Raw genomic sequence first — 72,089 nt, 5'->3', positions numbered from 1 at the left:
TTTTCTAACAAGGAGTTAGACATGAGGAATCCAAAGAAATGGTGAAAAGCCACCCAGGGATCCCCCACACCCCACGCCAATCCCACCCCAACAATGAGTATATACTGAGTATACACTGAGTATACCAAACATTAGGAACAACTTCCTTATATTGAGTTGCCCCCCCGAACAGCCTCAATTCGTCGGGGCATGGACTCTACAAGGTGCCGAAAGCGTTCCACAGGAACTGGCACTTGTTGACTCCAATGCTTCCCATAACTGTGTCAAGCTGGCTGGATGTCCTTTGGGTGGTGGACCATTCTTGATACACACGAGAAACTGTTGAACATGAAAAACCCAGCAGCATTGCAGTTCTTGACACAAACTGGTGCGCCTACTTCCACAATCCATGTCTCAGTTATCTCCAGGCTTAAAAATCCTTCTCTAACCTGTCTCATTCCCTTTGTATTGTTTCTTCATCATTGTTTCTCAATGAATTTGATGTTTTTTTCCCCACTTCAGAGACATTAGTCATTGAAGCTGTTGGTTTTTTGTCCCATTGTACATCCTAATATTACCAGGTTCTGACCATTAGACGGTAATGTTCCTGCTATTAGGTGACCACTCCCCCCTATTTTTAAAGGGATAGATCACCTAAATTACAAAATTACTTTTCCGTTCAAAAGTTTGATGTCCTTGTTTTTGAAAAAAAGCTATTTTTTTGTCCATTAAAATAACATCAAGTAGACATTGTTAATGTTGTAAATTACTATTGTAGCTGGAAACAGCAGATTCTTTTATAGAATTTAATAGAACAGTAGGCGTATAGAGTGCACTTGTAAATCTATACATTGCATGACCTTTATATGCAATATGCATACTTTTAAAAAACAGTGACATATCACAGGCTTATAATTTAAACAGCTGCAGATTAGTGGCTGTTATACAGTACAAGGTTGTTAGCAGTCAGATAGGTCATGATCATTGGAGTACGCACTCAGCACTCTAAAACAACACTGTAACACTCCTGTCGTCCATCACCTGGTCATGATCTGTGCAGCACGTTGTACTGTGGTGAACTGTCGACACCTGACTAGAGGAAATATGTGCTCTCTGTGTGCTCAGCCTCTTAGTCAGCCAGTAGAAATATCGTACTACGTTTTTGAAATCCCCCCTTCACTTGAAACATCTTGGATTTCAGAGATCTTTTCAGGTAGAATTTTTTCTCCATCTAATGGCGATGAAAGTAAGACCAATGTAACCTGTTACCAGGTAAATATGCCTTCAGAAAGTACCAGGTAAATACTCAAACTGTATGTTGAATATCTAGACATACTAAAGTATAGGCCTACTCTACTGTATTCAGAGTTCATTGAGTGCATAGATCCAGAATGGAAAAAAAGCCAGTCCTCCAACAGTCTTTGTTACATTGAGGCATCACTTCATTCCACATAAAAACAAACTTGAGAAAATGGCTCCACCAGGCCTCATTTGTCAGCCAGATCATGTGACTAGTTTTGTGTGGAGTTGACCCAAATCATGACCCGGTGTCATTGTGATCAGAGAATGCAAGGTGCACCCAGCTACCTCCCCTGGCCCCGGTCCTAGCCGGTTACAGCCAGAAGAATGGAGTGCACAGAGAGAGAAGGCACTGACAGCTGTGGAATAGGGATGAGTAAAATGAATACATGGGAACACACAGCGAGGGGAGACAGTTGCTCGACCTGTCGACAGAGTCTTCATAATTCAATAAGTCAAGGTGAAGGACCATTCCTGTGTCACTGCAGCACATCCATAAATACATGTATATGTCAGGCTTGTGAGGGGGTTTTTCATGGTATTCTCGCCTGTCTCTCTCAACAGGTCTGCTAACGTAATTGAAAACATTGTGAAGGAAAACAAGAACCACTGACACAAGGAATGTCTCTTTGTCCTGGTCTGCTATGTGTGTGTTTGCTCTCCTGTTTTAACACGTCGCCAGAATCTCCCAATCCGTCTCTGGGTCAACTCCTTTGACAATGCACCCCTTGTTCCTAACAGTCTCTTCAAATGAAATGATCTATCACTACGTGTGTTTGATACAGATGATGACAATGTTTGACTGTTTTGCATCGCTATGGAAAATACTCTTAGGTGGTATGATTTAACAATAAATATTTGTAAGAGATGGCAATGTATGACTGCTTGGTTTTTTCCTCAGTCAATTTGTCTTTCTGACATGTTGTTTAGTCCAACATAGTTTAGTTAACCTTGATTACAGTCTGGCAAAATTGTCTAATACCTCACCATTCATATCTTAATCGTCTTATCCAAGTAAACCTGTGATAATAAAGATAAAGTACATGAACTAAATCGGTAACAATCATGTTCAACTCCATTGCATTGATCAGGTAGCAGAGATGAGGAGGAGTATCCATGGAGTTGGTTTTATAGTGAAACAAACCTACCGCAGACCACCGTTCCAATTTCCTCTTCAGACTGATCTTCAAATTCCCTCTTTTTGTCAAAGAAAAGCAGCATTTCAACTTTCCCACCATCTCCTCTCAATATCTCCCCCCCAGTCCTCATTGTGACTTAAATCTCACTTGGAACCAGGCCAGTGTGTTAACTCCTGCAAAATCAATGGATTAACGAATTTCACCCCCCTGATCTTAAAGGGCCGACCTCAGCCAACAAATGATCAAATTCACACAAAATGGAGATCCGCCCCCTCTCTCCATGTCCTTCTAGAATAGATCCCCCTCCTTTATGAGAGGTTCCCATTGAAATCCAGCAAGCCACACTTGTTGAGTTCTTGGTGACAGATATTTAAGTGCCTCTTGGTTAAACAAGACCCCCTATCCACTGGGATTCAATTTGGTTGGCAAACACTGGCCTTGCCGACAAAAACCAGCCAGTGTGGGAATTCGCACTAATGCAAACTATCTAGCATTTGTGGTTGGGATTACAGCAGTAGCTAGTGCTGTAGGGTTGTAGGACTCAGTGCATTCCTCAAACTCACTCACATTTCTGCCACGTTTCATTATGTCATTTACTATTGGCATGTCTTACGAAGTTAAAATACAATGGAAAAGAAAAGAAAAAAACGAATGGGGATGGACCCTTATTTGCACGACAACATAATTAACTATAACACTGTTGGTTGACAATGAATAAGACAACATTTAATTCAGTAAATTGAAAGTGTGTTTGAATTGGCATCATGGACTTTGACATTGACTCAAATGAGGACAAATGTGACAGTGCTGAGGTTCTCTATTAATGTAGCTCACTAAGTAGACTGTTTGAATTGCACAGCTGGTGAGACAGAGGGATGAAAGGCAGTCTGCCCACTGCCTTTCATCCCGGACACTAAATCCCTGTTCTGCTGCAGCTCTACATGTGGTTTCCTTTATACAGCAATACTGTTTAATATTGTTTACTACTGTTGATAGAATACCAGAAAGATGCTGAGAGTCATTGAGAGAGTGAGACAGATAGCGAGAGAGAGAGGGAGGAAGAGAAAAAGAGAGAGAGAGAGAATGTGAGAGGCAGAGGGAGAGAGAAAGCAAGTAAGTAAGAGGCACTGCACACTCACAGGTTGAGCAGAGAATATTTGTGTTAGAATATCTGATTTTACGGGCTACTGCAATAACGACCTTACTTAAGCTAGTGCTGGTTATGACCCATGAGTTCAGCATTTCTGTTGACTCTGAGCCATAGTGTCTGGTACTGTGTGTGTGTGGACTCCTTGAACCATGTGCAGCTGTGCAAGGCTCTGAGCTGGAGGGCCTCGGGTGCTCACAGCACACACCATGCTGTCACACTGTTTGTCATTCCACATGTCAGTCAATTCAAGCTCTACCCAGCCAACATGAACACATTTCGGTAAGAGGATACGGTGGAAAGCCAGGGTTATTCCTATTAACGTCACTGTTTCCCATGTTTTAAAGCTTTCCCATGGTTCCCATCAAGACCTTGTAAGTTGTTCCGCTTTGTAGAAATCAATGACTTCCCAATAGTTACTCTTCAGTGAGAGCATGTATTCAATGTTTAATCGGCTGCAAAGGGAACTTGCTATTATGGTCATTTGGACTGTATTAGAATCAACACGTTCATCTGGGTAAATTCTCTGCCTACATGAGCTGGTATTTCTCTACCTCCAGGGTTGTTCATGGATGGCCTTTAGTGTGCCCATGCCCAGCCTCATGGTGTGTTGTGCCCAATCCTGCCCATCCCATCTCATCCCATGGTGGCATCACCCATCCCATCTCCCATCTCACATTCCCGGGGTGGGCCAGAGGCGCCTGGTCTAGCCACAGTGCCATGTGGCCTAATCACGTAAGCACAAAGCCTAATCCTTGGGACAGCTGGATAATCTTTACTGGACAAACTTTATCAGGATCTGCTATGGACTGCAAACTGCAGCCTCACCGTCCCCATCGCCATCCATCTGAACCCCCTGATTGATCAGACTTTCCAACAGGCTACAGGCAGGGCATAGAAACAACCTAATTGTCTCATAGTCAATGATCTTGTAGAGAGACGATTCCATGTTTACTAATTGGCTAAACGCTCAAGTGGGTATAGAATTTCACCAATGTTTTTATTTTGTGTAGATGTTTGCGGTAAATTTTGTCATACAGTATTAATGTTTACCATGTTGAACCTTACCGTGCCCTTTGTTGTTCTTACATACAGCCGGTTGAGATATTACATACAGCCGAAACTAACTTTTGGATATCAGAGCGGCAGTAACTCACCAGCATTATGACCAGGAATATGACTTTCCCGAGTTGGATCCTTTGTTCGCACCCCCCAGGGCAATTTAACTTATCCCAGAGGCTGTTCCAACACACCACCAGCGGAGAAGAGGTATTCGGAGTGGACTTCTAGTCTGACTTAGGAGGCAGGCACACCATCCACAGCTTCAGAGTATATTATTTGTTAATGTTCAGTCTCTGCACAATAAAGTAGACGAGCTCAGGGCGAGGATTTCCTTCCAGAGAGACATCAGGGACAATAACAAACTCTGTTTCACAGAATCATGGCTCTCTCTGGATATACTGTACCCGTCCATACAGCTAGCTGGGCTCTCAGTACATCGCACAGACAGGTATAAAGAACTCTCCGGGAAGAAGAAGGGCGTTTTATGTTTTATGATTAACCACTTGTGGTGTGATTGTGATAACGTACAGAAACTCAAGTCCTTTTGTTCACCAGACCTAGAATACCTCAGAATCAAATGCTGACCGTATTACCTCCCAAGATATTTATCCTTCAGTTACAGTCACAGCCGTGTATATACCCCTCAAGCCGACTCCACGGCGGCCCTCAAGCAACTACACTGGACTTTATGCAAACTGGAAACCACATATCCTGAGGCAGCGTTTTTTGTAGCTGGGGATTTTCACAAAGCAAATTTGAGGAAAACGCTACCAAAGTTCTATCAACACATTGACTGTAAGCACTCGCGCTGAGAAAACACTTGACCACTGCTATTTTCTCTTCCGGGATGCCTACAAGTCCCTACCCGCCCAGAACATGATTACATTTTGCTCCTCCCTTCCTATAGGCAGAAACTCAAACAGGAAGTACCCGTGCTAAGATCTTTTCAACGCTGGTTTAACTAATCGGAATCCATGCTCTAAGATAGTTTTAACCTGGGATATGTCCTGGATAGCCTTGGATAATAACATTGATGTATACACGGACATGGTCAGGAAGTGTATAGGGGATGTTGTTCCCACTGTGACTATTAAAACCTACCCAAACCAGAAACCGTGGATAGATGGCAGCATTTGTGCTAAACTGAAAGCGCATTTAACCATGGCAAGGTGACTGGGAGTATGATCGTATATAAACAGTGTTGTTATTCCCTCTGTAAGGCAATAAAACAGGCAAAACATCAGTACAGAGACAAAGTGATGTAGGAATTCAATGGCTCAGACACGAGACATCAGTGGCAGGGCCTACAGACAATCACGGATTACAAAGGGAAAACCAACCACGTTGTGGACACCGACGTCTTGCTCCCAGACAAGCTAAACACCTTCTTTCACCCACTTTGAGGAAAAAACAGTGCCTTCAATGCGGCCCGCTCCCAAGGACTGTGACCTCTCGTTCTAGCCGACGTGAGTAAGACATTTAAGTGTGTTAACCCTCGCAAGGCTGCCGGCCCAAATGGCATCCCTAGCCGCGTCCTCAGAGCATGCGCAGACCAGCTGGCTGGAGTGTTTACGGACATATTCAATCTCTCCCTAGCCCAGTCTGCTATCCCCTAATGCTTCAAGATCTCCACCATTGTTCCTGTACCCAAGAAAGAAAAGGTAACTGAACTAAATTACTATAGCCCCGTAGCACTCACTTCTGTCATCATGAAGTGCTTTGAGAGGCTAGTTAAGGATCACCCTACCTTACCTGACACCCTAGACCCACTTCAATTTGCTTACCGCACCAAAAGATCGACAGACGATGCAATCGCCATGCACACTGCCCTATCCCATCTGGACAAGAGGAATACCTATGTAAGAATGCTGTTAATTGACTATAGCTCAGCCTTCAACACCATAGTACCCTCCAAGCTCATCATCAAGCTCGGGGCCCTGGGTCTGAATTCTGCCCTGTGCAACTGGGTCCTGGACTTCCTGATGGGCCGCCCCCAGGTGATAAAGGTAGGAACCAACACCCCCACTACACTGATCCTAAAAACAGGGGCCCCACAAGGGTGCGTACTCAGCCCCCTCCTGTACTCCCTGCACAATTGAGAGCATCCTGTCGGGCTGTATAACCGCCTGCTTCGGTAACTGCACCGCCCGCAACCGCAGGCCTCTCCAGAGGATGGTGCGGTCTGCCCAACGGATCACAGGGGGCACACTGCCTGCCCTCCAGGACACCTACAGCACCTGATCCTCATGGACATCAACCACCCGAACCACGGCCTGTTCACCCAGCTATCATCCAGAAGGCGAGGTCAGTACAAGTGCATCAAAGCTGGGGACGAGACTGAAAAACTGCTTCTATCTCAAGGCCATCAGACTGTTAACTTCTTCGATATAGGGTGCGCTCTTTTAATTTTTGGATAAAAAAACGTTCCCGTTTTAAACAAGATATTTTGTCACGAAAAGATGCTCGACTATGCATATAATTGACAGCTTTGGAAAGAAAACACTGACGTTTCCAAAACTGCAAAGATATTATCTGTGAGTGCCACAGAACTGATGCTACAGGCGAAACCAAGATGAAATTTCAAACAGGAAATGCCCCAGATTTTGAAGGCGCTGTGTTCCAATGTCTCCTTATATGGCTGTGAATGCGCCAGGAATGAGCCTACACTTTCTGTCGTTTCCCCAAGGTGTCTGCAGCATTGTGACGTATTTGTAGGCATATCATTGGAAGATTGACCATAAGAGACTACATTTACCAGGTGCCCGCTTGGTGTCCTCCGTCGAAATTATTGCGTAATCTCCAGCTGCGTGTATTTTTCCATTTGCTTCAGAGGAGAAACCCAACTGCCACGAATGATTTATCATCGAATAGATATGTGAAAAACACCTTGAGGATTGATTCTAAACAACGTTTGCCATGTTTCTGTTGATATTATGGAGTTAATTTGGAAAAAAGTTTGGCGTTGTAATGACTGAATTTTCGTTTTTTTTTCTTAGCCAAACGTGATGAACAAAATGGAGCGATTTCTCCTACACAAATAATATTTTTGGAAAAACTGCTATCTAACTGAAAGTCTCCTCATTGAAAACATCCGAAGTTCTTCAAAGGTAAATTATTTTATTTGAATGCTTTTCTTGTTTTTGTGAAAATGTTGCCTGCTGAATGCTAGGCTTAATGCTATGCTAGCTATCAATACTCTTACACAAATGCTTGTGTAGCTATGGTTAAAGCATATTTTGAAAATCTGAGATGACAGTGTTGTTAACAAAAGGCTAAGCTTGTGAGTGAATATATTTCTTTCATTTCATTTGCGATTTTCATGAATAGTTAACGTTGCGTTATGGTAATGAGCTTGAGGCTATGATTACGCTCCCGGATACGGGATTGCTCGACGCAAGAAGTTAAATAGCTATCACAAAATCCAAATAACTTCAAAGATCTTCATTGTAAAGGATTTATGGATTTATGCTCAATGAACCATAAAGTATTAATGAACATGCACCTGTGGAACGGTAGGCGGTAGGAACGGTTATGAAAACTCAGGACACTAAAGAGGCATGTCTACTGACTCTGAAAAACACCAAAAGGAAGATGCCCTGGGTCCCTGCTCATCTGAGTGAACGTGCCTTAGGCATTCTGCAAGGAGCGATGAGGACTGCAGATGTGGCCAGGGCATTAAATTGCCATATCCGTACTGTGAGACACCTAAAACAGTGCTACAGGGAGACAGGTAGGACAGCTCATCGTCCTTGCAGTGGCAGACCAACACCCGCACAGGATCGCTGTATCAACACCCGCACAGGATCGGTACATCCGAACATCACACCTGCGGGACAGGTACAGGATGGCAACAACAACTGCCCGAGTTACACCAGGAACGCCCAATGACCCTCCAGCATGACAATGCCACCAAACATGCTGCTCGTTCTGTGCGTGATTTCCTGCAAGACAGGAATGTCAGTGTTCTGTCATGGCCAGCGAAGAGTCCAGATCTCAATCCCATTGAGCACATCTGGGACCTGTTGGATCGGAGGGTGAGGGCTAGGGCCATTCCCCCCAGAAATGTCTGGGAACTTGCAGGTGCTTGGTGGAAGAGTGGGGTAACATCTCACAGCAAGAACTGGCTAATCTGGTGCAGTCCATGAGGAGGAGATGCACTGCAGTACTTAATGCAGCTGGTGGTCACACCAGATACTGACTGTTACTTTTGATTTTGACTCCCCCTTTGTTCAGGGTCACATTATTCCATTTCTGTTAGTCACATGTCTGTGGAACTTGTTCCGTTTATGTCTGTTGTTGAATCTTGTTATGTTCATACAAATATTTACACATGTTAAGTTTGCTGAAAATAAAGTTTTACATAGACATGGAATCTAGTGATTCACTGGAATCACTGGCCACTTTAATAATGGAACACTAGTCACTTTAATAATGTTTACATACTGCTTTACTCATTTAATATGTATGTACTGTATTCTATTCTACTGTATTTTAGTCAATGCCACTCCGACATTGCTCAACCTCATTTTTATATATTTCTTATTTCCATTATTTTATTTTAGATTTGTGTGTACTGTTGTGAATTGTTAGATATTATTACACTGTTGGAGCTAGGAACACAAGCATTTCGCTACACCCGCAATAACATCTGCTAAATATGTGTGTGACCAATAACATTTGATTTGATTTGATGTACCTAGTTTGTTGAAGCCTGCCATTTCATTTAATGTAGGCTACCTGTGGATTTTATGAGAAAGCACAGCCTCTCCACTCGTCCAACTGGTCAATATTTCATGCCTCCCTGATGCAAATAACATGTGGAAGTCTGGTGGGGGGAAGACTGTTATAGTCCTTGTTTTTCAATACTTAGCCCAGATTCTTCTACACTGTAGGTCCATTCACGTCATCTGAAGAGGGCATTGTACAACTATTGAGTGATGAAGTCAATAGGAAGTGTGTATCCCATATGTCCTTCAACTTTCACATATGATATGCGTTTCTTTCCTGGTTGGATATCTATGGGGATGAATCGTTTTTATTCGGACTCGTCTCTGCTAGAGCATTTAGAGCATCCAACCCCTCAGAGAACATGATGAATAATGGAGAAATAGAAGGAATTTCCTCTCAGAATAAAATGTTGCTAACCCTGCATCTCTCCTGGCAAGTGCACCAATTCCCCCGATGCAATCGTGAAATCATCAGCTCTGCCAAGAGTATAAGGCTTCTATACAGATCTATGTTTATCCAATCCCCCTAGAAACACTGCTATGGGATCTCCAGGGCTTTTCGCACTCCCTAAGTATGTAAGCCAATGAAAGAAACACATTCTCAATTATTATTTATATGTATGTATTTATTTTGATGATATTTCTCCTGAGGAATATTTTTTTTTTAAAGTGAAAAACAGTCCCAGACCATAATTCCTCCAACACCAAACTTTACAGTTGGCACTATGCATTGGGTTGGGGTAGGTAGCACTCCCCTGGCATCCGCTAAACCCAGATTGTTCCGCTGGACTGGCAGATGGTAAAGCGTTATTCATCACTCCAGAGAACGTGTTTCCACTGCTCCAGAGTCCAATGGCGGCGAGCTTTACACCACTCCAGCTGACCTTTGGCACTGCACATTTTAATCTTAGGCTTGTATAAGGCTGTTTGGCCATGGAAACCCATTTCATGAAGCTCCCATTGAACAGTTCTTGTGCTGACATTGCTTCCAGAGGCATTTTGGAACTCGGTAGAGAATGTTGCAACCGATGACAGAAGATTTTTATGTGCCACGCACTTCAGCACTCTGCGGTCCTGTTCTGTGAGCTCTTATGGCCTGCTACTTCTCGGCTATGCCGTTTTTGCTCCTAGACGATTCCACTTCAATAACAGCCCTTACAGTTGACCAGGCAGCTCTAGCAAGGCAGAAATTTGACGAACTGACTTGTTGGAAAGGTGGCATAATATGACTGTGCCACGTTGAAAGCCACTGAGCTCTTCAGTAAGGCCATTTTACTGCCAATGCTTCTCTATGGACATTGCATGGCTGTGTGCTCGGTTTTATACACCTGTCAGAAACGGGTGTGGCTGAAATAGCACACACCACACCACGGGGCCGGGCGTGGGCACACCTTACCATGGAGCTGGACGTGTACACGCCACACCCGTGACGTGCACACCCACTATGTATTAAATCGTTTTTTACGTCATCAATTTACACACAATCCTCCATAATGACAAAGCAAAAACAGTTTTTTTCAATGTTTGCAAATGTATAAAAATTACAAAAATGAAACATCACATTTACATAAGTATTGAGACCCTTTACTTAGTACTTTGTTGAAGCACTTTTGCAGGGATTATAGCCTTGAGTCTTCTTAGGTATGAAGCTATAAACTTGGCACACCTGTATTTGATTTTCTTTCTCCCATTCTTCTCTGCAGATCCTTTCAAGCTCTGTCAGGTTGGATGGAGAGCTTCGCTGCACAGCTATTTTCAGGTCTCTCCAGAGATGTTCGATTGGCTTCAAGTCCGGGCTCTGGCTGGGCCACTCAAGAACATTCTGAGACTTGTCCCAAAGCCATTCCGGCGTTGTCTTGGTTGTGTGCTTAGGGTTGTTGTCCTGTTGTAAGGTAAACCTTCACCCCAGTCTGAGGACCTGAGTGCTCTGGTCTCTCTGTACTTTGCTCTGTTCATCTTTGCCTCAATTCTGACTAGTCTCCCAGCCCCTGCCGCTGAAAAACAACCCCACACCAAGATGCTGCCAACACCATGCTTCACCATAGGGATGGTGCCAGGTTCCCTCTAGACGGGACGCTTGGCATTCAGTCCAAAGAGTTTAATCTTGGTTTCATCAGACCAGAGAATCTTGTTTCTCATGGTCTGAGACGCTTTAGGTCCATTTTGGCAAACTCCAAGTGGGCTGTCATGTGAAACAAGATTTTGCTCTGGCTTGGATTTTGCTCTGACATGCACTGTCAACTGTGGGACCTTATATAGACAGGTGTGTGCCTTTGCAAATCATGTGCAATCAATTGAATTCACCACAGGTGGACTCCATTCAAGTTGTAGAAACATCTCAAGGATGATCAATGGAATCAGGATGCACCTGAGCTCAATATCGAGTCTCATAGCAAAGGGTCTGAATACTTATGTAAATAAGGTATTTCTGTTTTTATTTTTTATACATTTGCAAACATTTCTAAAAACCTGTTTTGGCTTTGTTATTATGGGGAATTGCATGTAGATGGATGAGGACAATTTGTAATTTAATACATTTTTAGAATAAGACTGCACCGTAACAAAATTAGGAAAAAGTCAAGGGGTCTGAATACTTTCCGAATGCACTGTATATAGTGTATGACTATAAGGCTAAAATCCACCCATCATTAATCATACATATGTGTTTACTAAATATTGATTCTCATTCTCATTGGTGTCAAATGCATTGAGTGATATGAGTTGGTAGTTGCTCCAAATTGTTGATCGTTCACCACTTTGCTCAGACACCTAACTGACTCGAAGATTCCACTACTATCACATAGCAGATCAGCATTTGAGCTCAAACAAAGTTTTCCTTGTCTTCACAGCAAATACCTTAGCACAACTCACAACCAGATGCGAACAGGTGTGGGATATTACTTTGAGCCAGTAACAGGAAATGTAAATTATTATGTGAAGTATAATGAATGGACATTTTTTGTGGAGGTTGATACATTTCTCATTAGGGCAAATCTAGTCCTGTGTTGCCATACCTCCAAAATCTCATCGTTGTCACGGCTCCCTTGGGGATCTGGATAATTTTGTATTGCAGAAACGGTTTGAATGGCCCTCCTGGCTCCCAGCGGCAAGATTTTGATTGAATTTCAAGAACCTTCCCCCCACACGCCCGTAGAAGGGATGCTGTGTGTTATAGGCATCACTGTTTTCCGTCCGGGTAGTTGTTGACTATGCTACTTGTGGCCGACAGCCTGCAATTTATATGTTCTAAACCGCTCTTGAGACAAACACTTTTTTCATTGTCTCCATTCGTCCACATGGCTGCTGGTTGCGCTTTGCTTCCCCCAAAAATATTGTGAAGATTGCCCATTATTTTGTTTTTGTAAGGACCCAAACAATGGAGGCAGTGGCAGAACCTATTCAAGTAAGTAAATACATTTTTAAAATGTAAAAATGATTATCTATTATTTAGCTAGCTAGCTAGGCCACTTTATAGGCTAACTCAACTGAGCTGCTAGCTAGATATCTAGCTAACTTTACACACTGTTTAGCTAAGTGAATTAAATGTAATCAGCTAATGTTCTATTAGCTAGCTATCTTGATTTAATCATTGTAAATGATTGCAATATAATATTCAGTGCTGTCTAATTTGAGTATAATGAAGCCTTTTTCTTTATGGTGTTTTCTGTCCTCTGATAATCAAAGCTGTGAAAGCCTGTTTGCAGATGAAGAGAGAGGCCCCAAGAGCCTAAGGGTATATCCTATATGCTTCGGTTATATGGATAGGCCTACCTATGGGTGCTTGACTGCAGTTGTTAGGTCAGCTAGCTAATGTTACGTGTATCTGTGTAGTAATATTATTCATATCTTAGAGCCATTTGCTTTGCTAGTTATAGCCTAATGTTAGCTAGTTAGCAGATTCATGTAGGGTAGTAACGTCATGAGTTGGGATTATGGTTCATTGTTTACCTAGCTAGCTAGCTGCATTTTTTAACAAAAGACTCCACTATGTAAGTAACCATTTTAATAGAGCGTCACTGTGACAACTGTTGATAGACATAGCTGGTATACCAGCTCTGTCTATCTACTCCCGTCTGAGTGTGCCAGAACGTAGAATAACTGACAAATTTACAAACGCTCAACACCCGATGATTATGGTCAGTGTCTGTAAACGTTGGCAAAAAAATGTAAATTGTTGTCAGCAGCACAGTTGCAGTCACCAATGCTCTGAATAACATAAAAACAGCCTAATCAGCTCTTCTAGGGTGAGTAAAATTGTCAGTGAGCTGTTCTCTCATTTATGTCTGGAAGTAGCTAGCAAGCTAGGCAATGTTAACCAGTTAACTTGGGTGATTGACTGCTGTTGTTCAAAAAAATCAAATGTTATTTGTCACATGTGCCGAATACAACAGTGAAATGCTTATTTACAAGCCCTTAAACAACAATGCAGTTTTCAGAAAAATAAGTGTTAAGAAAGTATTTACTAAACAAGCTGAAATAAAAGCAACAATAAAATAACAGTAGCAAGGTGTTACGAATCCCTTTTGGCCCGACAGTCTAGGGGGGATGGTAATGAGACCCGTAACATAACTCATGCAAATTATTATTGTGACAAAGTAAAAGTGTGAACGAAATAACCACGACAACAGAAATCTACCGTCAAACTCCAGGTTTATTTATAAACACACGGTAATGGGGGGAGCAGGAAAAGGGGCTGAGCTGGACCCAAGGAAAGAAACAATAAGTATTCAAAAACACCCCTAAGCTAGACTAGCCTACTTTAACAACAGCTAACTAACTAACCAAAAATACAGTGGGTGGTCCGCCCAGTTCTAACTAGTGTATTTAACAAAGTTCACCTACGGGTAGTGTATGCCCATGGGCGACTTGTCTTGGTTTCCCCTTTTCCCACCAGCAACAAACAAACAACATAACCAAAAACAATACTCACAGGTGATGACAAAGTGCTATGGAGGTGCTTTAACCTCTTCAGTCGACCCTCTACTTTTTTGAACATTTTGTTAAAAATCGCGCAACATTTCAGCGCCCTGCTACTCATGCCAGGAATATAGTACGTTCATATGGTTAGAATGTGTGGATAGGAAACCCTCGGACGTTTTTAAAACTGGTTAAATCACGACTGTGGCTATTACATAACGTGCGTTACATCGGAAAGCGCAGGAAAACCTGATCACAGAAAATGGAAATAAATATCCTTGCGCCACTTCCAGCAATTGTTAACAGTGAGCCGAATTAGATAAGACCGAGCATTCAACTCCCACAGCATCCCCATGTTGTCTAGAGTCTTGTGAATTTAATCATCTTTGATTCTTGGTTGAACCGAAAGAGGGGCACCGCTTACCTCCGGTCTCCGCACAGATCATTCCGGAAGAGCTCTCTCCTGAAATTTTTTCCAAGACGACAGCTAATGATATTTACATCGCCTACGGATGATTTTTATCGCTTATTAACGTTTACTAATACCTAAAGTAGCATTACAAACGTATTTCGAAGTGTTTTGTGAAAGTTTATCATCTACTTTTTGAATTTTAAAAAATGACGTTACGTTGTGAAATCGCTGTTTTTTTCGTTTATCACACAGTCTACATATAACGATATCTTGGCTTTATATGGCCCGATTTAATCGAAATAAAGACCCAATAGTGTTTATGGGACATCTAGGAGTGCCAACAAAGAAGATGGTGAAAGGTAATGACTGTTTTCTATTTTATTGTGCGGTTTGTGTAACGCCAAAATGCTAATTATTTTTTTACGTCCCCTGCTGTGCTTTTCTGTTGTAGTGTATTGGTGCATGCTATCAGATAATAGCTTCTCATGCTGTCGCCGAAAAGCATTTTAAAAATCGGACTTGTTGCCTGGATTCACAACGAGTGTAGCTTTAATTTGATACCCTGCATGTGTATTTTAATGAACTTTTGAGTTTTAACTAATACTATTAGCATTTAGCGTAGCGCATTTGCATTTCCAGAGCTCTAGTTGGGACGCAAGCGTCCCAAGTAGAGGCAACAGGTTAAACAAAAGAGAGGTTAAGACACAAAGCGAGAGTGAAACACAGAGACCTACAGACATGGCATTTACAGAGAGATTGAGCGAGAGATTGCTCTAGAGCAAACAAATGATGGGGTTTTTAAACCATGGGAAGGAACTGTGATAGGGTAGGAAATAGGAGGAGGTGTGTCTTCTGATTGATGATTGATTGTTGACTGATTGGGGAGTGATGGTTTTCACCTGTGAGGGGAGAAGGAGAGAAAAGAAACACACACAGGATACACACACACAGGATAACTGTATCCGTAACACTCCCACCCTTAAAAGAGCAACCCTAGGGGTTGCGACTACAGTATTTCAAGGAATACTCACAACAAAGCAACAACCTTGCAAAACATACAGAAATCATTTTCACACACGAGACAAAGCATCTGCCAACACATTATCAGAACCCTTTTTGTGGCGGATCTCCAAATTATAATTTTGTACAATCAGGGCCCAACGCATAAGGCGCTGGTTCTGGTTGTACATTCGGTGGAGAAAAACTAAGGGGTTATGGTCAGTATATACAATCACGGGTAGGGCACTGGAACCAATATATACTTCAAAGTATTGCAGAGCCAACAACAAAGCAAGAGCTTCTTGTTCTATTGTCGCATAGTTTGTTTGACATTTATTAAATTTACGTGAAAAATAACAAACGGGATGATCCACTCCACTCTTGTCCTGCTGCAGTAGAACAGCACCAGCACCTCTGGCACTAGCATCTACCTCAAGTTTGATCGGTTGTTCAAAATCTGGAGCAGCAAGTACAGGTGTACTACATAAGAGTGCTTTCGCTGATTCAAAAGCTCTCTTACAATCAGGGGACCACACAAATGATCTAGCTGGACTAAGCAAATCGGTCAATGGAGCAACTACCGCAGAGAAATTTTTACAGAAGCTACGGTAGTAGCCAACCATCCCTAAAAAGCGGCGTAGCTCTCGTCTGGTGGTAGGTGCAGGGAATGCAGTTATAGCCAAGACCTTGGCACCAACCGGGCGCACCTGTCCATGGCCAACCTCTTTACCGAGATAGGTAACAGTAGCCTTCCCAAACTCCCACTTTGCCAAGTTCAGGGTTAGAGAAGCAGCTGCCAACCGTTCACATACTACCCTTAGTGAGTCAACATGATCTGACCACTCAGACGAATAAATCACTAGGTCATCAAGGTATGCACTACAATTAGGAACGCCAGCTAATACGGAGTTAACCAGTCGTTGGAAAGTGGCTGGTGCATTTCGCATCCCAAAAGCCATGACTGAGTACTATAGGAAGTTGTCTGGGGTCACAAAGGCAGAAATCTCAGAAGCACGTGAAGTTAACGGAACCTGCCTACCTTTTAAGAGGTCTAACTTGGTTACATACTTAGCAGCACCAATAGTGTCGATACAGTCGTCCAGTCGGGGTAACGGGAACGAATCTGGCATTGTGACAGAATTTACCTTTCGATAATCCGTACATAACCTGGACGTACCATCAGGTTTAGGAACCAGAATGCAAGGAGAACTCCAAGGGCTTGAACTTGGCTTAGCCAGGTCATTCTCCAACAAATGTCTCACCTCATCCCTCATTATCTTCCTCTTGGAAGCGTTGATACGATATGGGTGTTGCTTGATAGGTGTAGCATTTCCAACATTAATGTCATGTTCCAACACATTTGTGCGAGTAGGAACGTCATTAAAGAGACATGGAAAACTGTGTAGTAGCCTCACAATATCATTGGCCTGTCCATCCGCTAAATGAACCAGACCGGATTGGATAGACAGCAGCATTTCTGAGTTGGGCAATCTAACACACTGCTGCTGAGTATTGCGCAACTCCAAGCCATCAACATCATCAATATGACAGTCCACTATCATAGCAGTAGTAGCAGAGGAGACAGCAGTACCTTCCTCTGTTTTTGAACTCTCTAACTGTGTGATGGGTCGGGTGTGGTAAGCTTTCAACATGTTAATGTGACACACACGAGATCGGCGTTGTCTATCAGGAGTTTGAAGCACATAGTCAGTTTCACTTATTTTCTTTTCAATTAAATAAGGACCCGAGAAACGAGCTGACAGTGAAGATCCTGGAACAGGTAATAACACCAGTACTTGGTCACCTGGCTGTAGTGGACGAGAAACAGCCTCTTTATCATAGTGTCTTTTCATGCTCCTCTGTGAGGAAGACAGAGCTTCCTTTGCGAGAGCACAAGCTTGGTGTAGGCGCTCACGGAAGCGACTAACGTAGTCCAACACATTCTCATCTCTGGTACACAACTCTTGGGACAAGAACTGTTCTTTAAGGACTTTCATTGGTCCTCTCACTGTGTGACCAAACACCAGTTCAGCCGGGCTGAAACCTAGGGACTCCTGCACAGTTTCACGAGCAGCAAACAAAACTAGAGGAACTCCCTCATCCCAATCTTTCTCAGATTCCAAACAATATTTACGTAGCATAGACTTCAGTGTCTGATGCCATCTTTCAAGTGCACCCTGAGACTCTGGGTGATAGGCGCTTGACACACGGTGCGTAATTGACAAGGATTTTAACACCTGCCTGAAGAGCTTGGATATGAAATTGGTACCTTGATCGCTTTGTACCACCCTAGGTAACCCGAATGTCGTGAAGAATTTTATTAAGGCTTTACTCACTACCGGGGCTGTAATCCTTCTCAGAGGAATGGCCTCGGGGTATCTTGTATCCATACACATTATCGTTAACAAAAACTGGTTACCTGATTTTGTCTTCGGTAACGGTCCGACACAATCAACCACCACATGCTCAAATGGTTCACCTATGACAGGTATGGGACAAAGAGGAGCGGGAGGAATAACCTGATTTGGTTTTCCTGTTATCTGACATGTGTGGCATGTCCGACAGAACTGAGCCACATCTTGTTTTAAACCCGGCCAAAAGAAATGTCGAAGGATCCGATCATAAGTTTTTGTGATTCCTAAATGACCAGACCACTGGTGATCATGAGCAAGGGATAACACATTTTGTCGAAAGGCTGTAGGAATCACTATTTGGTAAACAGCATTCCAATCTCCATCCGCGTCAACATGGGATTTCCATTTACGCATGAGGAGATTACCATCAATGAAGTAAGCCACGTTCTTCTTCTTCACATCTTCCAATGAGACAACACTAGAAAAACATTTAGCAAGCTTGTTGTCAACCTTTTGGTTAGCAATCAGCTGCTCACGAGTGACTGGTAACTGTATTGCATCAGCAATAAGTTCAACGTTCTTTGCTTCTTTCCTGGGCTGTTTGTCAGAGGTGATCAGCTTCTCAGAGGTATCACACAATCCATCTTCTTGATCAACCTCTTTGAACAGAACAGTGTTCGACAAATCTATCTCGTCACCCTCTTGTAGTGCCTGAGCACGAGTGACAGCACAAGCGGGGAACACATGTGGATAACTCTGTGCCAGCTCATTCGAGAGAGAGTGGTCACTTTTATCCAATACTTCCAATACGGGTACTACCTTTCCTCCGGCAATATCGTTACCCATTATAAAGGTCACACCTTTCACTGGCAACATAGGGCGTACCCCCACTCTGAATATTCCACTGATTAACTCAGAGTGTACTTTCACAAAGTGCAATGGCACTGGGACAAAACCCATTTCAATACCCTGCACTAACACAATGGAACCACAATATGTATCGTCAGATAAGGGCAACACATCAGACAATATAAACGACTGCGCCGCACCAGTATCTCTAAGGATTTTAACCGATCGCTGAGACGCTTCGTCTTTCGTTAGGGACACAAACCCCTCGAAAATGAATGGTTCATAACTGCGGTCGGGGATTGAGACTTTCAAACTACAGTTACCCTGAGGCACCTGTTTTGTTGCAGACCTCACAACCGTACGAATTAGAGCAACACCTGTCGGTGGCTTGGCACGAAGAGGCATCCCTTGTTTGCGTTTAAGCAGGAAGCAATCATTAATCATATGTCCTACTTTGTGACAATAGAAACAGGGACGCTCATTCTTCTGGCGTGCTTGATATACTACTGCTGGCCGACTAGGGCTAAAGGTAGGAAACTCAGTGGCTCTACTCTCAGTTTGAGCCGAAAACACACTCTTGTGCGTCAACACAAACTCGCCAACACAGACGCTTCTGCCAGGGAGGATACTTTCTGTTCGTTTAGGTAAACCACAATGCGTTCGGGTAAGCAATTTTTAAACTCTTCCAACAAGATTAACTCCCGGAGAGAGTTGAAATCAGTTACCTTACTAGCAGCATGCCATTTATCAAACAGATTTCCCTTGTCTCTAGCAAATTCCACATAAGTCTTACTAGAAGACTTTCTATGAGACCTAAATCTCTGTCAGTATGCCTGAGGCACAAGCTCATAGGCACGAAGAACAGTAGCTTTGACCACTTCATAATTCAAACTGTCCTCCAGAGGTAGCGCTGACAAAACCTCTTGGGCTTTACCAGTTAATTTACACTGAAGTAATAGGCACCATACCTCTTCAGGCCATTTCAATGCTACGGCTATACGCTCAAATACACAAAAATAGGAGTCAACCTCTGACTCTCTGAACAAAGGTACTAAGGCAATATGCCTACTAATGTCAAACGTGTTTGAGGACACAGCAGGTGAGGACGGCTCACAAACAGGCACAGTAGGACCGGAGGCTAGCCTCGCTGTCTCTGCCTCCAGTTCCATCTGGCGCATTTTGAACTCCAACTGCCTTTGTTCTCTGTCTGCCTCAATTTTACACATCTCCAAATGCCGTTGTTCTCGTTCTTTTTCTGCCTCTATTTTACATATCTCCAACTGGAGAGTCTCTCGCCTAATTTGGGCTCTCTCTTCCACCTCCAGTTGGAACTGTGCTAAACGGACATCCCTCCTGGCATCACCATTTGACAGTGGGGAGAGTGGATCAAAACGGGGCAATGTGGCTGGAGCTTTTGCCTCGCCCTCATTATCAGACACCAATGGGCTTACAGGAGCAGCATCATCCGCTACAGGGGTAGTAGGCTCAGGCAGCGGTAACACAAGCACCTGCTCTTCCAACAATACATTTAATACTAGCCGTTTAACCTCCGCCTTAACTAAACTCTGCGGAATCGATACTGAATAATGGTCAGCCAAGGTCATTAAATCAACTCTACGACATTTGTCAAAAACCTCCCACGAAGGGTTATCCAAAAAGGATCTCAAATCAAAAGTAGTCATTTTACACTACTTCACAAGTGCCAAAGAAAATAGCAAACACTAATGCTACTTCAGCTATGACGCTCAACACTGAATTATACCACTACAACAATCTACATGAGCGGCATGGGTGTCAGTTATGACAGATCCCGGACGAGGCTCCACTTATGTTACGAATCCCTTTTGGCCCGACAGTCTAGGGGGGATGGTAATGAGACCCGTAACATAACTCATGCAAATTATTATTGTGACAAAGTAAAAGTGTGCACGAAATAACCACGACAACAGAAATCTACCGTCAAACTCCAGGTTTATTTATAAACACACGGTAATGGGGGGAGCAGGAAAAGGGGCTGAGCTGGACCCAAGAAAAGAAACAATAAGTATTCAAAAACACCCCTAAGCTAGACTAGCCTACTTTAACAACAGCTAACTAACTAACCAAAAATACAGTGGGTGGTCCGCCCAGTTCTAACTAGTGTATTTAACAAAGTTCACCTACGGGTAGTGTATGCCCATGGGAGACTTGTCTAGGTTTCCCCCTTTTCCCACCAGCAACAAACAAACACCATAACCAAAAACAATACTCACAGGTGATGACAAAGTGCTATGGAGGTGCTTAAACAAAAGAGAGGTGAAGACACAAAGAGAGAGTGAAACACAGAGACCTACAGACATGGCATTTACAGAGAGATTGAGCTCTAGAACAAACAAATGATGGGGTTTTTAAACCATGAGGAAGGAACTGTGATAGGATAGGAAGTAGGAGGAGGTGTGTCTTCTGATTGATGATTGATTGTTGACTGATTGGGGAGTGATGGTTTTCACCTGTGAGGGGAGAAGGAGAGAAAAGAAACACACACACAGGATACACACACACAGGATAACTGTATCCGTAACAATCGCGGTATGTCCCTGGGACAGGGGAAGGTCGGTGAGAAAGTCCACCGACAAGTGTGACCACGGCCGTTGTGGAACTGGGAGGGGCTGTAACTTTCCTCTAGGCAGGTGTCAAGGAGCCTTGTTCTGAGCGCACACCGAACTGGGCAAAGTACATGGCCCATCTAGCCTGACGCGGATTCATTCTCCTCCCTGCCCGGATATACTCAAGATTACGATGGTCAGTCCAGATGAGAAAAGGGTGCTTAGCCCCCTCAAGCCAATGTCTCCACACCTTCAGAGCCTCGACTATAGCTAACAACTCCCAGTCACCCACGTCATAGTTTTGCTCCGCTGGACCAAGCTTCTTCGGAAAAAAAAGCACAAGAGCGGAGCTTTGGTGGCGCGCCCGAGCGCTGGGACAGCACGGCCCCGACCCCAGCCTCGGACGCGTCCACCTCCACTATGAACGCTAAAGAGGGGTCCGGATGCGCCAACACTGGCGCATTGGTGAACAGCTCCTTCAGACGACTGAAAGCTCTGCCCCCCTCTGCTGACCAGTGCAAGCGCGCCAGTCCTCCCTTGAGGAGTGAGGTAATGGGAGCAGCCACCTGACCAAAACCGAGGATAAACCTCCGTTAGTAATTGGCAAACCCTAAAAACCGCGCACCTCTTTTACCATGGTCGGAGTCGGCCAATTACGCACGGCTGTAACGCGGTCACACTCCATCACCACCCCGGAGGTGTAAATGCGATAACCCAGGAAGGAAACGGCTTGTTTGGAGAACACACATTTCTCAGCCTTGACATACAGGTCATGCTCCAGCAATCGCCCAAGTACCTTACGCATCAGAGACACATGCGCGTGTGGCAGAATAGATCAAGATGTCATCGATGTACACTACTACTCCCTGCCCGTGCAGGTCTCGGAGAATTTCGTCTACGGAAGATTGGAAGATGGCTGGAGCATTTCTTAACCCATATGGCATGACGAGGTACTCATAATGGCCAGATGTAGTGCTAAATGCGGTTTTCCACTCATCTCCTCCCCAGATACGCACCAGGTTATACGTACTTTTCGGGTCCAGTTTTGTGAAGAAACGCGCCCCGTGAAATGATTCCACCGCCGTAGCGATGAGAGGTAGTGGGTAACTAAACCCCACTGTGATTGAATTTAGACCTCTATAATCAATTCACGGATGCAGACCTCCCTCCTTCTTCTTCACAAAAAAGAAGCTCGAGGAGATGGGTGACGTGGAGGGCCGAATGTACCCCTGCCCCAGAGATTCAGTGACATATGTCTCCATAGCCACTGTCTCCTCCTGGGACAATGGGTACACATGACTCCTGGGAAGTGCAGCGTTCTCCAGGAGGTTTATCGCGCAGTCCCCTCGACGATGGAGTGGTAATTGGGTCGCCTTCTTCTTACAGAAGGCGAAAGCCAAATCGGCATATTCAGAGGGAAAGCGCAAGGTGGAAACCTGGTCTGGATTCTCCACCGTAGTCGCACCTACGGAAACTCCTATACACCTGCCTGAATACTCCTCTGACCACCCTCGATGAGCTGCCTGTCTCCCTGAAATCACCGGGTTGTGATGAGCTAGCCACGGAATCCCCAGCAACACTGGAAACGCAGGTGAATCAATAAGGAATAGACTAATCCATTCCTTATGACCCCCCTGCGTTACCATGTCCAGTGGCACCGTGGCCTCCCTGACCAGCCCTGACCCTAATGGTCAGCTATCTAAGGAGTGCACGGGAAATGTTGGTCTAACGACACCAGGGGAATCCCTAGCATTAGGGCGAGCCCATGATCCATAAAGTTCCCAGCTGCGCTTGAATCAACTAGCGCCTTATGCTGTAGAGAGGGAGACAACCCAGGGAAAGAGGTTAGCACAAACATATGGCCGACAGGAAGCTCTGGGTGTCTGGTGCGGACTCACCTGTGGTGAACGATTAGTGCTCCGCCTGCCCTCCCGACTCCCAGACGAGCTCCCCCAGCACCGGTAGGCCGTGTGTCCTCACCGACCACAACTGGTGCAGGAGGAAACTCCTCCTCCGGTCCCTCTCGATGCAGCCCCCCTAACTCCATGGGGATGAGAGCAGGAGGGCCTGGGGGTGGAATCAACAGGGCCCGTTCCGGACGCCCGCGGGTAGCAAGCAGGTTTTCCAGACGAATGGACATGTCTATCAGTTCATCCAATGGGAGAGTAGTATCCCGACACGCTAGCTCCCTGCGGACGTCCTCCCTGAGGCTACAACGGAAGTGGTTCATCAAAGCCCTGTCATTCCACCCCGCACCCGCGGCCAAGGTCCGTAACTCCAGGGCAAAGTCCTGCGCACTCCTCGTCTCCTGTCACAGGGGGAACAGCCGTTCACCCGCCGCTCCGCTCTCCGGTGGGTGATCGAACACAGCCTGGAATCGGCTGGTGAACTCGGGATAGTGATCCCTCGCCGAGTCTGGGCCATTCCACACTGCATATGCCCACTCCAGGGCTCGGCCGGTCAGACAGGAGACAAGGACGCTCACGCTCTCCTCCACTGAGGGAGTCGGACGGACGGTAGCTAGGTATAATTCCAGTTGGAGGAGGAACCCCTGACACCCAGCCGCCTCCGATCATTCTCCCTAGGGAGCGCCAGACGCAGGGCCCTGGAGCCGGATGCTGAAGCAGGGGTAGGTGGTGCTGGTGGAGGGGGCGCTGGAGATGAGGTGGGAAGGCCGCCCCTCTCCCATCGGTTCATCCTCTCCATCATCTGATCCATGGCGGACCCAAGCCGGTGAAGAACAGTGGTGTGATGGAGGAACCTCTCCTCCATCGATGGGAGATGAGGTGTGGCTGCTCCTGCTGATTCCATATATTGTAGGTGCGGGATTCTGTCACGGCTGGCTAGGTGTGTAGCGAGGAATCAGGTGCAGAGAGCAGAGAGGTCCAGGGGAAAAGTGCACTTTAATACGGCACCAAAATGAAATGCCAACACGCAGTGCGCAAACACTGACCAACCCAAAACAACGGGTAACAAGGTCCAGAGCGCTAACAACACCAACGATACAACGTGATCATCAAATAATCCCGCACAACAAAGGGGCGGGTTCCATACGCTAAATAGGGAAGAAAATCAAACACACACAAAATAGGAACAGGTGTAACAAATAAGACAAAACTAACCGAAAAGAAAAATCGGTGGCGGCTAGTTGGCCGGTGACGACGACCACCGAGCACCACCCGAACAGGCGTGGGTGCCAACTTCGGTGGGAGTCGTGACAACCACCCCGTAGCACTCACTTCCGTCATCATGAAGTGCTTTGAGAGACTAGTCAAGGACCATATCACCTCCACCCTACCTGACACCCTAGACCCACTCCAATTTGCTTACCGCCCAATAGGTCCACAGACGACGCAATCGCAACCACACTGCACACTGCCCTAACCCATCTGGACAAGAGGATTACCTATGTGAGAATGCTGTTCATCGACTACAGCTCAGCATTTAACACCATAGTACCCTCCAAACTCATCATCAAGAGACCCTGGGTCTCGACCCCACCCTGTTCAACTGTGTACTGGACTTCCTGACGGGCCGCCCCCAGGTGGTGAGGTTAGGTAACAACATCTCCACCCCGCTGATTCTCAACACTGGGGCCCCAAGGGTGCGTTCTGAGCCCTCTCTTGTACTCCCTGTTCACCCACGACTGCGTGGCCATGCACGCCTCCAACTCAATCATTAAGTTTGCAGACGACACTACAGTGGTAGGCTTGATTACCAACAACGACGAGACGGCCTACAGGGAGGAGGTGAAGGCCCTAGGAGTGTGTTGTCAGGAAAATAACCTCACACTCAACGTCAACAAAACAACGGAGATGGACTTCAGGAAACAGCAGAGGGAGCACCGCCCTATGCACATCGACGGGACAGTAGTGGAGAGGGTAGTACGTTTTAAGTTCCTCGGCGTACTTATATATACTTATTTTCCACCATAATTTGCAAATAAATTCATAAAAAATCCTACAATGTGATTTACTGGATTTTCTGGAATTTTTATAATAATTTTGTCTGTCATAGTTGAAGTGTACCTATGATGAAAATTACAGGCCTCTCTCATCTTTTTAAGTGGGAGAACTTGCACAATTGGTGGCTGACGAAGTACTTTTTTGCCCCACTGTAAGTAGCTTACCAGGTTAGCCAACTTTTTTCAACACAAATCTAATGTTGGCTAGCTACTTGTCCTTCATGCTAGCGTTTACAGCCATTTCATCCCTTCAGAAATGGCATAATAAAAAATATTGATACGGACAGCTTTGTAGACCTTTTCTCCCCTCTTGCTGCAGCTTTACCTTATTTAATTCTTAAATGTTTTGTCACCAGTGCTTGTTTTGTTGACACGTTTAGTCCTCACCCACTGTTTCTCCTAACGCACAAACCTTTTGAGCTCCACCAAGCAAGGCATTTGATTGTTTTAATGTGTTGCAAGGTGTCACTGATTTACATTGGGTTCCGACCCCTCTTCCCCAGACTTCCCATTTTAGGGAAGCCTGGTTCCCGACGGGGATAGGTCAAATCAAGTCTGACATTTTAAAGTGGAAATGTACTTTTAAACCTTGAATACCCTACAAAATTGCATGTCCTGCTTTGCAGGGAAATTCCCACCAACAAAAGAGTGATCAAATTAAGATACTACAGCTGTATTTTCCCTCCACCTGGTGCATTTTATTTTGCTCCTGTTTTGAGAAATGCTGAGCTCACATGTTTTTCCAGGCAAGAGGGACAAGTGGTAACCTTGACAGGTACTTAACAACAATCAAAAACAGTTGTAAACAGGGGACGTTATTGGGCAGGGTGCAGGAAGTGAGCGAGCTAAGGCACATACAGTACTGCCGAGCCTACAGACCCCTCCTATCACACTTTCCAGACAGGAACTGACTTTTTCCCAAAGAGCTAAAAAAGACGAATAAAAAAATCTAAATGTATAAATCTGTGCGTTCCATAGACCTGTATGAGCTAAGGTGTTTTTACAGGGTAGGGCATTGCCCGTTTCGTCCTGAGCTTGTCCTTGGACAACAAATATTTAGCCTTGTTACTGTATGAATGGTTGAAGCATTCGGATGAAAGGTCTGAAATCATATGCACTGTTGAGCTTTTGTGTAACTGGTGTTTGATAAACACTCTCTGCATCTCTCATATAATTGTTACATTTCTGTCACTGGCCAGTCTTGACAGTCTCTTCTAGGTTGCATTCTAGTTCACCAAGCAGCAGTAACTCACTTAGTAGTAGCTAAGTGGTTGCAACTTCTCTGGCCCGCACCTCCTGGGCCTCAACACTGCATTCAATTACAAATAAATTAACTACACCACAATCAACACTCCTTAGCAAAACCTCTACGAATACAGTGCCTTCAGAAAGGATTCATACCCTTTAACTTATTCAACATTTTGTGGTGTTACAGCCTGAATTCAAAATGATTACATATATTTCTTTCTCACCCATCTACACACAATACCCCATAATGATTATTTTTGTTTTACAAATTTAATCTGAATAATCCTTCCACATTTTTGCAAGTAGTGAAAGATTTATTGTGCAAAAAAGGATTCACAGCTCCCTGAACAACTGCTGGTTGACTCACAGGTGGTAACTGAGAGAACCACTAGAGCTAAAAGTCTGATGGCACCAGCGCCCATATCGCCTATATGAACCATATCGGTGGACATACCGGTATGTCAGATTAGCTCAATTAGCTCCATCGCCAATTTCACAGCCTCTGAGTATTACAGAAACACAATACTTTGAATGAATAACAGACAAATGTTCATAACAAGTGGCTATGGATGAAATTCATAAAAATATCTGTTAAAAATATGAAAACATACAAAAACGTCTAATCATTCTCAATTTGGGGTCATAAATGACCCCTGTTGGCACTTTTAGGGTTAAAGATTTTATGTAATTTTCAGCATTTCAAGGGTTATCTCATAGCCTTATTCACTAAGCTTGACGGCCTCAGACCTATCCTATTGTGTGCCTCAGCAGACCAGAAGGATGAGAATGAGAGAGAGTAAGGGGGGGGGGGGGGTATTTGAGGCGTGTATTAGATAATGTTTTACTATTTTTTAGTTGGTCTGTGCTCTAGCTGCACCCTCTATGGTAACAGCTGTCAAAACCTTGCTGGATTACAGCACACCACAGAGCTACGGCTCATATTAGAGCCTGGTACTGGGCAGGAAGTAAGGAGGGGTCCGGGCCGAGCAGGGAATATTCAGCACACACTGTTCCTCAGGGCAAGGCGAGTAGGACCCTGGGGAGTTATATCTAAGACCAGGTCCCTGCTGCTTGTAACTGTAGTGTCTGGTTGATTCAACTACACGTGTTGAGGATACCACAGGGCTTTTCTAGTGATGTTTTAGGTATTAGAACAGATACACTCCCTGTAATTGGGTTTTGTTTTTCACAATCTGATGGGAGGTTATTTTTCACAGACTCAGATTCAGGGACTCAAGTCTCATTCTTTTGGATGAAGTCAGGGCTTCCAGGCTTGTGCGCATGGAGCAATGAGAAGCTTCGCCTCGTGAAGGTTGTTGAGAAACAAAATTCTTTACACATCTGGTAGGGGAATTGGGCTTGTTGAAATAATAGGAGTTCAACAAGGAGATTGTATCAGTTTTGGCAAACATGTCCTGTTCTGTGTAAACCAAAACAGACTGAAATGTTTGTAGTGATATTTCATATTAATGAGTTAGAAAATAATTGTGCTTGACTTTCTGGTAAACGGATACCATGACAGATTGAAATGTATACTGTACAATGACAGAAGACAATCGTAGGGCTTTATAATAATTTTAAAATGCTACCCTTGGGCATCGGGGGAAGACATTTGAAATGTCATAGCAAATAGTGGGTGAGTCTCCGTGCTGTATATGGTAATCCAACAGGAGTGGGTATCAGATTCTAATGAACACTTATCTCGGAATGACTTAACTCAGTTCGCAGACATGACCTTCCTTGTGTGTAACATCACTCCACAACACGGGATGTACAGCTCTTTTCCAACTGAAAGTGTCTCTAATGTTCATGTGTACTTTAATCCGATGACAGAGGTGGGTACCTCTCCCTCTCTGTAGCTTCACTACTCTCAGCACCTCATCTTTATTATTTTGCATGAGGGTTTAACCCCTTTGTAGAAAAATGCATTGAAAGTTAAGCAGGAGCGTTACTTTATTCATCGCAAACAGTGATCAGAGTTTTACACACCTACTGTATTTCAGTACGACTACATCACTGATGGACCCCCGTTTAACATGCATCTTTAACCTCATCCAAGAATCTTCTGAAATACCCAAGTTGTGGGAGTCAGCATTTGTCCTACCTCTTTAGAAAGGAGGTGATCCTACTCTACTGAATAACGGCAAATATGTCTTTTCTGGCAAAGGTATTGGAGTCCCTAGTCATAAGCAGCTTAAGGTGTACCTCCAGGAAAACAATATTTTGAGTGGTATTTCAAATCAAATCGAATCAAATGGTATTGGTCACATACACATGGTTAGCAGATGTTAATGCTAGTGTAGAGAAATGCTTGTGCCTCTAGTTCCGACCGTGCAGTAATATCTAACAAGTAATCTAACAATTTCACAACAACTACCTTATACACACAAGTGTAAAGGAATGAATAAGAATATGTACATATAAATATATCGATGAGCGAGGGCCGTGCGACATAGGCAAGATGCAGTAGATGGTATACAGTGTATACATATGAGATGAGTAATGTAGGGTATGTAAACATTATATAAAGTGGCATTGTTAAAGTGACTAGTGATACATTTCTTTCATACAATTTCCATTATTAAAGTGGCTAGAGTTGAGTCAGTATGTTGGCAGCAGCCATTCAATGTTAGTGATGGCTGTTTAACAGTCTGATGGCCTTGAGATAGAAGCTGTTTTTTAGTCTCTCGGTACCAGCTTTGATGCACCTGTACTGACCTCGCCTTCTGAATGATAGTGGGGGGAACAGGCAGAAGCTGTGGTTGTTGTTGTCCCTGATGATCTTTTTGGCCTTCCTGTGACATCGGGTGCTGTAGGTGTAAATGGAGGGCAGGTAGTTTGCGCCCGGTGATGCGTTGTGCAGACCTCACTACCCTCTGGAGAGCCTTATGGTTGTGGGCGAAGCAGTTTCCGTACCAGGCGGTGATACAGCCTGACAGGATGCTCTCGATTGTGCATCTGTAAAAGTTTGTGAGTGTCTTCGTGACAAGCCACATTTTTTCAGCCTCCTGAGGTTGAAGAGGCACTGTTGCACCTTCTTCACCACGCTGTCTGTGTTGGTGGCCATTTCAGTTTGTCCGTGATTGTCACGCCCTGAACGTAGATTGCTTTGTATGTTTCTATTTTAGTTTGGTCAGGGTGTGATTTGGGTGGACATTCTATGTTTGTATGCCTAGGTTTTTGTATTTCTATGTTTCGGCCGGGTATGGTTCTCAATCAGGGACAGCTGTCTTTCGTTGTCTCTGATTGGGAATCATACTTAGGTAACCTGTGTTGCCATCTTAGTTTGTGGGTAGTTCATTTCTGTTTAGTGTTATTCACCTTGCAGGACTGTTTGGGGTTTTCCTTTTTGTTGTTTTGTTTATTCAGTGTTCGTGCAATTATTAAAGATGAACATGTTCCCTGCTGCATTTTGGTCCGATGATTCCTCTTCTTCCGATGAAAGCCGTTACAGAACTACCCACCACAAAAGGACCAAGCAGCGGGGTAACAGGGAGCAGAAAGTGTTGGACTCATGGACATGGGAGGAGATATAGGACGGCAAGGGACCCTGGGCACAGGCTGGGCAATATCGCCTTCCCAAAGAAGAACTGGAGGCAGCTAAAGCTGAGCGGAGGCGATAGGAGGTAAGGCAGCGCAACAGGCAAGATAGGCAGCCCCCCCAAAACATTTTGGGGGGCACACGGGGAGATTGGCTGAGTCAGGCAAAGGCCTGAGCGAACTCCCCGTGCTTACCGGAAGCAGCGTGGTACTGGTCAGGCACCGTGTTATGTGATGAAGTGCACGGTGTCTCCAGTGCACGTTCATAGCCCGGAGTGCTAAAGGCCAGCCCCCCGCAAGTGCCATGCGAGAGTGGGCATTCAGCCAGGGCGGATTGTGCCAGCTCAGCTTGTTTGGTCTCCGGTGCGCAGGTTCGGTCCAGGGTATCCTGTGCCGGCTCTGCGTACTGTGTCTCCGGGGCGTTGGGAGGGTTCAGTTCGCCCTATGCCTGCGCTCCGCTCATGCCGGTCGAATGTGGGCATTGAGTCTAAGGGAGAGGTGCGTTTGGTATGCACCAGATCTCCAGTGCTCCCCCACAGCCCAGTTCGACCTGTGCCTGCACTCTGGAGGGGCCGGGCTAAAGTGGTCATCCAGCCTGGAGGAGTGGTGCCAAGGCTGCGCACCAGAGCTACAGTGCTCCCCCACAGCCCGGTTCATGCGGTGTCTCCTTCACGCACCAAGCCTCCTGGAGGTAAATCCAAGATGGCGTAGCAGTGAAGACGTGTTTGTTTTGTCGTCTCGTGTACTTTTGTATTTTTTCGTATTTTTTTTGTATATATATTTCAATTTATTTTCAATCTCTTCTCGATTTTTTATTCGATTATTCCTTCCGGTAACCTGCCTCACCCAATGTGATACGGAATCGCTATTATTTTCAATTTTAGAACACAATCAAGAATCTCCAGAAGCTAACCAGCTATTTAGCTACAAGCTATTTAGTCATTGTTAGCCAGTGCTAGCGGCTTTTACCTTCTGCACAGATACCAGCCCTGTTTTTAGCCTGAATAATACTCGCCTGTCTACCAATATCGCTTGTCTACCAATATCGGACTGTCTCTCCACAACAACGCCGGTTACTAAAGCACCTTATACCACCCGCCACTGCGACCTGTATGCTCTAGTCGGCTGGCCCTCGCTACATATTCGTCGCCAGACCCACTGGCTCTAGGTCATCTACAAGTCCATGCTAGGTAAAGCTCCGCCTTATCTCAGTTCACTGGTCACGATGGCAACACCCACCTGTAGCACGCGCTCCAGCAGGTGTATCTCACTGATCATCCCTAAAGCCAACACCTCATTTGGCCGCCTTTCCTTCCAGTTCTCTGCTGCCTGTGACTGGAACGAATTGCAAAAATCGTTGAAGTTGGAGACTTTTATCTCCCTCACCAACTTTAAACATCTGCTATCTGAGCAGCTAACCGATCGCTGCAGCTGTACATAGTCCATCGGTAAATGGCCCACCCAATTTACCTACCTCCTCCCCATACTGTTTTTATTTATTTACTTTTCTGCTCTTTTGCACACCAGTATCTCTACCTGTACATGACCATCTGATCATGTATCACTCCAGTGTTAATCTGCTAAATTGTAATTATTCGCCTACCTCCTCATGCCTTTTGCACACAATATATATAGACCCCTTTTTTTTATAATAAAAAAAAATTATAATGTGTTATTGACTTGTTTATTGTTTACTCCATGTGTAACTCTGTGTTGCTGTATGTTCACACTGCTATGCTTTATCTTGGCCAGGTCGCAGTTGTAAATGAGAACTTGTTCTCAACTAGCCTACCTGGTGAAATAAAGGTGAAATATATATATATATTTTTAACGTCTCCCCAGCCTGGTGGGCCCTGTGGCAGCCCCACGCACCAGGCTGTCTTGCCGTCTCCTCACTCCAAGTTCTCCCTTCACTCCGGAGCTGCCAGAGTTGCCCTTCACTCCGGAGCTGCCAGAGTCGCCCTTCACTATGGAGCTGCCAGAGTCGCCCTCCTGTCTGGAGCTGCCAGAGGTCGCTCTCCTGTCCGGAGCTGCCAGAGTTGCCCTCCTTCCCGGAGCTGCCAGAGTCGCCCTCCTGTCCGGAGCTGCCAGAGTTGCCCTCCTTCCCGGAGCTGCCAGAGTCGCAGCCCCTCAGTCCGGAGCTGCCAGAGTCGCAGCCCCTCAGTCTGGAGGCACCAGAGTCGCAGCCCCTCAGTCCGGAGGCGCCAGATTCACATCCCCTCAGTCCAGAGGCGCCCTTCAGTCTGGGGTCAGTGGTGAGGGTCCCCGCTCTAGAGGCATCACCTAAGTGAGCCGAGCCAAACGTGGAGCGGGGTCCACGTCCCTCACCAGAGCCGCCACCGCGGAGTAATGCCCACCCAGACCCTCCCCTATAGGTTCAGGTTTTGCGACCGGAGTCCGCACCTTTGGGGGGGGGGGTACTGTCACACCCTAACCATAGATTGCTTTGTATGTTTCTATTTTTGTTTGGTCAGGGTGTGATTTGGGTGGAAATTCTATGTTTGTATGTCTAGGTTTTTGTATTTCTATGTTTCGGCCGGAATCATTGGGAATCATACTTAGGTAGCCTGTGTTGCCATCTTAGTTTGTGGGTAGTTTTTTATTCACCTTGCAGGACTGTTTCGGTTTTCCTTTTTGTTATTTTGTTTATTCAGTGTTCAGTGCAATTATTAAAGATTGCACTGCATTTTGGTTCGATGATTCCTCTTCTTCCGATGAAAGCCGTTACAGAGATGTGTACGCCAAGGAACTTAAAACTTCCCACCTTCTCCACTACTGTCCCATCGATATGGATAGGGGGGTGCTCCCTCTGCTATTTTTTTATCATCTCCTTTGTTTTGTTGACGTTGAGTGTGAGGTTATTTTCCTGACACCACACTCTGAGGGCCGTCTCCTCCTCCCTGTAGGCCGCCTCGTCGTTGTTGGTCCGTTGTTGTCCGCAAACCTTATGATTGAGTGGGAGGCGTGCATGGCCACGCAGTCATGTGTGAACAGGGCATACAGGAGATTGTGGGGCCCCAGTGTTGAGGACCAGTGGGGTGGAGATGTTGGCAGGGTCGAGACCCAGGGTACTATGGTGTTAAATGCTGAGCTGTAGTTGATGAACAGCATTCTCACATAGGTATTCCTCTTGTCCAGATGGTTTAGGGCAGTGTGCAGTGTGATTGTGATTGTGTCGTCTATTGGGGCGATAAGCAAATTGGAGTGGGTCTAGGGTGTCAGGTAGGGTGGAGGTGATATGATCCTTGACTAGTCTCTCAAAGCACTTCATGATGACAGAAGTGAGTACTACGGGGCGATAGTTGTTTAGCTCAGTTACCTTAGCTTTCTTGGGAACAGGAACAATGGTGGCCCTCTTGATGCATGTTGGAACAGCCAGCTGGTCTGTGCATGCTCTGAGGATGCGGCTAGGGATGCCGTCTGGGCTGGCAGCCTTGCGAGGGTTATCACGTTTACATATTTTACTCACATTGGCTTCAATGAAGGAGAGCCCGCGGGTTTTGGTAGTATTGTCCTCAAAGCGAGCAAAGAAGTTGTTTAGTTTGTCTGGGACCAAGACGTCGGTGTCTGCGACGGGGCTGGTTTTCTTTTTTGTAATCCGTGATTGACTGTAGACCCTGCCATATACGTCTTGTGAACTGTTGAATTGCGACTCTACTTTGTCTCTATACTGACGCTTAGCTTGTTTGATTGCGTTGCGGAGGGAATGGTTTGTGCTTTCAGTTTTGCGTGAATGCTGCCATCAATCCACGGTTTCTGGTTGGGGAAGACTTTAACAGTCACCATGGGTACAACATCACCGATGCACATGCTAATATACTCGCTCACCGAATCAGCACATATATCAATGTTGTTGTCTGAGGCTATCTGGAACATATCCCAGTCCATGTGATCAAGGCAATCTTAAGGTGTGGAATCAGATTGGTCGGACCAGCGTTGAACAGACCTGAGCATGGGCGTTTCCTGTTTTCGTTTCTGTCTTTAGGCTGGGAGCAACAAAATGGGGTCATCGTCAGATTTCCCGAAAGGAGGGCGAGGGAGGGCTTTGTATGCATTGCGGAAGTTAGAGTAGCAATGATCCAGAATGCTGCCAGCCCGGGTCGGGCATTCGATATGCTGATAGAATTTAGGGAGCCTTGTTTTCAGATTAGCTTTGTTAAAATCCCCAGCTACAATGAATGCAGCCTCAGGATATGTTGTTTTTAGTTTACATAGAGTCCAATGAAGTTCTTTCAGGGCCGTCAAGTTGTCTGCTTGGGGGCGATATACAAGGCTGTGATTATAATCTAAGAAAATTATCTTGGTAGATAATGCAGTCGGCATTTGATTGTAAGGAGTTCTAGGCCAGGTGAACAAAAGGACTTGAGTTCCTGTATGTTGTTATGATCACACCATGACTTGTTAATCATAAGGCATACACCCTCTTCTTCTTCTTACCAGAGAGATGTTTGTTTCTCTCGGTGCGATGCGTGAAGAAACCGGGTGGCTGTACCGACTCTGATAACGTATCCCGAGTGAGTCATGTTTCCGTGGAACAGAGAATGTTACAATCTCAGATGTCTCTCTGGAAGGCAACCCTTGCTCGAATATCGTCTACCTTGTTGTCAAGAGACTGGACATTGGCGAGTAGTTTACTCGGGAGCGGTGAGCGATGTGCCCGTCTATGGAGCCTGACCAGTTGACCGCTCTGACTGCCCCTTCTGCAGCGCCGTTGTTTTGGGTCGCCTACTGGGATCCAATCCATTGTCCTGGGTGGTGATCCAAACAGAGGATCCGCTTCAGGAAAGTGGTATTCCTGGTCGCAATGTTGGTAAGTTGATGTTGCTCTTATATCCAATAGTTCCTCCCAGCTGTATGTAATAAGACTTAAGATTTCCTGGGGTAACAGTGTAAGAAATACTACATAAAAAAACAAAATACTGCAAAGTTTTCTAAGAACGTGAAGCGAGGCAACCATCTCTGTCGGCGCCATGTTGAAATCCATGGCGCCGACATAGATGTAATCAGGTTTTAAGGTTTTGAATGATACCCACTGGGCAAAAACTGCTTGAATCAATGTTGTTTCCAAGTCATTTCAACAAAAATATGTTTTGTGATAAAGTTAAATCAACGTGAAAAACTGCACTGAACAAAAAATATAAACTCAACATATGAAGTGCTGGTCCAATGTTTCATGAGCTGAAATAAAAGATCCCAGAAATGTTCCATACTCACAAAAAAACATATTTATTTCAAATGTTTTGCATAAATTTGTTTATATCCCTCTTAGTGTGCATTTTATCCTTTGTCAAGATAATCAATCCATCTGAGAGATGTGGTATTTCAAGGAGCTGATTAAACAGCATGATCATTACACAGGTGCACCTTATGCTAGGGACAATAAAGGGCCACTCTAATACACAATGCCACAGATGTCTGTTTTGAGGTTTGAGACAGCGTGCAATTGGCATGTTGACTGCAGGAATGTCCACCAGAGCTGTTGCCCGAGAATTGAATGTTAATTTCTCTACCATTAGCCACTTCCAATGTTGTTTTAGAGAATTTGGCAGTACGTCCAACCAGCCTCACAACCGCAGACCACGTGTAACCACGCCAGCCTAGCTTCTTTACCTGAGGGATCTGTTTGTTATAAAGCCCTTTTGTTCTGAAAAATTAATTCTGATTGGCTGGGCCTAGCTCTCCAGTGTGTGGGCCTGGCTCCCTGCCCAGTCAAATCCATAGATCAGGACCTAATAAATGTAAGGGATTTCCTATTGTTTTCACATAACTTTGAACCTAAGTCCAATGACAGGGTGACATTTTTGGGTTGATTTTTCATTGAATTCATCTTAGTTGACAACTCAACCAAGTATAAATAAAACCTAGCCATCGAACTGAAGTCTGTGCAAAGTGGGGTATTCACTGTGCCCTGGATAAGAAGTTGCATTGTATATCTGTATTCATAGAGGCGTTTGACATGTGGACCATACTGTCTTGGTGAAGAGATTGGACTGTATTGGGATTACTGGTCATGTTCTGGAGTGATTTGTGAACTGCCTGTCAAATTAAACCCAGTGTGGTTGTATGTCGGACACTGTAGAGTTGTGCTCGGGTGTGCCTCAAGGACCTATTGTAGGTCCCCTGTTGTTTATTATCTAGATCAACAGTATTGGAAGACATATGGAGACAGCTGATTTATTATTATTTTACCCTGCTGGTCATCTACGAAGATTTGAACTTCTTGAAGAACAATCTAGCCTTAATGGCCATGTACTCTTACACTCTCCACAGCCAGAAGAGGACTGGCCACCCCCCAGAGCCTGGTTCCTCTCTAGGTTTATTCCTAGGTTGCTGCCTTTCATGGGAGTTTTTCCTAACCACCGTGCTTCTACATCTGCATTGCTTGCTGTTTGGCGTTTTAGGCTGGGTTTCTGTATAAGCACTTTGTGACATCTGCTGATGTAAAAAGGGCTTATAAATACTTTTGATTTGATTTAAATTTTTATGCGGATGACACTGTTCTCTATTCAAGTAGCAGCAGTTTGACTTTGGCCTTTGATAAAGCTCAAAAACAGCTTAACATCATTCATCACTTAACATCATTCAACAGAATCTGTATGATTTGAAGCTTGTTCTGAATTCCTCTAAAACAAAATGCATGGTATTTAATAATACTAAACACTGACAACCGTGTAATTACTACCTTGGAGGGACATTCTATAGATCAAGTCAAGATGTACCCATATCTGGGAGTTCAAGGGGTGAGAAGTTGAGCTTCACCACCCATGTAGAGAACCTTGTCAGGACACTCAAGCTGCGTGTTGGGGTTTATTACAGGCACACACTTGTTTTTCCTTTGCCGCCAGAAAAGAGACGATTCGTTGTACTTTTCTCTCGGGTGGACATCACTAGCAATATGCAGGCTCTGACACTGGTACATTCTAATTTATTAGGCCATTTTATTTATCCTGTTCTAGCTCAAAATGAAAACACATACAAACTCAAACCTCAATCTTGTTTTATGCTAACAGTCCCGAAAAATAGAACCGAGCATGGAAAAAGTGTATTTCTTTACTCAGCCCCCAGGGTGCTGGAATTCTCTCCAAGCCAACCTAAAGCCACAGGACCTGGTGTCCCTGGAGGAGTTCAAAGGACAATTTGATGAACAGGTTGTTGAGACATGTAGTTGTCTCTAGTTATCACCTGGTGTTACTAGTTTGCATTGCCTTATGTAAGGAAGAGTGCTGTTTTACTTGACACACACCACACACATGCCCAGTGGTGGAAAAAGTACCAAATTGTCATACTTGAGTAAAAGTAAACATACCTTAAAAGAAAATGACTCAAGTACAGTTGAAGTTGGAAGTTTACATACACTTATATCCTCTTGAAGCTAGGGGGCACTATTTTTATGTTTGTATGTTATAATGTTCCCAAAGTAAACGGCCTATTTCTCAGCACCAGATGCTAGAATATGCATATAATTGACAGGTTAGGATAGAAAACACTCTAAAGTTTCCAAAACTGTCAAAATTTTGTCTGAGTTAAACAGTACTGATATTGCAGGCTAAAACCTGAGGAAAATCCAATCAGGAAGTGCCTCTGTTTTTGAAACCTCTCTGTTGTTATGCATCCCTATTGCCCATTTAAAGGGATATCAACCAGATTCCTTTTTCTATGGCTTCCCTAAGGTGTCAAAAGCCTTTAGACATAGTTTCAGGCTTTTATTTTGAAGAATGAGAGTGAACGACCACATTGCGTAAGTGGATAGGTGGGGGCTCTCAAAGTGAGTTGTGCGCAAAAGAGAAAGGTGGCGATTGTTACTCCGGGTCCTAGTGAAAAGCCTACTGTCCCGGTTGATATATTATCGAATAGATATTTGAAAAACACCCTGAGGATTGATTATAAAAAACGTTTGACATTTTTCTGTGGACATTATGGATATAATTTGGAATTTTTGTCAGTGTTGTCGTGACCGCTCTTTCCGGTGGATTCCTGGGCATAACGGACCAAACTGAGATATTTGGATATAAAAAATATAATTTCAAAATCTGAGACGACAGGTGGATTAACAAAAGGCTAAACTGTGTTTTGCAATATTGCACTTGTGATTTCATGAATATGAATATTTTCTAATAATATTATTTGACTGTGGCGCTATGCGATTCAGCGTTGCTGATGACAATTATACCAGATCCGGGATGGGTGGTTCAGAGAGGATATTGGAGTCATTAAAACTCGTTTTTCAACCACTCCACACATTTCTTGTTAACAAACTATAGTTTTGGCAAGACGGTTAGGACATCTACTTTTGTGCATGACAATACATTTTTCCAACAATTGTTTACAGGCATATTATTTCACTTATAATTCACTGCATCACAATTTCAGTGGGTCAACAAAATCAAGGTATTGGAGTGGCCATCACAAAGCCCAGACCTCAATCTTATAGATCATTTGTGGGCAGAATTGAAAAGTGTGTACGAGAAAGGAGGCCTACAAACCTAACTCAGTTACACCAGCTCTGTCAGGAGGAATGGGCCAAAATTCCCCCAACCTATTGTGGGAAGCTTGTGGAATGCTACCTGAAACATTGACCCAAGTTAAACAATGTAAATGCAATGCTAACAAGTATTAATTGAGTGTATGTAAACTTCTGATCCACTGGGAATGTGATGAAAGACCGAAAAGCTGAAATAAATCATTCTCTCTAATATTATTCTTACATTTCACATTCTTAAAATAAAGTGGTGATCCTAACTGACTTAACACAGGGCATTTTTACTTGGATTAAATGTCAGGAATTGTGAAAAACTGAGTTTAAATGTATTTGGCTAAGGTGTGTAAACTTCCGACTTCAACTGCAAAAGTGAAAGTCACCCAGTAAAATACTAATTGAGTAAAAGTCTAAAAATATTTGGTTTAAAATACATATAAGTATCAAAAGTAAATGTAATCGCTAAAATATACTTAAGTATCAAAAGTAAAACAAAATATTTTCAAATTCCTCATATTATTAAGCAAAAAAGACAGCACAATTTTCTTGTTTGTTTATTTATTTACTGATAGCCAGGGGCACACTTCAACACTCAGACATAATTTACAAACAAAGCATTTGGGTTTAGTGAGCCTGCCAGATCAGAGGCAGTAGGGATGACCTGGGATGTTATCTTGATAAGTGTGTGAATTAGACAATGTTCCTGTCCTGCTAAGTGTTCAAAATGTAACAAGTACTTTGGGTGTCAGGGAAAATATAAGGAGTAAAAAGTACATTATTTTCTTTAGGAATATAGTGGAGTAAAAGTAAAAAATATAAATAGTAAAGTACAGATACCCCAAAAAAGTACTTAAGTAGTACTTTAAAGTATTTTTTACTTAAGTACTTTACACCATTGCACATGCCGGCACATACACACACACACACACATCTACTGTTTGGTTGCTGTTGTATTTTTGCTGTTGCCAGTGTCTTCTGTCTGTGTTGTCCATTTTGTCTTACATAGTTTTTTATCACCCGTCCCCATAGGAAGCCTTTTGCCAGGCCATCATTGTAAAGAAGAATTTGTTCTTAATTGACTTGCCTGGTTAAATAAAATAAAACAAATACATACAAAAAGTTGCTTTGAGTTATGGGGAGAAAGAAATATGGATTACTAGTGTTGTAGAACTTTTACTGTTTGCTTACTTAGACTCGGACCAAGCTCCAATTAGCAATAGCCAAATAACCACTGGGTATGAATGAGACCAAACATTAAAATAATTTAAAAATTAATTTATTATTTCAGATTTTCTTGCCTTTGTTTTTACAAAGATGTTAAATAACTTAAATACATTCTTACCAGTCATTCGTGATCTGTTTATACCGACAAGCAATACACATGAGGTAGAGGAAAATAATTTACGTTCCCATAAGACATGAATAAGTGAACATGGACAAAGCTTTGTTGGTATAGTATTATCACAAAGGGTAATACATTTGTTTTGTTATTAGCAAGCACAGCACAAATCCTAACAAAAATGTACACGGTGATTGTGACCCTCTAAATATCATTTGTTGTGATCCTTTGCAAGAACATCAGAGTATACCAAAAGTTGAATGAGTTCGCTCCAATACTACTTTGTGTTTGGTCCGTGTGTTTATCTGCACAGATGGCTATGTTACTGGGTACAGACAGAACCCATATACCCCTCACCAATCCCTCAAACAAATGGGTCATGCTACACACCGGGATGCTACAAAAATACTTGTGTAGTATTGTGCAATGTCAATTACATAAAACAGCTGATCATGATCCATTTAATAGCCTTTAGAGTTGCCTTTCGATGTGTTGTACTGTATATAAAACAGTTGAAAAAGGGAAGAGAATTGTTGATTTTCTAAATTTGTTAGGATTTGTTTTGTGCTTAGGAACGGCAAATGTTAGCGTTATCTTTAAGAACAATTATGCTGACTTTACAGTATTCACTGTCTCTTGAAGCCTCCACCGCAAAGAAGCCAAAACCCCATACAAGCCTCAAGAAAATAAACTGAGTAAAAAATACAAGTATATAAAATCAGTTTTGACTTAATGTTATTTACATTGAACACATGCTCATAATATAGTTTAAAATAATTTATCTTTCTTTTATTTTCATTTTTCCTATAAAATATATTTTTTATACATGATCCTCTGACAACTACACAGTGCAGAGCTATGAGTTCAAAAATAGAATATGAAGGACTAAGACAATGACATTGAAGAACAACCATTGTATCATGCCGTCCTTTGTCTTGAAAAACGTAGAATATAAAACATACAAAATACATGCAATGTGCATACTGTATTCCTCTCTCCATGACTCAAATGTTGACCATTTGTATCCATTCAATAAATGACCACTGTAGAGAACCACAGTCTTGGGCAGGGGAGTGTGGAAGCTGTGGGAAGCAGGCATTTATGCTCAGGCTTTCAGCAGAGCCATTATGGTTTCCATGTAGCGTGCAAAGTTCTATGTATATGTTTTTGACCATTCATTATTTGGCATGTCTCCTCATTTTCAAAATGTTTGGAATTCAGCTCTAGAGGCTGAACCAACCAACCTTCGTTAGGCTAGACTCCCTTCTGAGAGCATGCTGCTTTTTCTGGATAAATCATGGTGGGTCAAATCAGATCCTGTGAGCGTCACTGATTTAATCCTGTGAGCGTCACTGATTTAAAACTATGGGCGAACTGTAGTCTATCTATCATAGTCGGTGGTCCAAGCTATTTTCGAGGGTATTGGCATGCTATTTACTAATGTTGGTACTCGTTTGGCACTTGTTTTTCACTTACTGATGATCACTTACAATCAAAAGTTTACAGCAGCAATGTATTCCATATTCATGGTTTAGCCTTATATATTTTACCACTTGCCTTCCCAGCATCAGATGTCTTGGTCCTAACCTCCTTATTGCTACCAACTTCCTCTTTAATTGTGTGTGAGATTGTACCATGTGCTTCATTCTTGCCTCTATACCACAGGAGAATAAACCACTGCTTTTTACAATAAACAAAAACATCTGCACTGTATATATTCATAAATACAAGGTCTTTAAATACTTTAAAGGGAAATTATAAAGGGCTTCTGGGGCTTCAGTGCTATCTTACAATGTTGGGTTCCTCACTCAGTAGTTCATTCTCACCCACTTAAAACAAGGCAAAGACGGTATACCTAAAGGGAATCTAAAGATGACTTTGCATCTGACGAGTTATTGTAGCTGTTTACAGGGTTGGCTCTGCCTTTGCCACCAGTCATTTTAAATTTCAAACATCCAATATTAAATGTTAGTCATACAAATCTTACTGTACAACATAATGGTAACCTGCCTTAAAGAAAATTACTGTCAAAACAACACAAAAGGAGATTGTACCTTTGCAGTCATGGAGTTCTGTTAGCTATGCCCCAAACAATGGATAGAAAATGCATAGGCTACAGCTAGAGCATACATTTGCTTTGTTGTCGCAAACACATTTTGTCACCATAATACACCTTAAGCTTCAGCAGGACTATCTGTAAAAGACTGCATTTGCCTCAGGGTGTTAATTTTGAAGCCATTTTGCAGACATGTCAAGATGGATTTTAGTTTCCATAGCATCATACTGTTCATTTTCAACCTCAACCATTTATCCTTGTCAATCAAATGGTGCACTCTAGAGAGAGGAAGGAAGGATATGAGAGTGTATGTATATAAATAGGGGTTACATTTCTCCTGTACCCATAGTTTGCTGTTTTCTTTACTTTATAGTAGTATTACTAGCAAGATTGGCTTTTCCTTTTTAAACAGAGTGCTAACTAAGTACCAAGAAGCAAGGTGACATAGTTGGGTTGCTATTACTCCGAGCATTAGTCAGCTGATTGGAAGATGCATTTTCTACTGGTCAAGTGGTCGGTCTCCTGTTTTCATGGTGACAGTAATAGACACTAGACTCAGAAAAGCAAGGCCATTCTCTCATTGAACTTTCGATTACATGCAGATTTTCAGTTTTTCTTTTTACTCTCTCTAAATAAGTATAGTGGTTTCAGTTATTCCCTGAACATTATTTGAGTTCGCCCAAAAGTAGCCTAAAATTACTGGCAAAAAAAAGACATTTCTGTACTCAGAAATGTATTCACCAACAATTTCACTCTAGCGAAAAAGAATCAAAGACAAATGAGCGTGTTTCCTCTCCTCGGGAAGGAGTAGTCCCAAAGGGTCCATAAATGATCCACAGAGAGACACAAAGGACACAAATGTGCTGCTTTCCAAAGGGCCTTGTCAAAAGAAATTATAAAGCAAAAGAGAGCGAGAATACACAAACAACAATACATTTGTGTAGTTAGTGGTTTGTTTAAACATATTCAGAGAAGTGGCAAGTGTATATAATATCATTATAATACAATTTAATTTATTTACATACATATGCATACACACATTGGTGTGCGAGTGTAAATATGTGTGCGTATAATATATCTTACACCCTGTGTTCTTAACAGTTTCAGAATATGGTTGCCATGATTGCCATATGAGTTGTCATTTGACTCCGCTGCACCCTCACTCGCCGCCAACACACACATTTCTACATTGGGCAAGGCCCAAAAGCCAGTCTTTTACCATTACAGTCATTCTATTGGATCCTCATTAACAGCATGCTAGCCGGAGACAGCTGCCAAGTGCTGCGTTTTCTCACTGACACATCTGACTGGATGTTGAATAGGCGAGGTAGCCTTTATCCAAGGCTCTAACTCTGCAACCACAAAGCATGAGACACGTGTTGACCCGGTTGTCAGACAAGGCCAATCTCCTGCTGCAACCCCAACCCCCATTGGCTGGGGCCACAGGGCATTAGAACCAAACCCACACGACAGAAAATCCCTCAAAGTGCTTATAAAGGTCCTCCAACTCCATTGTCTTGCTCTCTCCTCTAAGACTGGGCTACCCTTTACAGGTGTAGACCTCCTCTCTCTGCGTGCACTGCTTGCATTCGACGTAGCAGCACCAGCGCACCTGACACTGGCATGGCCGGGTCACCACGCGGCTCTGGGTATTGTGGCCCCTGCCGCAGCAGATGGCGTCGCAGTTCTTGTCCTTGTAGCACTTCCTGGCCGAGGTGCCTGGCGAGTACTTGCTGGGCCGGCAGAAACTGGGCGAGTCCTCGATGTGGAGCAGGTCCATGGTGCGTGGGATTGGGTCATTGCTGGGGCCTGGTAAGGGCTGCTGCTGGGGCCGGGCCTGGGAGATTTCCCCCTCCCCCGTGGCCTCGTTGGTGGAGCTGCCCACCTTCAGAGAGGCCTCGTAGCGCTGTTTCAGCTGCTTGCCGATCTCATGGAAGGGCGAGAGCTGCCTCCAGCATGTCTGGACGGTGCAGGAGCCTGAGACGCCATGGCATTTGCAGGTAGTCTCTACCCCGGCTTTGATCACCTGGTGGTGGGAGAGGAGAGGAACATACAGACAGTCAGCCACCACAGGGGATCAAAGGGACAGCCTGAGAACAACATAAAATCAACTTTGACCGACTTTATACTTTGTATAGTAAGCAATGTTTCAAAGAAGAAGAAAACTACCGAGACACTCCCCTGTAATTTCTACAGCACAATGGGTCTATGTAATACGTTCTAATATCATAATTAATAACCTCCAATATGAAGACTTTACTCATATCATACACGGGACATCAATGTATTAAAATGTGATGAGCACCGAGGCCATAATGATATTTTCTGCTGATACTCCCACCACAGAGTTAGATTATCTAGAGGCTCTACTTATTGGTGATAAACTGTCATTAACATAATAACAATTTACATGACAACATTGTCACACTGACGTCACTTCCCGACCAAATACCAAAACATGTGGTACACTATAAGCAATCATTTAAAAGATAATCTTTGTGGGTGGGATTGACGATACATTCTGTTATGATAATATCGGGTAATCGAGTTTGCTTAAAGTCATCATGGTTATTACTAGTAGTAAGTAGAGGACATAGCTGAGGCACTTTCTCTGAAGAAAAGATCCCTTGGATTCCACAGCCATGGGAAAGAAGGAGACAGGATACCCAGAACCTGGCCCCTATTCTTGGGAGACAGGTCCATCTCTTCCACCAGGCCAACTCCATAATACTGCAGTTAGGCCAGCACGTGGAAAGCTAAACAAATCTATTTTACGTCAAATATGTTGAGGCCCGAAGATTTCTCAAAATGCATATAATGGGATCTATTCAACAGATGGCATGGAATATGGACTCAGTTCAACTTGACAGACCACTTCTGACCGTTAATGTTCGACAAAGTAACATTTTCAGGAGTGAAAGGGTTGTTGCTTGGTCAAATACAGCACAACAGTAAATAGTACACGTTGCGACATAGCTTGAACTCTCTGTAGCAGGCAATGGTTCATTTGTGTACAGCTCAGTCAGCATCAACTGACCACAACATAAAAAAGTTGTGTGAAAATCCATAACGCATATTCTCCAAAGGAGGCTTGGACTAGACAGACAGTTTCTCTCCGGTTCTGTTCTCACACACTGGGAAACAGCTTGGGGGATAAGAAAGACGTGGTGCATATTCGCCACACTTGCAGTTCAGTTCAGGAACATTTGAGATGTCAGCTTTAAACTGTTCTAGGGATGCATAGCCTAGCACATTCCAAGGTTTGTGCTTCATATGGGACGTGGTACACCTCACTACATGTGCAAATAAGAAAAAACCTGAACGAAAACAGCGTTGTAAATCTTTTATCACAAATCAAATATCCTGAGAGAATGGATTTGGAGAGCCAAGTTGAAGAGGAAGAGCACACCATGGGTCTTTGGGGAGAGCTTTCTATCTGCTAACAATTGGGGAAGTGTGCTTCTGCTATAATTTAAATTCATACTAAAATGAAAATGGCCACAATATGAGAAAATCTGAGTAAAGCTAGCGGATGCCAGGACCTTGACTTTGCTTTGGCTTGACAATTTAAGACCATTCTCTCTTCGTTTTGATTTTACTATTAAAAATCACATCCAAGCTGAAAAACCAAACCCTAGTTCCCTCACCACAAACAATTGTCTACTCCCGCCAAGGCACAAACGAAGGCTATTATCTCTCTATTTTGAGAAGGAGAACCAAAGGTTGATAAATGAGAGTTATCTTATTTGACTGAATTTAGCAGTCAATTTAAGTGATTTAGGCTGGCCTTTTATCTTCCTATTAAGTGGGTGCTTTAGAATCTATAGTATGTGTTTAATAACCACAGCATGTGGGTAAATGTTTCTCTGTTGACCACTGGAATGTAGTTATAAAAACTCTGCCATTGTTATTCCTCTTGTGGTCACATTAAATTCCTATCTGGTAATTTTCACTGGTTCTGGTAATTTTGCTGTGTCTTTTTGACTGATGTCAACTTAGAGAACAATAATTTAACAACCCAACATTATATATGTAAAGATGTGTATGTAGGAGAATATATTCACCCTAGAATATGCCCATAGAACTCAACTATCTCAAGAGAGGGCAATGCATTCAGTAGCTCTACAAGGCCTAGATATATCAAACTCCACTATCAATCAATCAATAACTAAATCACTCAATCAACCAGTCAATCAGTCAATCAACCATCAACTATTCATGTAGTCCTTTTTACAGCAACAGTGGTGACGAGTTGTGAGTTGTGGTCCCATCACACGAATCAACAATATCAAATGCACTGCATCATCCAACACGGCTCCACTCTACACTCACCTTCATGCCCACATTAGTGTTGTGCATGTCCACGCGGGCACGCAGGTCCTTGTTGGAGCGTTTGCCCAGGAAGTCCTTGACAAACTTGTTGCTGTACTTCAGGTTGTCTCCACAGCCGCCCCACTGCCAGGCCTTGCGGTTCTCCAGGTCTGGTGCTTCATCACAGGTGCAACGCTCCATCCGCCCGGCGCTACACGCCTTGGCCATGGCGTGAGTCAAGCCTGCTGAGGAGACGGCATACAGGAAGGCTGTCTCCTTAAAACCTGGAGAGAGATATGGAGCAAGGGGAAGAATCAGATATCAGTTATAAGCTACCAGCGTCCTACTGGACGCTCAAAATAAGCCATTGAATGTTGACATCACATTAAAAACAACCTACAACACTCTACTGTACTATCTACTATGGCCATTCAATGTTATACCATTCAATGATGGCAGCATAAATTGCAAAAATGTCTCTCCCCCTCCACCCATGAACATGAGTTATCTGCATGCTGAAAAAGTTTAACTCAGAACATATTACATGTATACTGATATATGAAGTTGAGAAGCTTTTCTTTCCCTACCTCTCTTTAAAATGTTGGCTCTGTAGCGGCCCTCTAAAGAGCAGTTCCACCTCTCGAAGCGGAACTGGTACTGGCACTCCAGGGCGCTCATGCTGATGGCCTCCATGAGGGTCTCGGCCACACCCGGGTCTCGTCGACACATCCGCCTCTGCTTTTTCTCCAGTTTGAGCCGGTCGCACAGCTTGTAGTGGGCCCTGCCCACGTTCTCCTCGGGTTGGGAGCTCAGCGGTAGGATGGACAGGGGTTCATTACCTGTCAGTCTGGGGAGACAGCGAGAGATACCCGTTAGATACTGTCAGATGCTTCTGCTGTGCTCCTGCTGGCAACGCTTTGACCCAAGAGCCTTGGGTCAAAGAGAGGGAAATGTCGTACTGTAACACACCATTAGGAGGGATCGGAGAATGAAAAATCAACTACGGAACACTCAGTCAGTACTGTGGACTGGAAATGTCAAGAAAATAGTATGCTAAGTCCCAGATATAGAAGGCTGACCTTTATGGTCTAAGTCAGAGCTGGTTAATGTTCGAGGGATTTCTGCTGCCATTTTTTGAAGGTTGCATTTGAGTACAATGGTTAATGTTCTGGGGAATGCAATGTTTTCTGGAGATTGAGATCAGCATTCACCATGTCTGTGTATATAGCACATTCTCAGCAGCTAAAGAACGTTTTGTGCTGATTTCTCTCTTTCAGGGTAGCTACCAATAAGGTCGCTAGTCATAACATCGCTGGCTAGCTAGCTAGATTGATACAGAGTGGTTAAAGGACATGATATGACAGATTTAAAACAATGGTCCCACACAGTCAATTTGACCGTCACACCACAGGCATGCTAAACAGTAGCCAACCAATGGAGACCTATCATATCCCAGAGACGAATGACTGTCACTCACGGCAACCAGCGGTGTATAGATTTAAACATGATCACACAGCAGGCTTTACAGCCTCATTATAGAATCCTCATACAAACTTCCAGTGTTCATGACCCTAAAGCTGCAATTCATTTGAAATATAATGAGGCTAAGCTTAGTTTCTAAACACGGTATAGGAGAACATGTGGTAGAGTTGCACTCCTTTCGTCAGTTTATTTAAAGGAAGCGTATATAAAACACACAAGCTAGCCCGGGGTCTGCCGCATAGCTGGCAAAATCCTCCCCGACTGACCAGCGTTCTGAGGTTGTGACGGATAGACAAAGCAGAGCATTACTTTCACACAGAGACGCAGGGGACATGACTGTCAGTCTGTGACCATGTTGGTCACACCATCTGACAGAATTGGCAGGGTAGATGTTCATTATGTGCCATTTCAGGGCCACTTTTACACCGTTAAAGTGAAAGAGAAACAGAAATGGATTTACAGAAGAATTCACAAACAGACTCCTACAACGGACCCCGGCACATAATATGCCATTACTGAAAGAGTTGAATGCCTTTACAATGTCAGTGTTTCCCTGCTAATATTGACACCTGCTATATTTGACAACAATCTGGGGTTGTCCTGACAACAGCCATCAACAAGGGATAAACATATTAGATTTACTCTGGAGGTGACAAGGAGAGGTTGTTTTTCTTCTTGTCTCCTCAACATAACTTCAGTGCTCTGCTCAGTGCCATACGGTGACCTGTCTCTGGCCTCTGCCATCAAAATGTTGGCATTTAGCAATGGGCCTTGAGTGAACTTCTCTTCCATCAATCTCAATAAAACAGCAGAGGTTTATTTTATCTAATGGGTTTAGCATGTCACCAGACAGAAAGCTGAGGACAGGATCCTATTTTAGTTACCTTGTCATGTTCAAGTGAATCTGGTGTGTCAAATTTGGATGACACAGTTCTGATCTCATTCACAAAACAATGAACTAATTGCACCATGCACAATGAGAGTTCCATGCAGACATCACCAGTCACATGGGCAGAACAGGAGGCAATAGCAAGTCTAATGAGTAACTATGACAAATGAACCGTACAGTAACTCTTCAGTGAGGAAAGATTCCATCCTGGTCTATAAGAGTAGGACACAAGCTAATGAGAGAGAGAGTGAGCAATACATAGCCAGCCAGCCAGCCAGTCAGCCACTATTAGCATTTAGCTAGCGTGTTCCTGATGCCAATGAACCAGAAACCTATTCAATTCAATTTCCAGCCCATGAGTCATTTGGGTACAACTATTAACCAAAGTCACGGCCATAGAGATTCCTTCCAGATGTCCCAGGCATAGACCATGTTGCAGCGAATGTGAACACTGATTGATTCACAGTCTGTATCTCTTAGAGTTACTGGGTACTTCTGTCATCTGTGTACATCTCTGTGTACTCCTTCAGTCAATTGTGCTACATGTTCACTTTATGACCTCATTTGACTTCTGTCATTCAGAGCCAAACGGCCTCAATGAAGTCACAGAGGTCATGTAACACACAGAGAGTGAAATCTTTCAAAAGTGATAATAACTGATTGTGAAGTGTTTCCCCTGGAGTCTAAAACCATGACAAATATGGTCACAGAGTCATACTGCCTACCAATATCCTATTATGTTAAGCCTATGTTAGCTTACGTTATTAGCATGTTATTACACATTTTCTGTGTAATACTATACAGTGCTTTCATAACCTACTATGTACATGGCATGCCCCATATGAAGAACATGATCTCAACAGTCCAGTGGGGTAAAGGGCAGGTTTTGCGATTTGTGTATTCAGATCAGGTCAAATGGTTCCTATCTCTTTTTTTTTTCAAAACATGTTTGCCTTTCCTAACTTGTCTGACAACTATGACTTTTTCTAATGGAAACCTTACAAGCTGTGTCTTGACAGAAATTGTTCTCCTTTAGGGAGTAAAAGAGCTTAAGTGCATAGTCGGATAGTCTGGCCTGACTGTGCCTCATTATGTACCGTACGTGTAGAGATACAAATGCTATCTTTATTCATCTTAATTGTTATTCATGTTGATACTATGTGTATCCACTAATGTACGTCTACAACACAGTGAGGAGAAAATAAATAACTTATCAACTCCTGTTGATAAATGTGTACATTGACAACATTTCCACAACACTTCTGCAGTGGGCTGAGGCTCAATATTTGAATGATGGCAACATCATTTAGAGTACCTGCTTAATTCATTTCTACATGCCATCAGGAGAGCCAAGAGACTGGAAACTCCAGCCATCACTCAACAAGCCCTATGATACACAGTTGACGTCGAAAGTTTACATACACTCATTAAAACTTGTTTTTCAACCACTCCACAAATGTCTTGTTAACAAACTATAGTTTTGGAAAATCGGTTAGGACATCTACTATGTGCATGACACAAGTACATTTTCCAACAATTGTTTACAGACAAATTATTTCACTTATAATTCACTGTATCACAATGCCAGGGGGTCAGAAGTTTTCATATACTAAGTTGACTGTGCCTTTAAACAGCTTGGACAATTCCAGAAAAGGATGTCATGGCTTTAGAAGCCTCTGATAGGCTAATTGACATTATTTGAGTCAATTTGAGGTGTACCTGTGGATGTATTTCAAGGCCTACCTTCAAAATTAGTGCCTCTTTGCTTAAAATCATGGGAAAAAAATAAAAATAAATTGTAGACCTCCACAAGTCTGGTACATCTTTGGGAGCGATTTCCAAACACCTTAAGGTACCGTGTTCATCAGTACAAACAATCGTACGCAAGTATAAACACCATGGGACCACGCAGCCGTCATACTGCTCAAGAAGGAGACGCATTCTGTCTCCTAGAGATGAACATACTTTGGTGCGAAAAGTGCAAATCAATTCTAGAACAACAGCAAAGGATTTTGTGAAGATGCTGGAGGAAACAGGTACAAAAGTATCTATATCCACAGTAAAACGAGTCCTATATCGACATAACCTGAAAGCCACTCAGCAAGGAAGAAGCCACTGCTCCAAAACTGCCATAAAAAAGACAGACTACGGTTTGCAACTACACATGGGGACAAAGATCGTATTTTTGGAGAAATGTCCTCTGGTCTGGTGAAACAAAAGTAGAACTGCTTGGCCATAATGACCATCGTTATGTTTGGAGGAAAAAGGGGATGGCTTGCAAGCCGAAGAACACCATCCCAACCACGAAGCACAGGGGTGGCAGCATCATGTTGTGGGGGTGCTTTACTGGTGCACTTCACAAAATAGATGGCATTATGAGGCAGGAAAATTATGTTGACGCAACATCTCCAGAAATCAGTCAGGAAGTTAAGGCTTGGTCGCAAATGGGTCTTCCAAATGGACAATGACCCCAAGCATACTTCCAAAGTTGTGGCAAAATGTCTTAAGGACAACAAAGTCAAGGTATTGGAATGGCCATCACAAAGGCCTGACCTTAATCCTATAGAAATATATGGGCAGAACTGAAAAAGTGTGTGTGAGAAAGGAGGCCTACAAACCTGACTCAGTTACACCAGCTCTGTCAGGAGGAATGGGCCAAAATTCACCCAACTTATTGTGGAAAGCTTGTGGAAGGCTACCCAAAACATTTGACCCAAGTTAAACAATTTAAATGTGTGCTACCAAATATTAATTGCGTGTATGTAATCTTCTCATCCACTGGGAATGTGATGAAAGAAATATAAGCTGAAATAAATCATTCTCTCTGCTATTATTGTGACATTTCACATTCTTAAAATAAAGTGGTGATCCTAACTGACCTAAGACAGGGAATTTTTACTAGGATTAAATGTCAGGAATTGTGAAAAACTGAGTTTAAATGTATTTAGCTAAGGTGTATGTAAACTTCCCACTTCAACGGTATGCCTGAAACGTAATAATATACCAACTTTACTGAACTTAGATATCTCTGAAGGAATGAAATAAGCGATGTTGCCCAGGAGATACAAAGTGGAACCGATTATTCATGAACTTGACAGTCTCAGTAAATGAAGTACCTGTTTTTAGAGAAGAAAAAGAAAGAACAATTCCTAGAGATTTGACAGATGTAAGCATCACGCTCCTAAAGTCTGTAAGAACAAAAGAAACGTATAGCCTTTGTAATGTACCGTACACAGCAATTCAATTATGTTAGGCACAATGGTTGCTCATGGCATAACTCCAGACCGTTTGCTACCGGTTGTGCTAAACTATACATGGGTGTGCCATTAGTACTAATAACAGCAGTGGTGAAACTCCAGTCTTCATTTTCTCAATCCTATCACCATGACATGTTACATTCCTTAGTGGACACGACACACATCAGGAGCCTCAACCACTACTGTAACTATCACAGTCTCCTCAGTGTTAACTCTCCATAGAGCACAGATTCCTGGCTGGCTGCCTGCGTGGCCCTGCGGCTATCCAAGACAAGAGTCAAATAAAATGTAATTCCTCAAAAGTGTCTGTGTGCTGTGACGTCTGTCTATCCGTCCGTCAGTCTGTCCATATGTCTGCTTGCCTGTGTGTCTATCTGAGACACAAAGAAATTCTGAAGCTGGAGGGAGGCAAGAGACAACACTGATTCTTTGGGCTACTGCTTTGCCTGCCTAGCTGTGACTGACTTCCACACGAAGGCATGTTTTTATCCAGTTACCAAGAAGGCTGGGGGGCAAAGTGCGGATAGGAGGAGAGATTTGAGAAAATGGAGAAACACGTCAGGTCTTGCGAGAAGAAGCTACTGTGGCTCCTCTTGTCCATGTTTCCGCTATGTGTCAGACCAGTGTACATTCAAATGCTAACACAGATGTGCTCTAATTCCAGTTCCATTTCTGATATCTACAGGAGGAGTTGAGAGGAGGCTATCGGATTAGGTTTTAAAACACTGATTACTTCGTAGAGCTATCCTCAACATGCACTATGGTGGTCATGTTACTTTGAAATGTGCTGCTGCGTGTTGCCTAACAAGCACATTCGAAGAGGTGTTAGACAAAGAAGGAGAACCAAAAACCGTACAGGAAAACTAGCTAAAGATCAGTTTAAAGATCACTTTACCTCCATAATGTGACCTATAGGAAACCCAATGCAACACACTCACTCAGACGATGCTGAGTTTTGCAGAGCCCAGTGTCACACACTGCAGCGTGAACTCATTTAACTCACTTAGAACAAAGGATGGAGTCGAAAAGGAGAGTACATACAGTAGCACTCCAGAAACTGATCGTGCAAGATCTTTGGTCTGAAAGTCATTTTTCTGTTTCTGGGAACACAGGAGTTCACAGGTTCTGAAAAGGAATAATGTAAAGCACTGCCCAACAACAATATCTCAATATCTATGATCCTTAAACATAACAAACAAACAAAACTACAGGGTGTACATGGTAAGAGGGTGAGGTATATTTGAACAAGGAGGTATAGTTTGCAGTGTAGTGAGCTACTGCTGCTAGGTCTAGGTCTTACACATTAGAATGTAAGAGCATGTAGACCTGTGTTTTTCTATCATGAACTGTTTTCAGAGGCTGTTTCTGTTTGAGGTGTTGGCCCAGCAACACACATGGAACATAACACCAACAGAAAAATAATAAAGTTCACTATTATCCTACGTGAGGTAGGATTCTTACTGCTGTTTGCTCAGCTTTGCTTTTTCCTAACACTCACTCATTCACTCACTCATACACTCCTCACTCACACACAGACATCGTCGACCGAGGCTTCAAACAAGGCTAATCTCACTAGTTACCTTGCCTTCTTCCTCCCTGCCTGTGCCTTTAACGGTGGAGTTTGTTTAGGCCTTTCTCTCCACCTGTCAACACTCCCCATTGCCCGTGACATTTACTTTATATACATTTTCCAATGCACAGGATGGCTGAGTGAAAACGACTCATTACGCTGTGTGTGTGTGTGTGTGTGTGTGTGTGTGTGTGTGTGTGTGTGTGTGTGTGTGTGTGTGTGTGTGTGTGTGTGTGTGTGTGTGTGTGTGTGTGTGTGTGTGTGTGTGTGTGTGTGTTTATGTGTAGCCACACAGCCCTGGATCCCTGGAGGAAATAATTTATTCAGACGTCATCACCCTTCTGGCTTCGTGTCAGAGCACCTACCAGGACCTGGACTGCTGCTGCACTGGTTGATAATATGTCTGTTAATGTCACTCTTCATCTGGGGTTTATGAAGCGTTTATGAAAAGTTATTAAGGGTTACATGTGAAGGAGTAGTACAAGAACATTTAACATAATCAAATATTGGCAGCTTGATAATAACCTTGATATCACATAACCTTTGGTATAATATTGATCATGCTAATGAGTACGTGATGAGTATGCAATGACTCGTTCATTACAAACATATGCAAACATGCCGAGATGCTGGCGGGTCATTCACACTTCATAACATCAGTATGTCAGAAAGGCAGTTCAGTACACAATCTGCAGTCACAGGGACTAACTAAAACACATGTTGTGACACAGAGAGCTGCAGTGCAACTAACTGATTGCTCTATAACAAATTTGCTCTTGCTGTTGTGAACTACTTAATGACTAAGTGATGAACGTAAGACAAAAACCATAACTGTTGATTTTTAGACCTCCAGATTGTTCATTAACAGTGTCAAGCTACGTTGGCTTTGATTGACATCTAGTGATGCTGAGTGAGAAAAACAATAACTGACCCCCCTACTCCAATCAGATCCATGCTTTTCCAGACTGCAATCCATTGGGAGTTTTGAGAGTTCCAATGGGCATTTGGTACATTACATATTACACTTGGCTGTAATATGAAAATACAGTATTACAATCCCCATTGTCTTTCAGCAATGACTATTCTGGTTGCACACACTGGCGGACTTACCATTAGACAGAAGAGGCCTCAGGCCTCACATCATTAAGGGGCCTTGTTAGCTGGGCATAATAAAACAATATATATTTGAATTTGTATTAATCATTTCTCTGCTTGCTCCATACTCGGATCGAGGAATAATAAATAAATAAATAAATAATCCCCATCAAAATCCGAATGTTTTGTACCAAAGCTGACATGTCAGACAATAGAATAAACACGTGTGGGAGTTAGTTTTATGAGGAGCACAATAGTACAAATAACTGGGGCATATACTGTATGTCAAATAAAGCATACCCAGCCAACTTGACACAACTGTGGAAGCATTGGAGTCAACATGGGCCAGCATTCCTGTGGAACGCTTTCAACACCTTGTAGAGTCCACGCCCCCAACGAATTGAGGCTGTTATGCGGGGGGGCAACTTAATATTAGGAAGGTGTTATTAATGTATGGTATCGTCAGTGTGTATCAAACAGAGGCTACTGAAGGTTAGACAAATGTGCAGCTAGTGTGTACCCTTTCACCATCTCCATCCCACTTGACCAACAGGTGTGGGTGTGCATGTGTGTGTGCATATACTTGCATGTCTGCATTTGTGTGTGTTTGTGTGCGTCACGCACCTGCGCATGCATGTGCGCAGCATTTGTTTGCCTGTGTGTGTGTGTTTCTACGTAAAGTCAACACCTTTAATAGTCAAGAGTCAACCCTGGCTGAACCCTCCTGAACAGAAAAGCAAGAAACTACAGTTTCTCATTCAGTCTCAACTTGCTGGTTTTGTGGTCTGGTGTCTCTAAGGTCAACTCCCTCTCCCCTCTCTCCCTCCCTGTCTCTCCTCTCTCCCTCCCTGTCTCCCCTCTCTCCCTCCCTGTCTTCCCTCTCTCCCTCCCTGTCTTCCCACTCTCCCTCCCAGTCTTCCCTCTCTCCCTGTCTCTCCTCTCTCCCTCCCTGTCTCCCCTCTCTCCCTCCCTGTCTCCCCTCTCTCCCTCCCTGTCTCTCCTCTCTCCCTCCCTGTCTCTCCTCTCTCCCTCCCTGTCTTCCCTCTCCCCCCTTCTTCCCTCTCTCCCTGTCTCCCTCTCTCCATCCCTGTCTTCAATCTCTCTCTCCCTGTCTCCCCCTCTCTCCATCCCTGTCTTCAATCTCTCCCTCCCTGTCTTCCCTCTCTCCATCCCTGTCTTCAATCTCTCCCTGTCTCCCCTCTGTCCTTCCCTATCTTCTCTCTCTCCCTGTCTCCCCTCTGTCCTTCCCTGTCTTCTCTCTCTCCCTGTCTCCCCTCTGTCCTTCCCTGTCTTCTCTCTCTCCCTGTCTCCCCTCTGTCCTTCCCTGTATCCCCTCTCCCTCACTACCCCCTACCCCCACTACCCTCCTTTCTCCCTCTCCTCTTCCCCCCTTTCCCACTGCTTCTCTCTCTCTGCTTTCCCTCTCCTATCCTTCCATCCCCCTCTCACGGGTCTGCTCTCCCCGTTCCTCTCGCCCTCCTCACCCCTACCTACCCCCAAAGGCCAATTTACTCTAAACGAATGCCAATCCCTCCAGCTGCTGGCTCAAAACAAAGCCTGTTCCCAGAGAAAACAAACCACCCAGCTGTCTTACGAAAGGTAACCCAAAACAATGGCATCCAACCAGACACAGACAGACAGACAGACAGACAGACAGACAGACAGACAGACAGACAGACAGACAGACAGACAGACAGACAGACAGACAGACAGACAGACAGACAGACAGACAGACAGACAGACAGACAGACAGACAGACAGACAGACAGACAGACAGACAGACAGACAGACAGACAGACAGACAGACATGTGAAAAGTGAGCAAGGCAAGCAGACAGAACCAGGTTCCATATTAAAAAAGCAGCCCCGGGTCCATATAATCCTATATCAGCCCTAAGACCTCCAAGACTCTTTGTAGATACAAGCCCTGGGGTAGTTCACCTTATCCCCTGTCTGTTAGGGACAAACTACCATGCTCAACTCAGAAAAGTATAAATGTGATCTAACCCTATGGTGGTAGCCAGGCTATTGTAAAGATAACAGGGGGAATTTTTAAAGAAAATTTGGGCTAGGTGTGACCTCTGGAGGGCACAAGCCATCGTCCCACCTGGTGTCTCATGGGCCAGGCCCTGCCAGAGGTAGTAGGGATGTCAGTGTGTTATTCTCCCTCTGGCCTGGTCTGAATCCAAGGCTGCTGCCTAGGCTATGTACTACTACTGACTGAACAGAAGCTCGAGTGAAAGAGAGAAAAAACAACATTCCGACTGTGGTATCCAAGATATTGAAAATGTTTAGGTCCACATTTGATCTGTACTGGTGTAGATTACCTACGCATGGTTCATAACAACTTTACCAAGTCCACCAATTAACATTACTTTGTAATTGTTGTCATCGTACTTTGCATCATAATGCCCAAATTGAGTCACAGTTCTGATATGTCCCATTTGGGAAGGTGACTAGAGGGACAGAGATGACATCATGCTTGGTCACATCCTGTATAGGTCAGCTGTTGAAGATAGGGGACTTCCCTCCATCCCTCCCTCACCCCCCTATAAGACTTTATAGTGTTAACAGGCTAGGCATCATATCTTCCCCATTCAGGGAATGTTCATTTTTCAAACGATAATGACTTACTAAAATGTAAAGTTATATGGGTCTGTTTTGGCACAGAGAGGTTGTGTTATGTGTCATGTAACTGTACAGTATCAATCTCAGGCCTTAAGAAGCAATAGCCATATGACTCAGTCCTCTCTCAACCAATGGCCGATCTTAGCTTTACCTCCTCAATAACCTTTTACTCTTTCCCCCATATCTGGCATAAATTCCAAATGAAATGGAAACAGTGTCATTAAGTCTGTCAAAAGGAGGACATGCATCTCCATTCTCAACAGGGCATAGCTCTGCTCTGTCCTTCCAGCCCTACTGTACAGCAGTCAGGACACACCCTCTACCAGAGTCATTATCAACTAAACTATAGTCTTTCATCTAGAAAATGAAATACATCAGCAGATTCTTATTTCCCAATCTTTTATTCCAAATGCTACCCTGATCTGAACTATTGGCTCTGTAGCCGTGGAGCGGTCTGTACTGTATGCATACAGTACGGGGTTGGTTGGGGAATGAGACCATGGAGTTTGGTAAGAGGTTTAACTGCAGTGTGAGAACTCAAGGCTCCTAGGGTCAGCGGCTCAGTTGTAGTCACTGTGTGACTGGCACAGATTGGGCGCGCCACAACAGTGTCCACATGACTCCCCTGTTCTAGCAAACGCCATGGCACAGAGCAGCGCAGAGCACCCCTGTACCAGCACACTGACTGACCGGCACACCTAACACGTTCAGCCACGGCACACATTCATACACACCCACCACATTCACACACCATTCACACACCATTCACACACACACGCTCACACGAGAATCAGACCACCACTATTTGGTAAGAAAGAAAGTGAACCCGTGTATTTTAAAAGTGTACTTTTTGATAATACTCTGTACAATAGTTAATTGGTTATGCAGATTTTAGATTTGTAACACACACATTTACTCTTTTACTCTTACTGTACAGTGGGCATTTCACTTCCAAGGGGTATCCAAGCATGTAAAGTCAAACCACTATCAGAAAAACAGTAGCTGTTTTCAACCATGCATTTGCAGCTGAAAGACTGGCTAAGTTTAGTCATTATTAACGGTTATTTACAGTTTCTACTGAGAGATTGCAAGGTTTCCTTTCTTCTCTCTCGATCAGGGAATTCAAATAGAATTACTGGAAATCCAGCAGAAGCTAAATTCAATACTCAAGCTGTAAAGCCAGTAAGGGTGGTAGTGGTACAGTATATTGTTTGCACTGCAGTCCTAAGTAGAAACATGAATGAATGAAGGTGATAAACTACCGTCCTGTAGCTTCACACTGGTTATAACATCAAGGTACTAACTCTTAGTTACAACTGAAGAGATGTCATTTTGGCTCACTTTACATTAAGTACATCCACCTGGATTCAATCTAGTCATAATGAGATTCATATGGTGTTCCATATGGGTAAGAATCAACATACACTGAGAATGTATCACCCAATGAAATATGAATTTACTTCATGATTCTGACTTTGGTTTTTGCTAAACATTCCGAGACCTTAACTCTAGATTCTACATGTAGATTCATTTCTCAAGGTATTTGAATTCCAGCTATGGATCAGAGACAACATGGGGTAACGTGCTGCTTTGTGCTACCTGCCTGTATGGCAAGACTGCATGTAACTGCATACGACCTCCTTGAACCCATTACGACCTGAAAATGAGGTAAGAAGAGTAGAACAGATGACTTTTCAAAGCCAGAATCCAAAGCAAGCATTTGTCAATCTGGCTCATCCTGGCTGGAGACAAGGGCCACACACACGCACGCACGCACACACACACACACACACACACACACACACACACACACACACACACACACACACACACACACACACACACACACACACACACACACACACACACACACACACACACACACACACACACACACACACACACACACACACACACACACACACACAGACACACAGGCGTTCTCCCACAGACTTGGGTAAAAGAGGAAATTGGCCTGTGGTTAAGGACGGAAAACATATGACATGGCAATCCTGCTAATTAACGTCAGATCATCAATCCCAGACCACTAAAAGCATCATGATTCTATATTGGTTTTCCTGTTTTGCAAATTTCCCTTGTCGAGGCTATGTCCCGAGCCCCATCTGTAAAGAACATCATGTGTCTAACTCTATACCTTCTGTTACCAATGAGAATTATTTTCCGTTCCATATCTGCGAACTACCAGCCATGAAGTACACAGCTGACTGGTAAAGGCTGGATAGGAGCAGGAGCCACTCCCTCCTTTTAAAAGACAATATTTCTTAACTGTGGTCGGTCTCGGCATGCTGACGATACCAGAACCTTAAGCCCTTCGGATGTGAGTGGGCCAACACATATTTTAAAGACCTTCCCAAATGCAATAATGCCATGTAATCTTCAACATATACACTAAAACCATATCATTATACTGTACAGAGTGTATCCAGATTATCCACTACCCAGGCCACTGCAGACATCATCAACTAAAACCTTCACAACAAAGGTGTGTGTGAGTACGCAAATCTCCAAATGATTCAACTCAAAAATATAACTATTCTCACTCTAACAGGCAACATTTGGTAGAGGGACCATTTCCATGACAGACTGCCTTAACCTGCTATTCAAGGAGAAATGAAGTGGAATGAATTCTTATATCTACAGAACAATACAGCAAGGCCCTGCTGTGAGTGGGCTGAGTTGAGTGACATTGGACATGCAAGTGGATCCAAGTCAACATTTTGTACTTTACATTTATTTTGACCACAACAAAAAAAAATCCTGAATTTGTACTTAAGCAGTGTCCGGTGCTTTTAGATTTGGCTGTTTTCACATCTCATTTCCAACTCTCCTAAGGTTACACAAAGGGGTTAAAAGGTGCTGAATGAGACCTATCCTGGGCTCCAGAAAGAGGCTGCTCCCCCCTGTGGTGGCTATGGGCATAGTACCCCTTTCACCAGATGCTTCATGGGAGGACATAGACCTAACTCTACACAGTGCAAACTCTTACTCATAAGACAAGCTTGAAACAGTACTGTGCCAAACATACCAGGATGGACAAAAACACAAAGATAACAAAGCTCTCTCTCTCTCGTTCTGTATTCACAAAGGGCATATGGGTGTTTAATCTAAGCCTCCAGCAGGTTTGTGTGGTGTGATCTCACCACTAGCCAGACTCCATGTGATCACAGCTAACCCCAAGCAGCCAGCGCTAAAAGAGAATCCTATCTTCTTGGCTCACGGTAAAGTGATACCCTTTGAGGTGTGGCTGCAGCCACAGGATATCCTCTGAAGTTGGGAAATCCCTCTATCCCAGGCAGGGAACGCTTCCCACTCTGCCTGCGCCCTGCCTGTGAGCTAGCCTAGTGTCAGGGCTAATCAGTGCTTAAGGCTTCTGTAATGAGAAGCCCGCCACCACTGTCTGCCAGCCTAGCCCCACGCCAACGCCAGCCCTGAGCCCACAGTCACCCTTATTGACTGGTAATCACCCTGCATCTTTACACAAACCACTGGTATACCAGCAGCAGCACGCACAGGGGAGCAGGGGGAAGTGTTTACATGGAGACTGGCTGTTGAGCAGCCTATAACCTCTTGTTTCATCTCCATACAACACTGGAAGCACACCAAATGGAGTTTGAACCTGGTCTTCCGCCCACCACAACAGTGTTAGGACGCTAAGCTAAAGCCTAAACATTAACGCTGGAGACAGTGGAGAAGCAGCACAGTGAGTATATTGAAGGCTACAAATGAATCTGCTTTGTTACGTTGTTTTAGGCAGATTGCGACTTCCTCTTAATAATGTGGCTGAAAAAAATGACCTTTGGGAGCTGGAACTGAGGGCAGGGAACATAAGGCTGTCGAAGCAATAAACAACCCTATTAACACTCATTGTGATGCCTTAGTGCAGGGGTTCCCAACCCTTTTTCCTCAGGGCTCCCTTTTTCACATTTAAAAAATGTCACCCAAACACACTAATACAATACCAGTTAAATTTGATTCATTTGAGGAACTTAGAAACATTTTGTTTTGAAGATAATTTCCTGCAATTCTACATATATACAGTAGTTTAACAAGACTCATGACACATTTTAGGTAGGCTATTTCATGATAATAATAATAATAATCATAATCATTTAGGGCTCCCGAGTAGCGTAGCAGTCTAAGGCACTGCATCTCTGTGCTAGAGACAGCACTACAGACCCTGGTTTGATTCCCGGCTGTATCACAACCGCCCGTGATTGGGAGTCCCATAGGGCGGTGGACAATTGGCCCAGCGTCGTCCGGGTTAGGGTTTGGCCAGAGTAGGCCGTCATTGTAAATAAGAATTTGTTCTTAATTGACTTGCCTAGTTAACTAAAGGTTAAATAAATAAAAAAATATATAGATAATCATAATCATCATGGATAAGGAAAATAGTTGACACCAAATGTTATTCCGCTACCAAATATGTTTTATGATGATAATTTATATGAACCCTCAATTTAATTATACATATTATATTTTACAGAAAGTGATTAGATCAATTGATAGTGACAGTCACACATTGTATAAGATCACTTTCCAAGAAAATAATCATTTCTTTGACTCCTCGACTTTAGAAGGTCGTAGCTCAGCTTCTGAATGCCATAGAGACAAATCAAAGATATTCCCATGTGCATCAGAGTCACGTCTTCCTCTGGCATTTTACCGTTTGTTTCTAGCCTAAAGCATTGTGGATTAATGCATCGTTTTATATTGGTATAAACAATTGTGAATTGTAAAAAGAATTATATTTAAAAATACATTTAATCCTCAAATCAAGGAAAGCCCCCCCCCCCTCCACGAAACATTGGCGCCCGCACCCCCTATGTTGGGAACCCCTGCCTTAGTGATTGGTAATTCACCATACGTAGCGTAGCTGTGGGTGTGATTCCTGTATATGCCGCAGCAAGTAAACTAAATAAAAACACATGTCTGTTTGAGTCAGTTAAAGGCTTGCATTGAATGCAGTTTACAAGACCACAAAAGGCCTTTCCATGGGCCAAAAGTAGCATTTAAATGAATGAAGTTAGCTTGTTTAACAGCATTCTGCTGAAACTCCTCAAGGTGAACTCTTCAGCTGGGGTCAACTAAGTGAACAATCTCACTCCCTTCACTTCTCGAAAATACAACCCAACAAAGAATATTCCATCAAGGTGCAGTATTGTCTAAGCATGAGAATGAAACTGCAGCTAACTTCCCCAATGGTAAGCCTAATGATACTGGGCTGTGAGGGAGAAGCAGCACCTGCCACAACAGGCTCAACAGGGGAAAGTAAATGAGTGCTCACATTCTTGTGGTAAAGGATGACAATTTGAGTGGGTGCTTGACCACGCTAGGAATCCCACCCCACCTTCAGAGACGGTGTGTTTACTTTACACTTACCACCACACTCGGGAAATTGGGTATGCAACATCGACCATCTATTTTCAGTAAATCAGTACCCAGGAAGAAGGCTGCTCATCTGCTCATGGCAGATATTTATTTGAACAAGTGTGTGTTAGTATGTATACTCCACTCAAAGTCAGACAGCCCAGGTACAGTATGTGTCTGTCTGTCTGTCTGTGTCTGTCTGTCTGTCTGTCTGTCTGTCTGTCTGTCTGTCTGTCTGTCTGTCTGTCTGTCTGTCTGTCTGTCTGTCTGTCTGTCTGTCTGTCTGTCTGTCTGTCTGTCTGTCTGTCTGTCTGTCTGTCTGTCTGTCTGTCTGTCTGTCTGTCTGTCTGTCTGTCTGTCTGTCTGTCTGTCTGTCTGTCTGTCTGTCTGTCATAGGTAACCAGGCAGGGAGTCTGCAGGGCTAGTCGGCACTGTCTGAATGGAGGAAGGAGGCCAGCGGGCTGATCAGAACAGGCTTTTCTCACTGTAGGAAGTTGGTATTGGTCTCAGTAGGGGGCAGATGTGCTCCCCTCTGAGATGATGCCTGGAGAGGATAAAACACGCTCAGTAAGGGACTTGGGAACAGTGGACTCTTGGGTGTGTGTTGTTGCTGTGTGTGTGTGTGTGTGTGTGTGTGTGTGTGTGTGTGTGTGTGTGTGTGTGTGTGTGTGTGTGTGTGTGTGTGTGTGTGTGTGTGTGTGTGTGTGTGTGTGTGTGTGTGTGTGTGTGTGTGTGTGTGTGTGTGTGTGTGTGTGTGTGTGTGTGTGTGTGTGTGTTTTGCTGTGCAGGCAAGTGGGCATGTGTGTTGCACTAAGTGTCAGTGGTGTCCGGTTTCTGGGTAGTCGGTTTGGCTTTGGGGCAGTATCAGAAACATTTTCTGTGTATCTATGGCACCTATGTCATCTGTTTGTCTCATGTTCTCTGGTTTAAAGGGATAATTCATTCACTGACACTCATCTCATTCATAGTGTCATCACATCCTCACACCAAAGGACCCTTTGCGCTTCAATCGTATTACATGCAACTGGTTAGTTATTGAGGGCCAATGGTTATGTTGTTGGATGGTTACGATCTACCACTATGTCTTTACACCTCAAAAGCTCACTCAAAAGCTCACTTGATACACATGTGACTTTTAGCGATGATGTGGTTTCTATACCACCGGGCTGCTGAACAACTCTCACATGTATCATTTTCAAGACAGCATAACAGTCCAGACTGAACTAGCATAGGTCTAAACTTTACAGTAAGAACACTAAGCAATGACAGTTACCCTAACATTAGGGGTTACTTATGTTTATGATCTGTAATAACATGTCGGATTTATGGTGATAGTGACTTCCTCTATCAACATACTGCACCGGTCAGGGGACATAACCTTTTCAGGAGTGACACATTAGACCTAAACGGACACTCCTATCATATCACACAACCTCTGGCAATGCAAACCATGATCGTGATCCAAAAAGTCATTATTTCCAAACAGCGCTATTCCTTCCTTCCACCCTAGTCCGCTTTGTCCGGTCCTTCCTAATTTATTGGTTTCCTTATATGAGATCTGAGAGAAGGTTAGACCCAACTCAGCAGCCCCTGAGGCATAACAAACCTGTTTACAGCTTCATAATGTCCGACGGGTCCTGGAGGGCCCCTCCCATCCCTGTGTCCCCCCCACTGGTTCACAGCTAAACAATGCCCTTATCGTATATAGGTGGCAGGTAGCCTAGTGGTTAGAGCATTGGGCCAGTAACCGAAATGTCGCTGGTTCGAATACCCAAGCCGACAAGATGAAGAACCTGTTGATGTGCTCTTGAGCAAGGCACTTGACCCTCATTTATTTCAGGGGTGCCGTACTATCGCTGACCCTATAAAATAACACATTTCACTGTACCTATCTTCTGTATATGACAATAAAACATTTTTTTTTTGTTGATACCCCTGGAACTATACTGCTGGTGTTATCACTCACTCTAATCACTCCACAATTGGTTAAATACAGGTTATAAAGCCCAGTTAAATAAAGGTTAAATTAAAATACAATTAAACCAGCCTAAATATTTCAGTGCTGCCAGGAGTTCACATTTGTTAGTGTGAATGACTCAAATCAACTTCATGAGATCTATTGTTTGCAACACAAGGTGGTGGTGATTACTTCTGTCATCAACAATCTATTGTTTGTATATTTTAGACAGAATGTGATTGGAATGATATGGTGTTCATGGTAGAATAAATTATCCCTAAAAATAATATTACGATTCTGACTGAACTCTCATAGTTGCTGTAATCTCATAGTTGCTGTAAGGTTGCAGGTGCCACTGAGAATAGATTAGTGATATATAAACCACCAACTGGGAAGGAACTTTGTGTTATAACATAACCAAGCTACAACATGCCTGCTGTAGGCTACTTGTATCCTTCACACAAGAGATTTGAAGGTGATATTGCATTTCTTTTCTTGCTATCTATAGGTTAATGGTCTTCCAAGGAAGTCTGAATCCTAATTAATGAAATTCATCAGAAAAGACAAAGGCTGCCATGTAGACTCGATATATTGAGGTGGTCATAGCAGGCTACACCTTAAAAACGAAGGCGTTCCCTGGGAATAACGTGTTTAATTGTTCATTAAATTTAAAAAAATATATATATATACTGTCCTTGATATGATAGTATCTCATGAGATTGGGCAACGAACTGTAAATGCTGGATACATTCTTTCAAACTGTTTCTAAACTTAGTGGGAGCGCGAACCATATGCCAGAATTTTCTCTATATCGATGTTTATGCTAGACGGGGTGTTTTCTATGCAAGCTGAACAAACGTTTCAGACACCGGTTAAGTGAGCTGCATTGCTTTATTGTAACCAGCTGTCGCGACTGAAGCCTTCACTCACCTTTCGCCCCATGTCTGTTTTCAGAGCCGATTTCAACAAAATAATCACACTACTCTGCTACTTTTCATTCAAATATGCCTGATAGGCCTATCAATGGCTTAGTGTAGGATACCTGTCAGAAGACTAGTAGCTTTTGGGATCAACTTTCTGTTGAACAACACTTGTCAAAACTAGCCCTATTAGATCCATGTGAATGTGTTAGGCAAATACATGCTGTGTGTCTAAACCTGCCCAGAGACAGCTGATTATGGTTATTTTACTGTAGATAATCCCAACTCCTACTCCCCTTAAAAATATATATGTTACAGCATATTACCCACCCCAAAACCTTCGGTAGATTGCGCTATTACACCGGTCTGTAAACCCACTGCAATGCCGACTAATTAATCTCACATCTACCTGCTCTCACCACCCGCAGTGACAGCCTACTCCGCTACCCAGGTGTCTCTGCACTGACAGTTCTGTGCAACAATGTTGCGGATACTTGAAATAAATCACAATATAGCTACAAGGACACCATGCAGTAAGTAGCCTAACCTATTCATTTGCATCACGTTTGATATTATTAGAGGACACATCAACAGGGATGAATGAGAGTGCCATTCTTATGCCATATTTACAATTGAATGAACCGTATGCTAATATAAGTAAAGCAATTTATCCGCTCTATCAAAGTTGCTCTAAGAGCGCATGATATCTCGTAATAAACTATAATCAATGACAGTGTCATGAACATGTGGATGGATACAGTGCCTACCCGAAATAAGCTGTTGTCGGTCCGGGCAAATTGAAAAGGTACACTATAACTGTGAACGATAACCATCCCAGGAGTAGGTGTCCATCCAGCATTTTGCTGCGGCTCCAGGGCAGATCATTTCGTTTCTCCTGAGTAGCTGTATAAAATCCCTTGTTGTACGTTCGGCACTTCTTATAGAGAGAGGACATTTGCGCTCCTCCCATTAGCGGAGAGCAAATCTGAGTGAGGGAAAGGGAGTGGATGTGTGTGCGTGTGTGTGTGTGTGTGTGTGTGTGTGTGTGTGTGTGTGTGTGTGTGTGTGTGTGTGTGAGAGAGAGCTTGCATTGTGAACCTGTTTGTTACAGATTATAAATATAAATGACTTTCAATATTTTAAGTATCACTGATGTTGTCAAACTGATGTTGTCACACACACTCACAGCCTACCTTGACAGATTGATCCTATAGACCTGTTAAAAGTTTTTGTTATAGGCCAAAAATAATATTATTATGGACTAATTTGTCAAGAACATATATACATCATATACATCAAAACATGTTATATATATATCATTGTAGAATAATAGTGAAGACATCAAAAGTATGAAATAACACATCAAATATATTTCAGATTCTTCAAAGTAGCCACCCTTTGCCTTGACAGCTTTGCACACTCTTGTCATTCTCTCAACCTTCATGAGGTAGTCACCTTGAATGCATTTCAATTAACAGGTGTGCCCTGTTCAAAGTTAATTTGTGGAATTTCTTTCCTTCTTAATGCGCCTGCCTGACCACTCTGCCTGCCCCTGACACTGAGCCTGCCTGCCGCCCAGTACCGTTGCCCCACCTTGTTTACTGACCCCTGCCTGTCTATTGCCTGTCCCTGATGGAATATTAAACGTTTGTTTATTCTACGTGGTCTGCATCTTGGTCTTACCTTCATACCTGATAGTATGAACTGGCCATGACTGACCAAACAGACCCGGACCAGCTGTGCAACACCATCTCCTAAATTGGTAGGCACAAGGAATTCTTCATTGGCTGATAGAGGGGTCCAAACGTTGGCTGAGCACCATGACCTGGCATTGGACATGCTGCTGGAGCAATTCCGCATGTCGTCTGGGGGGCAGCCTGCCATGGTGGTAACCCCACCGCCCCTCAGCAACTCTGCGGTTAGCAGATGGAGAGGCGAGCACCTGTCAGGCATTTTTTCAGTGTGCCCTCATTTTCGAGCTTCAGCCCTCCTCCTTCCCCTTGGATCGATCCAAAATAGCCTACCTCATCACGCTGATGTCTGGAAGGGCTCTCTCCTGGGCTACCGCCGTATGGGAACAGCAGCCAGCCATTTGCGCGAGCCTGGAGGGCTTCGTGGGAGAGGTGAGGAAGTTCTTTGGTATCCCGTTCTCCGGGAGAGAAGCTGCCCGGAAGCAAATCCCCCCGGAAAGACGCCCGCACTGTGGCCGACTATGCGGTGGATTTCTGTACGTTGGCAGCGGAGAGTGAGTGTTACCCAGAAGCACTGTTTGATATGTTCCTGCACAGCGTCTCGGGAGAAAGGTTAAGGACGAGCTTGCGGCTCGAGAGTTCCACAGATTTTGACTTCCTTATCACTTTGACCATCCTCATCGATGTGCGATAGCGGGAACGACGGATGGAGAGGAAATTCAATTTCACTCACACGTCCAGGGATTCCACCTCGCCTCCGAGTCATTCCGGAAGTCCCCGACGGTCCTGTGACCGAGAGCACCTTAGATTTCCCGACCTTCCTCAAGAGTCACCGAGGAGGGCCGAGGCACTGTTTCCGAGCCTATGCAGCTAGGCATGGCTGGGCTTCCGCCAGCGGAATGGCAACACTGGATCAGCACAATGAGCTGTCAGTATTGCGGGACTTTTGGTCATTTCGCGTCCTCATGCCCAGTAAAAGAAAAGGCTCACCGGTAGGAGCGAGTACTCTGGTGGGCCATCCTTGTCATGTCATTCTGCTGATACAACCCATTCATCAACTGGTCTACAGGTGCCATCATGAGCTGGAGTCCGTTCTGCCACGGCCATTGTCTAAGGTCTTCCTGGTCCTCGGAGGTGGTTACGGATCTCTCCTCCATTCCCGCGGAGTACCAGGATCTCCGGGAGGAGTTCAGAAAGTCCCGGGCCATTTCCCTTCTGCCGCACCGCTGCTATGACTGAGGGATTGACATTCTCCCTAGCACCACGCCGCTCCTGGGAGCGCCTGTACTCTCGGTCGGGACGTGAAAACAACGCTATGGATGACTACATTAGGGACTCCCTAGCTAATGGATTTATTGGCTACCACCCAGGAGCCCGAGACCATCCTTCCCACCTCGTGCTTGGCAACGTCACTCAGCTGGGGTATTGGGAAACAGGTTCGGAGGCGCAGCGGTCCCAGCCGAACCCTGGGGAGTGGGCCCATTCCTCCAGGCTTGCCTGCCACCCGGGTTCCTGGCGGACCCTGGCCTTTCTGCGACAACGCTTTTGGTGGCCTAGCATGGGTCCGGACATTGTTGTCTTTGTCGGCGGCTTCACGGTCTGTGCACAGAACAAGACCCATCGTCAAGCTCAGGCTGGCCTCCTCCAACCTCTGTCCATCCCTCATTGCCCTTGGTCTCATATCTCCCTAGACTTTGTCACAGCCCCCCCTTTGATGGCAGTACCGCCATCCTGACCATGGTGGATCGCTTTTCCAAGGCCGCCCACTTCGTTCCTCTCCCCAAGTTACCCTCTGCCAAGGAGACGACCCAGCTCATGGTGCATCACGTATTCCGGATCCATGGTCTGCCCATGGACTTGGTCTCCGACCGTGGTCCTGAGTTCTCGGCCCGGTTCTGGAAGGCGATCTGCACCCTCATTGGGTCGTCGGCCAGCCTGTCCTCCGGGTTCCAATCCCAGTCTAACGGCCAGTCCGAGCGAGCCAACCAGGACCTTGAGACCACCCTGCACTGCCTGATCTCCGCCAACCCCACCACCTGGAGCCAGCAGCTGGTGTGGGTGGAATACATCCTCAACACCTTTCCCTGCTCTGCCACGGGCCTATCACCGTTTGAGTGTTCCCTGGGGTATCAGCCCCTCCTCAAGACCACCTCCAGGTATCGATGACAAGCGGATCGCCATCAGACCCCAGCTCCCCGGTATCGTCTCGGGAAGAAGGTAAGGCTGTCCACCTGGGATCTGCCCCTCCAGATGGAATTCCGCAAACTCTCCCCCCAGTTTATCGGCCCATTCCCCATCTCCAAGATCATTAGCCCCTCTGCTGTTCATATTCTGTTGCCCCGTACTTATAAATCCCACCTTTCATGTGTCCAGAGTCAAACCCATGTCTCACAGCCCTTTGTCTCTTATTTCCTCAGCTCCTGCTTTTTCAAGTCTCTCTTTTCTCGCCCTCCTGGTTTTGACCCTTGCTTGTCCTGACTCCGAGCCTGCCTGCCGACCACTCTGCCTGCCCCTGACTCTGAGCCTGCCTGCCAAACTGCACCTTTTCCCACCTCTGGATTACCGACCTCTGCCTTACCCTGACCCTGAGCCTGCCTGCCTCCCAGTACCATTTCCCAACCTCTGGTTTACTGACCCCTGCCTGCCTTGACCTGTCTATTGCCTGCCCCTGTTGGAATATTAAACTATTGATTATTCGACATGGTCTGCATCTGGGTCTTACCTTCATACCTGATAAACAGACACATCTCAACATCAACTGTGTGTGAATCAGGCCTTCATGGTCGAATTCCTGCAAAGACACCAATAATAAGAAGAGACCTTCTTGGGTCAAGAAACACAAGCAATGGACATTAGACCGGTGGAAATCTGTCCTTAGGTCTGATGACTCTAAATTTGAGATTTTTGGTTCCAACTGCCATGTCTTTGTGAGACGCAGAGTAAGTGAACGATTGATCTCTGCATGTGTGGTTCCCACCGTGAAGCATGGAGGAGGAGGTGTGATGATGTGGGGGTGCTTTGCTGGTGACACTGTCTGGGATTTATTTAGAATTCAAGGCACACTTAACCAGCATGGCTACCACAGCATTCCGCAGCGATACGCTTTCCCATCTAATTTGCTCTTATTGGGACTATCATTTGTTTTTCAACAGGACATAGACCCAACACACCACCATGCTGTGTGAGGGCTATTTGACCAAGATGGAGAGTGATGGAGTGCTGCATCAGATGACCTGGCCTCCACAAAAGTTTGGGATGAGTTGGACTGCAGAGTGAAGGAAAAGCAGCCAACAAGTGCTCAGAATAGATGGGAACTCCTTCAAGACGGTTGGAAAAGCATTCCAGGTGAAGCTGGTTGAGAGAATGCCAAGAGTGTGCAAAGCTGTCATCAAGGCAAAGAGTGGCTACTTTGCTGAATCTAACATTTAAAATATACTTTGATTTGTTTTAACACTTTTATGGTTACTACAGGGATTCCATATGTGTTATTTTATAGTTGTGATGTCTTCACTATTATTCTACAATGTAGAAAATAGTAAGAAATAAAGAAAAAACATTGAATGAGTAGTGTCCAAACTTTTGACTGGTACTTTAGGCTAGTGAAGTCAACAACAGCTGATTGACATTTATGAGCTGTCTTTCTTTGTTGGTAAGTATCCAGCAGTAGTTGTGCACCAGGCTAACTGAGATCAGCTGAGCAGAGGTGTCAGCCTGCTACAGTATGTCCCCTTTGTGTACTGCCAATTGGTCAATGACATGACAATTCATTTCTGGAATGTTAGCCTTTAGGGGTTAGTAGGGGTTGTGCAGTCGTTGCATGTAACCTACACTTCTAAATTACTTGGCTTGGGAAAGTTTGTGCATTACTTATTTTTCACTAAATAATCTCTTGTATTTCTACAATACAGTATCCTGTGTAGCAGTGACTAAATAATCTATTGTATTTCTATAATACAGTATCCTGTGTAGCAGTGACTAAATAATCTCTTGTATTTCTACAATACAGTATCCTATGTAGCAGTGACTAAATAATCTCTTGTATTTCTACAATACAGTATCCTGTGTAGCAGTGACTAAATAATCTCTTGTATTTCTACAATACAGTATCCTGTGTAGCAGTGACTAAATAATCTCTTGTATTTCTACAATACAGTATCCTGTGTAGCAGTGACTAATTTGGCACTATGCTCATACAAAAACGTTCTGGCGCTGAGAAAATCTGTCAAGAACACATATGGACAAAAATAATTGTGTATGTTTTGTATATTGTCTACACGGAGACAAACACTATTTCGATTACCTGCAGAAGAAGCCTGCACCTGGCCTGGGTATGTACAGTAAAAACATCATATATCCCAGAAAGTCTAACCATTATTAATTATTTTTGGTTCAACTATTTTTGGTTCAACTAAGTTAAAGATCAGTGTATGTGCCTATCCTTTGTGGGATATCCTTTTATGTGTTTATTTGAACTAAGTAAGAACATAGGTTAATTTATAGTTAACAACTGCATGTGCAAAGCATATTTCTTTAGGCTAATATTTCAAGAGCTGAAGATGTAACCTTTTAATTAGTAAGGACAAATTTATACTCAAAGCCATAAACCAATAGGATTTTGGCAAGCATGGTTAGGAAAAGATTGTCTATGCTTGTTCTGATACTACTTTTCTGATCTACAGTATTCGGTTCCATAATAGAGACTTTGATGGCCATAAATTAAACATATAATCAATCCATTTGATGATTTTCAGACACATTGAGATCATTTCTGTGTTCATTTAGTTCATTTATGGATCAAGGAGTAAAAAAT

General features: G+C 43.9%; 1 protein-coding gene across 1 annotated transcript; it reads right to left on the bottom strand.

Moving 5' to 3' along the window:
* Positions 1-39,957: 39,957 nt before the first annotated feature.
* wnt9a (wingless-type MMTV integration site family, member 9A) lies at positions 39,958-66,558 on the bottom strand. The gene is made up of 4 exons (XM_029642931.2): positions 66,356-66,558; positions 46,991-47,250; positions 46,425-46,687; positions 39,958-44,118 (listed from the first exon to the last, which is right to left on the bottom strand). Exons 1-4 carry the CDS (start codon positions 66,556-66,558, stop codon positions 43,633-43,635), a joined length of 1,212 nt encoding a protein of 403 aa, XP_029498791.2. The 3' UTR covers positions 39,958-43,632.
* Positions 66,559-72,089: the final 5,531 nt, after the last annotated feature.

The sequence above is a fragment of the Oncorhynchus nerka genome, linkage group LG9b, assembly GCF_034236695.1.
Source record: "Oncorhynchus nerka isolate Pitt River linkage group LG9b, Oner_Uvic_2.0, whole genome shotgun sequence".
NCBI lineage: Eukaryota > Metazoa > Chordata > Actinopteri > Salmoniformes > Salmonidae > Oncorhynchus > Oncorhynchus nerka.
Note: the sequence above shows the minus strand (reverse complement) of the source record. Positions and strands in the feature narration are given on the sequence as shown.

Excerpts from the sequence above, each read along its gene's own strand:
- wnt9a (XM_029642931.2), bottom strand. The coding sequence starts at position 66,558 with ATGGGAGGAGCGCAAATGTCCTCTCTCTATAAGAAGTGCCGAACGTAC. Across the intron at positions 47,251-66,355 it reads CCGACAACAGCTTATTTCGG|ACTGACAGGTAATGAACCCC; the intron begins GTAGGCACTGTA and ends CTGTCTCCCCAG. Across the intron at positions 46,688-46,990 it reads AGCCAACATTTTAAAGAGAG|GTTTTAAGGAGACAGCCTTC; the intron begins GTAGGGAAAGAA and ends ATCTCTCTCCAG.